The following is a 72089-nucleotide window of genomic DNA, read 5'->3' as shown; positions in this document are numbered from 1 at the left end:
CTTTCAGTCAGTGTTTGTCGGTTCTAAACATCTATCCGTGTGTCCCTGTGTCTCCTACCTTTCCTGTGTGATTGGATTATTAAAGTTTTGAAGAACTCCTCATTCCTTGCTCCCCGAGTGAAGTGTGACAAATATATAGTGTTTTATACAATAACATTTCTTTCATGCATTTAGTATTAATACAAAAAAAATTATGAAAGTAAGAAAAATAATGTATGACATTGTATAAAATATTATACAACATATAGTGTTGTATATTTTTTTTTATACAATACCATTTTTAATGCATTATTATTATTTATATTAATTGAACAACAGCAAGAGTGAATAAATAAATGAATATCCACCACACAACTATCACAAGCAGGATAAGCTTACTTCAGCCTTTATTTTCAAGCAAATAAAATTTTATCTTGATTTTGAGGTGAAATATGATCAGGACATCCTCAACAGGATTCGTGAGATTCACTGATATTTTCTTCCTGATTGTCTCTTTTCTCAGTGTCAGTCTGGCATTAAAGAAGATGCATGGGGTAAACTAGGCCACAGTCTCCATTACTCTTTGCTGTAATAGATTGTGTCTCTTACTGTTTTCATATGTGTTTGTGCATGCAGACCAAATCAGTCAGCATCACTCCTAATGACACACACATAAGAAACTGCCCAGAATAAATTACCAATGGTTACCAGCTGTGCACATCTGACTTTGTCTTCAAGATACCCTTGCGGCAAACAGACTTGTTGAAAAAATGAAGCAGAAAACAGATGAAAGCCATCAGGTCATGCCAATTCAAACTACATAGTTGCATCCAGAGTCTCTAGAAGCAAATACATCAACTTAGATGCTCATTATGTTGCTGAAAGCTGCATAATTAATTGAATTTATCTGCAGCACTTTGATACACAAGTGGCCCTGGGATTACCCATGATCGCACTGCAAAACCAGTGTCTGTTATCACTCTACTAGACAAAGAGGAGACTACAGTAACTAAAAATGTAGGGCGAATTTAGTAAAGAATTTCCTGTCGTGTGTAGATTATCACCAAAAAACAACATCCTCCATTATTAGCATCCTCTCTCACTGGCTATGACTGCTGTTACAGATAAAATTCTTGGCTTTCAATACATTAGAGACTCAAACAGCCAAGAAAACGCTCTGTTGGGGGGAAACTTGAATTTATTTGAAAGTAAATGCTACACTTTAAATTTATAGAGTGCACACACAAAAGCTACTGGATTTTAAGATTCAAGTTTTTTTTTTTATACAGAATACAGACTTCTTTATTGTATATGTACGGGATACAACTTGAAATGAAATGTAAACCTGGTGCATTAAATTAAAATAAATAGTAGCCAGTTGCCATATTAACAATAATTAATATTAATTATAATAATTAACAATAATAATAAATAATTGTATTATTAATAACAATAATACATGAAAGATGTTGTATAAAAATGTTATGCAATAAATAAATTGTGTTGTATAAATAAACAAATAAATAAATAAATAAAAGTGAAGAAATATAAAGTGAATGTATAACGTGGCTGGAGTATTTGACTTACCGTACTGGCAGCTCGGACCGCTGAATCCGGCCGGACAGTGGCAGAGTTGAGCAGATCCTTCTCTGCACTGACCTCCATTAAAGCACACGCCGTAACTGCACACAGCTGTCAGAGACACAGACACAAAGAGATGCTGATCACATGCCTTTACACCTGGAAGCTGACATGAGACATAAGAACATGTGGCTTCAGCAGGGGTTTTCTGTTGTACTATTAGCCTGTTAACACTCTTGCGCACTCCTGAAAACTGACAAACTCTTGCAATAAACAGAGAGTATCACAATAGAGTTGTATGAATATCTTAGATTAATCAGAGACCGCAACACAAATACATTACTGCTGTTAATGTTACCTAAAACTAAAACTATTAAAAATAATTGTAAATAACTGAAATAAAACTTGGCAGCTAACTGAAATGTTTTACAGGTCCTTCTCAAAAAATTAGCATATTGTGATAAAAGTACATTATTTTCCATAATGTAATGATAAAATTAAACTTTCATATATTTTAGATTCATTGCACACCAACTGAAATATTTCAGGTCTTTTATTGATTTAATACTGATGATTTTGGCATACAGCTCATGAAAACCCAAAATTCCTATCTCAAAAAATTAGCATATCATGAAAAGGTTCTCTAAACGAGCTATTAACCTAATCATCTGAATCAACTAATTAACTCTAAACACCTGCAAAAGATTCCTGAGGCTTTTAAAAAACTCCCAGCCTGGTTCATTACTCAAAACCGCAATCATGGGTAAGACTGCCGACCTGACTGCTGTCCAGAAGGCCATCATTGACACCCTCAAGCGAGAGGGTAAGACACAGAAAGAAATTTCTGAACGAATAGGCTGTTCCCAGAGTGCTGTATCAAGGCACCTCAGTGGGAAGTCTGTGGGAAGGAAAAAGTGTGGCAAAAAAACGCTGCACAACGAGAAGAGGTGACCGGACCCTGAGGAAGATTGTGGAGAAGGACCAATTCCAGACCTTGGGGGACCTGCGGAAGCAGTGGACTGAGTCTGGAGTAGAAACATCCAGAGCCACCGTGCACAGGCATGTGCTTTTGAGCCAGAAACAGCGGCAGAAGCGCCTGACCTGGGCTACAGAGAAGCATCACTGGACTGTTGCTCAGCGGTCCAAAGTACTTTTTTCGGATGAAAGCAAATTTTGCATGTCATTCGGAAATCAAGGTGCCAGAGTCTGGAGGAAGACTGGGGAGAAGGAAATGCCAAAATGCCTGAAGTCCAGTGTCAAGTACCCACAGTCAGTGATGGTCTGGGGTGCCATGTCAGCTGCTGGTGTTGGTCCACTGTGTTTTATCAAGGGCAGGGTCAATGCAGCTAGCTATCAGGAGATTTTGGAGCACTTCATGCTTCCATCTGCTGAAAAGCTTTATGGAGATGAAGATTTCGTTTTTCAGCACAACCTGGCACCTGCTCACAGTGCCAAAACCACTGGTAAATGGTTTACTGACCATGGTATTACTGTGCTCAATTGGCCTGCCAACTCTCCTGACCTGAACCCCATAGAGAATCTGTGGGATATTGTGAAGAGAAAGTTGAGAGACGCAAGACCCAACACTCAGGATGAGCTTAAGGCCGCTATCGAAGCATCCTGGGCCTCCATAACACCTCAGCAGTACCACAGGCTGATTGCCTCCATGCCACGCCGCATTGAAGCAGTCATTTCTGCAAAAGGATTCCCGACCAAGTATTGAGTGCATAACTGAACATAATTATTTGAAGGTTGACTTTTTTGTATTAAAAACACTTTTCTTTTATTGGTCGGATGAAATATGCTAATTTTTTTAGATAGGAATTTTGGGTTTTCATGAGCTGTATGCCAAAATCATCAGTATTAAAACAATAAAAGACCTGAAATATTTCAGTTGGTGTGCAATGAATCTAAAATATATGAAAGTTCAATTTTATCATTACATTATGGAAAATAATGAACTTTTATCACAATATGCTAATTTTTTGAGAAGGACCTGTATATTATATATGGATATACAGTATGCTATGTTAAAATTTAATTTAATATAAAAAAAATAAAGTATAAAATATTAAATAACAAATATTTTATAATTAATACAAACAACTATAAGTATAAAAATAATACTCAAATAACACTGAATGTAAGCATGTGAAATTACACCACCACTGTAACATGCTTTGATATGTAAATATTGTAATAATCTGAAAGTCATGTCAAAACATGAATATTATTTTCAAAAAGCAAAAACCATAATATTGCACTTTTAAGACCAGTAGACCAGTCACTCAAAGTCATTTTCATCATCTAATATATATGCAAAAAATATCATGCATTTCAAAACCTGAAAAACTGCAATCTAAATATATATATATATATAAAAAAAACGGTTTTACAGAAACCAAAATAAGCAACACAAGTCAGGATCAAACATTCAAGAGCATTAGCGTTTCCTTTTGGCATATCTGAATATGAATAAACCTTTGGCAATACTCATATTATTACATAATACATTATTACATAAGATGTGCTGGAACTCACAATAATCGAGACAAAACATGATATGAATCTTCATAAACCCTGAAATACCTTCAACTCAAGTCCATGAGGATTGTTGTGAACGATTAGCTGAGCTTCACTCACCTTAAATGACCAATTGTGCCAATTCAAGGACACATTCCCATTCTAAACATTAGCAGACCTGAAAGAATGGATGGACAATAACTGTCTTTGTAACAACAGGCATTGTTGGTCATGTGGACAGACCACCCAGGACAGTAGTCAGGCACATTCCTGGTACTCGTTCAGGACATTTCCGTCTCTGGCAACAAAGACCTGCTTCCACTCACTCATTATTGCCTCTATTGGTGGTCAGTTCTGTTTTAAATCACTTTGTCAGCATCAATCAAAATAACTTGAAACTTACTGCTCCCAACTTCAAATTCTGACTTTTGCTCCTTAAAGAAAAGATGAGTATTTTCAAGTGCACATTTTCTTAAAAGGGAAGGAAGTCTCACTAAAGCCTGTTTCAAGCACCAAGGGCACTTCTAAAACAACCAAGTGGCATTAAGTCAATTGGTATACTTGAGAAACAAAGAAATAAACAGGTTTTCAGCGTGTAACCCCGATTGTAATTAGCTTCAAGATTAAGTTTTGCAGACACTTAGACCAGAATGAGAAACAGAATTTGTTTGTCGTCCCACTCACAAGCCTTACCAAATTAAACCAAAGCAATTTATCTGAAGCGCCTTGATGTGTGTTATTTTATGAGTTCCAGTTCTGCAAAGTGACATAAATCTCAAGAAGAAAGCAAAAGACAAAAGAAAACCTAGTGGCTCGCAGGAAAAAAAAAAAACAATGCAAAATGTTAATAATAAAATTCAACTAAAAATAAGTCTACTTTTTAAAGGAACAGTACACCCAAAAATTTATTTTGCTGAAGACTTACTATCCCTCACGCCATCAAAGATGTAGATTAATTTGTTTCCTCATTAGAACAGATTTGGAGAAATGTAGCATTCCGTAATATTGCTTTCTCCAGTGAAAAGATCGTCTTGTCTGAATCAGGCGAGTAATATGCACAGATAAAGCACCATTAACAAGCAAAAACTGTTTATAACAAACATGTGAGTGGATGTTTTTCACTGGAAGAAGTGTTATTATCGATTATGGTCTATGGAATAAGGATATTTTGTCCAGAAGTGACAAGTTTCAAGTTAAAATATATTAATGATGAATTTGTTTCTGACAAACACACAGATTTTTACATCACAAGACAGTCAATGGACTGGAGTGGTGTGGATTATTGTGATGCTTTTATCAGCTGTTTGGACTCTCATTCTGACGGCACCCATTCACTGCAGAGGATCCATTGGTGAGCAAGTGATGCAATGCTACACTGACGAAGAAAAAAGTGATCTACATCTTGTATGGTCTGAGGATCAGTAAAATTTCAACAGATTTTCATGTTTGAATGAATTATTCCTTTAACTTTTAAAAGTCAAAATAATATATGTTTTGTTGTTGATATCAAAGGTCATGTCCAGTCAAAAACTACACAAATTCCCACAAATTCATCATCACTTGGTAGAAGTTAGCCAGATGAAACAGATGCTGACATTGACAGATTGTGTGAAAAGCACTCATCCTTGAGAAAGAAGAACAAAAGTATGCAGACTATTTTAAATAAATGCTCACTTGTAACAAGAATAAACAATACAGTTTGCATGCTGACCACAATTTGTTTTATGGAATGAATTATCGCCTCCCAAGAGCATGAAACCATCAAAATTCAATTGACATTTCGAAACCAGACACTCAAACTATAAATACTGAAAATCAGGCATTTGTTGCTGTTTACAGTTTGCTAAATTGGTCATTTTCCTACTCAGCCAATGTCATGTTAATCATTTTTGTTAATCATGGTTCTATTAACAAATTTCAGTGTTTGATTCTAAAGACATTTTATTTACTTTTGCACAATAAACAATTTTGACACTGTGCTGGGTTGCCAAAATTTTAAACCGGGCTCCTAAGGCCAAAGATTTGAGATACAGTACTCTCATTAGAGGAAGCTCATGAGAAGAAGTGTTCTTTAGACCCAGTGGAGGGTAAGATGGCTTAAAAGATTTTAGTTAATACTAAACATGCTTTAAAACAAGCTAAAACAAACAAACAAACAAAAATCAAGATGTAAACTGATGTCTTATTCTTGTGCTTATTTATTTTAGTTTCTTAGTTTGATTTGGTTTTGTTATGTTCTTTAGAATTAAATATTTCAGACACACTGGAAAAACTGGACATATGAGGGAATTTTAAAAGTGTGATTTCTATACCTGGCAACCGTGAAAAAAAATCTACACTTAATAAACTTTTTTGTAATTATGTCAAGTTCTAAAATATTTTAGGTACAAACTGCTATTTGTGAATATAAAATATAAATAAACAAACAAATAAATAAATAAATAAAACTTATCATGAACGGCTAAGTTTTAAATTCATTGGTAAAGAAATGTGTAAATTGCAGAATTTATTTTAAGTATTATATTTATTATTATTGTACTTACTCTTTTTAATTATTTTAACACTGTATATTGTTATAAATATAATTAATAATATTTATATACATATTTAAACTGATTTAAATTGCCACTCCAATTTTCTGTAAATTCATATGGTAATTAAAAAAAAAAAACACAAAATAACACTATTATTTTAATGTGTTGCCAAACTCCAAAACTAATAATTTAAATTGTTTACAAACACCATATTATTTTTATTAATTATTTAAATAATTAAATTCAATATTATCATAAATATAACCCACAATATTATTATAAATATTTAATTAATTTTATTTGCCACTCCTACAGTAATCTCTAAATTCTCTAAACATTCAGTGATTGAAACTTCTGGAATTATGGAATGTTATTATTTTAATCATTTATAATTCTATATATTAAAATATTTATATAAATATATAAATATTTAATTAAAATTGCAGCTCCTAGTTTGAGGCCTTCAGGAGGCCCTCAGAGACAAAAAGGTTAAGAACTGCTACATTAAACTAATTAGCATTTGAGGGCAAGGCAAAGAAAAGCCATCACTGCAAGCTTCCTTTTATCAAGCAGATCACTAAATGACGGCAACACCTCAGAGACGACCTTTCGACTCCTTAACAAGATCTAAACTGCCTTTTCTGCCACACACTTTACTGCCGCTACAAATCCAACAGCCTCTTGATTGTCCATCCCAGCTGGCCAGTGAATCACGCTGAACGAAAAGGTTGTGAAGACAGACGTTCTGTACGTGTGCCAGTCAGACGGGGGATTTCTGGTGTGAGCATCAACTCGTGTTTTGTCCGTGTTCAGTGGCTCAGAAAAAGAAGTGATTAGTTTGTCCCATTTCTTAAAGTGCTTCCAGGTTTCAAGTTGCAAGATAAAAGCTGAGCGTGGTTTAAAGGCAACAGATACTGACGCAGAAGAGGAAAAGATGTTAAGCGGTGTACAGGAATGCATGCTGAGCGTGTTTAAAAACAACCCAAAGTTGGATCAGGGATGAAGTCTAAATTTTGCAGATATAATGAACAGTTTCACCTTCTCGGAGAGACAAAGGGGTCTTTGAGGTTTGTGTTGGCTCTAGTAATAAAACTCCAGAGAAAATCACAACTTGCAGGATAAACTTTTTGCAACTGTCAGTCATTCTGGCATGAGACCACTCGAGCCGCCACGAGTCCAGGGGTAAAAACGAACTGTGGATGTTAACTTGATTAAGAGAAGGATTTAGTTTAGGGGGCTTTGGGTACAAGGAACTGTTTTGACCGAATGTGACCCGGAGTCTCAAAACCACTTCTGGGAACCACAGAGTCCCTTCATCCAAAAGAGAACAACAGACCCAATCTTAGTCAGAATAGACGCCAGGCTTGATTTGACAATGAACATGAGGATCATCAAGTCAACAAAACACTAAAAATACATCATGCATGCACAAAACTCTAACGAAGGCTTTTAGACAGTACAAGTTATTGAATGGACCTCTCACAGCCCTATATTCATGCTTGGCAAATTAAATATGGCGTCTGCTCTCACTAGAGGCACTATGACAGCATTTTGAACAAAATCAGGCCCAAACGAAGTTCATTTGGAGTTCAAAACAGCTTGCCAAAGTTAACTTTCTGGAAAAGTTACCTCATTCTGTTAAACACCTTGGAAATGTTATAAATTAACAAAAAGTATAAACCCTGAAGAACATTCATTTATTGAAACATCTGGAATTAAAGGAACAGTTCACCCAAAATGGACGAGAACACTTTTTGTAAGCGAAGACAACAAAAATAATGACTTTATTCAATAATTCCTTTGTCAACGTTCTCCTCTGTGTCTCTCCATATAACCGTATGCTGTGTATGCTCTTCTGTATCCTCCACACCACAAGGATGCGCTGTTTTATTTCAAATCAAAGCTAAATACATGTAGAACCAGCGCATCCTTGTGGCACAGATGATAAACTGTTTTCTTTGCTTACAAAAAGTGTTCCCGTCACTTCATATAACCCAGATTGCATGTCTGATGGCAGATGGAGTATTCTGATGGCGACTTTTATACCTTTTATGGACCTTGACACTGTTATTTATTTGGCAGTCTATAGGACAGTCTCAAGCCTCCCGGTTTTCATCCAAAATATCTTAAATTGTGTTCCTAGGACAAACTGAGCTTTTACGGGTTTGGAACGACATGGGGGTAAGTGATTAATGACAAAATTTTCATTTTGGGATGGAGTATCCCTTTAAAATGCCGCTGGACAGAGCACCTTGGTATATCACTGTTCAGGTATTTTAAACTCTATTTTAAAACTTTTTGACCGCTGTGAGTATATCATGGCCTAATAAGGGTCCATAGCTAGGCTACTCTTCATCAGGGCTGCTTGTGGTAGTATGCAGTAGTATCCTATTAAATCCTATCGAAGAATTCCCAACTGGTCCATTTAGAGCTCTCTTGTTACCAGAACAATGACAAGACCCCACCCAGACAGCAGACGGGATGAGCTGCTGAAATCCAATTACAAACCGGGGCTTTTGGCTTTAGAAATTAAAACAAATTCAGACAAAGTGAGATCAAGGCTTTGTTGCTGAGGCAAGCATGACAATTAGAACCATTTAAACTAAACCACCAACCCTAAGTATTAAAATGTGGTGTGTAATTCATCCCATGTAATACATGATGATGCTTCAGATCTGCAGCTTTAGGAGAGGTGTGCTATTACAGTACAAAACAGACTTATTTTTACCTGCTATACAATAAAACGAGCAAAAATCCCATAGACATATTATACTTATTTCCAATATGCTTATGTGCTGCTCAATCAACATTTCTTATTACTTTTAATATTGAAAACAGTTGTGCTGCTAAATATTTTAGTTTAATGATATACATTTTTTTCATCATTCTTTGATGAATAGAAATTTCAAAAGAACAGCACATTTCAGAGAGTTTGAATAGTAAGCAACTCACCAGTCCACACTACAAGTGGTACAACTAATCTGTGCAAATTTCTCTCCAGTCTGTACCCTGGTAAGTCACCATAAAGCACTGACTCTAGTCAAACCCATAAAGCAATACAGAATCCACAAGCAAGAGGATTACAGCAAATCTTGACACTAATTTCCTAATTCCACAGTGGACAGGGGGGACAATGGAATGTGCAAACATGCAAAAAACAACAAAAAACAACAACATGAACCTTCATATTAGAGTTGAAACACTCTCTAATCTATAATCTGGACACATTTACACCACCGTAAAATAAATTACCTGGAGCATGAAACTCTTAATCACTAACTCCATCTGTACTTCCTCTATAGCTGCATAATCAGGCATTTACTCTCCAAAAAATGGCCTCAAGATGATCATAAATACAGACTTCTGTCATTGAAGCTCATAGGTACATGCTTAACACAAGGGAATACTTTTTCAGTAAATACTGTGATTTTACATATCGTGGCATTTAAAGAAGACTTACGATATAGGCATCCGGCCTCCCCGTTGAGTTGTGACCATCCTGGGCAGCACTTGTAAATGGTCTGGTGCTCCTGTCGGTACACCTGTCTGTATGAAGTATAGTAAGCCGTTCTGTGGGGAAAAAAAGGATATGTTCTTAATATTGTCCAACACACTCACTCTCTAACTGCAAAAATGACATTCTGTCAGACTGTATGGTACAATGAATACATACAAACATATATTTTGTTTTAACCACTGTATGTGCAGAACTTAATCTGAAATTTCCATATCGCTGCTTTTGATAAGAATAAATCTCATCTTTCAAATCCTATACATTTTTTGAGGAAATTCAAACAATAAATGCTGTTTTGACACTCTTTGACGTAGCGTGACAGATCACTGTATAGGCATTTCAGATTAAACAGCGAGTGAAAGCGATCATCCCTTCTTCTTTACTACTAGTTATAACACAATATAAACATAAATGTACATCTCATGTTTCATATAATAGCTCAATCAGTCTTTCAACTGTGGAAAGATATCAGTAAAACAGCTTGTAAACGAAATGTCATGTAACATTTCAGGTAAGTCATCAGTGTCCACAGCTCGTTTGCTTGTAAGAGAAATGCTCTCTAGAAAACAGCATTTGAAGGTTGCCAGGTCTGCGAAACAAAACCAGACTAACTGGTAATCAAAACTACTCCAATTACGTTTTTCCTTGGTTTTCACCTCTGTCATTCGCTGGAATCCCACTCTTGTGAATATGCCTACAACAGTTAGCGGAAGCCAGAGATTACAATTTATGAAGTTTTTAATATGGATATTTTTCTTACACAAACACATTGCTTGACTTCAGAAAGCCTTTATTAACCCCCTGGAGTCGTGTGGAGGACTTTTTTTATGATGGATGATGCACTTTATTTTGCTTCAAAATCTGGACCACCATTCACTGCCATTATAAAGCTTAAAATAGCCAGGATATTTTTTTATATGACTTTCATTTAAAAGAAAGAAGTCACCTAGGATGGCTTGAGGGTGAGTAAAGTGGGGTAATTTTCATTTTTGGGTGAGCTATCCCTTTAACCCTGGTCCTAAAAAACAACGCATGGCAAAAGTGTAAAAGCAGCCTAATTCCGTGGGGAAACATATGGACTTGGTATCTCTGATTTAGCTAAATATTAGCCTATATATTCATTATGTTTTACTTAACTTGTTAGTGATGTCTTAATTATTTATTGTATGTTTAAATAAATCTGTCATGAAAACAAGTTATGACAGCGACTGTTTAAATGATTCTATTTCAACAATAATAGAAATGTTATTATTAGATTTAGAAATTAATGTAAAAACTTGTATAAACGTTTGCATATTTAAGTGTTGATCATTATATCTAAAAAATAAACAGCAACTGAATTGAATAGTTTGGGCAGTTAATTGTAACTTAATATTATAGCAATATGGCTCCCTGTAGTTTGCAGCATTAGCTGATGTAGATTTTATCCTTAAGAAAACACTAATTATAAGTACTACAATAGAATTTATTTAAAGACAGAGCAACAATTTGTTCAGCAAACTACTGTTTAATAAAAAAGAAAAAAGAAGCTAAAAAAAATACATATTGAAAAGCACAAAAATATTTGTTACACACTACATGCACCATAAAAGAAACCAGTCTATAGTAAAAAAGAAAGAAAGAAAGCAAGTAAATATGCATGGTTTTTAATTTGTTTTTCCATTTGGCCAACAGGTAAAGATTAAGACCCGTAAACTGAGTACACACGCAAGTCTGTCATCAGCCGCTTTTAGCGTTTATCCCTTTTTCTCTCTGTGAGCTATTAAAGGCCATTCGGAGTGTGTTTGTGGTTAGTCAGTGAATGAGAGATCAGGTCATGACTAATGTTTGTGGATGAGCTCCGATGTGTGAAAACACAAACTTATGAGCCTGTAATCAGCGACATTTCTCTCTTATCCACCCTTTAATGATGCTTTCTGTGAATGTGAGATCCAGATTTTCCTGCTCCCTATAGTTTACAGTCCTGGATCTCGGCTCCAAAGTCGTAACCCTGTGCCCTTTGTTTGTAGCACCTAATTGCAGGGCCTGGGTCTCTCACATGCTAAGTATACAGAGCCATCATGAGGGGAGGGTTGTCAAAGCGTGAGCACAGGGCGTTTGCCCTCTGGAGATGCCTGTCAAATTGCTGCTTTCATCAAAAGTGTAACTACACCTTACACTCAAAAGAGTCTGATTAGAGAACAAAGGTAATGCATGAGAGGAAAATAGCCTTTTCTGATGTTTCAGAGGGGAATAGTGTGGAGTGCACTAGGCAAAAAAAAAAGGATGTGAAAGATTATGCAACAAAAAAACATTCCTAAAGTTCTACACTTCACTGTTGTCTCGTGACATTATGGACAAGGATTTAAACAAATGCAAACCACACAGCATATAGTGCATAATATTTTTTTTTAAATATGCATTTCAAACAAAACTAAACAACCATTTTTAAACAAAACTAAACAACACTGTTGCCACATGACTTGAACAATTTGTATATACTGTGTGCACAATTTTTTTAAAATACGTCAAACAGTATCCAACAATAAATATCCCTACATCATTGTAGTATGTCTCAGAAATGCTTATTTTACATTTTTAATACAGGTTTGCATTAAAAATATCTTTACTTTTGGCAGTGAAATCAAAAAGAGATTGTGTTTGTTCTACAACCATTCTGAATAGATCACATTTATGTGGAAAGTGTGCTTACTACACTTAATATGCATGCTATATACTACAGAAATGTTAAGAGTAGCAGTTGATTTTCATTTATCAGACACTAGGTTTATCTTTACATAAAGTTGCTTGTGTAGTCAGTGTTTTCTATGTGTGAATATCAGACCCACCTCCTCTCGTAGCCCATGCACCACGACTGTCCCTGGCATCCCTGTTTCCAGGCTTTAACCATCCGCGTGAAGGCCTGGACGCACGGCTGCATCTGAGCCACAAGCTTCACCTCCTGCTCAGCACACACATTTGGCCTGGAGATAAAACACACACTTCAGTTAACCTGCAGGTTCAGTTCTCATTGAGCATTGAGTGAAACATCTTGAAAAGAAGAACCTACAACTTTTTGGTGACCAGCCCAGATATTAGACCACTAGGTCACACCAATCCAAACATAGAGGATCATAAACATTTATCATTTAGTCAGCTGGAATTTTCAACAGTCCTTCCATGTAATTTTTATAAACTCGAATGAATTTGACAGTGGAACAAGTTGTAAGAATGTCAAATACTTAGTCGCTCCATGTCAGATTGAGCAATAGTGATCATTATTCTAAAAAATAAATGCCAATAAATCACCTGAAACATCTCTGCACTAACAGATGACAAGATACATGATTTACACAGCTTAAGTTCCCAGACTGATATATTAGTCACTCTGTAAAAATGTTTTATATCCTCAAACATACGCAGCTCACAGTGAAGCTCCAGGCGATTAGTTTCATGTCTGGGATTACTGGAAGATTGTGTTACAGAGACGGGAAAGTGTGCTTTGTCTGTGTCATTTCTGTTAATCACTCAAAATATTATTTCTGAATGTTCTCCAGACAATACATTTTTTATTGATTATGTGAATGTTTAGGAAGTGTTCCATTTGAACATTCTGCAAACATTATGTGAACATTACTTTTGAATGATCTCCAAACATTCCAAAACCCAGCAAATGTTTTGTTAAAGTTCCCAATAAGTTCTAAAAACAATATTTCTGAATGTACTCTGGCCATTCAAAATGTCCAGTATGAATAAGGTTTATTTATTTACTTTTTTGTTTTTTTGCTAAAGACTTTGAACAAAATGTTCTGTTAACATTACTGGAAGAACGTTTACCCATAACTTTGAAACAACCTTTCCAGATCGTTAGCCAAAGTTCTGAGAACTAGGAAGTAATAACGTTTAAAAAAAAAATTGAAGAAAAAAAATAATACGTTCCATGAATGATGTTCAAGTTAACGTTTATGTCATTAAAACGCTATTAAAGACTACACAACTCTGAACGGACGATCTATTAAAGTTACTGAACCTAACCAAAACATTAGCCAAGTATTCTGAGAACGTTCCGATTGACCCTTAACCAGCGTCTCACAAGTTCACCAAAAATACGCGTAAATACGCGTCAAAGAGAGTTCCCAAAACTTTTCTAGTTTGCTTTAATTAAAATAACTTAGAAACTAATAAATATGAGCACGAACATGAAACGATCATATATTGTGATATTCAAAGCTAACTAGTAATAATAATAATATTCTAAGCGCGCGCAATAGCAAACCAAAGACAGTTACTCACATGTGCGGCATCAGGTTTTTTCCAGAACGAGATACTGCATAAATTCCATGAATTAGAATGATTAAAGAGTAAAATAACATGTCCATGCTCCTACGCTGTTCTGAAAGCGCCCTGCACCTTAATAATACACTCAAAGCGTTAAAACAAACTAATCCGCGGACATATTAACGCGCGTGGAGAGCGGACTAAAAGCGCAGCAGCAGATGACAGCAGGAGAAAAAGACTCTCAGATCCACCTTAGACACCAACCGAGAGCCAAATGCCCTCAGGACACTGTCTTCCTGTAGGAGCAGTGAAGGGAATGTCCTTTGAGAGGAACGAGACACATACAGAACCAAGCAAAGGCAGCTGAAGAGCTGACTGACCTCCTTCAGGATGACTTCAGCATGATTTACTGCATCACTTCAAAGAGCCTAATTCAAGGGAAAACACTTTATTAGACAGATTTCAGAGTCAAATGAAGGTCATTTAGCGCGTTTTAATGTTCACACCACTGAGGAACAGGCAAACACCTTCTAATGGAGCAGCAATAGAGCCATGATGGATTATATGCAAGTCTGAGTGCGCATATAAAAACATCAGTGTTTATTTATTATTTAAACCTGCAAATAAAAATGTAAAATAACATAAATAATAAAACGTTTTTCCGCACGTTCTAAAACAATAAGGTTTAAGAAGCGTTCTATGAACAATGTATAAACAAAGTGCTAGCGTTTTTTAACGTTATTAAAGACCAGACAACTCTGAATGACTGTTTTATGAATGATACTGGAAGACGGTTTCTTCATAATTTTGAGAAAAAATTGCCAGAATTTCTGTTTGTAATAAAAATGTTATATAATAAATATTTTGTTAGATAATTTATAACAGTTAATAATATAATATTATGTTTATGATATTTAAGCACTATTTGTATTTTAATTGATGATTTTATTTTGATTATTTAACATTTTCCCTTCAACTTTTACTCAAAATGTATCATCAAACTAATTTGTAATAATAATAATAAAAAAATAAAAAAATATATATATTTTTTTTGCTAAAGTTCCCATTAAGTTATAAAAACGTTATTTCCAAATGTTATCTAACCATTCAAAACATCCAGTTTTTATGTTTTAAAAATGGTTTTCCTTGGTTAAAAAAAACATTAAGAGAACATTAAATTTTCTCATTTTGCAAACATTGTGAATATGTTTTAAATATTCTCTAAACACTCTAAAACAAGAAATAACATTTAAGAAAAACGTCAGATGAACATCCAACTAAAACTCAAAAAGCTTTTCTAAAATAGCACTGTAATATAAAATAGTAATGTAATCATATATATATATATATATATATTCTTTTACTCAATTTGTTCTGATGATAATATTTGAAATACTGTCATCATACTCATTTGTAATTAAAATATTTGATTAATTTGGATGCTACTTGAAATGCAAACCATCACTTCATTCATTACCCATATTCCAGAACCTTCAGCACGTGACATCACAAGTTATTCTCTTACAGGACGGGCCTGTTGAGGGGCACCACCGAGCCACAGCTGAAGCAGTGCATGGGGGAGGTTCCAGAGGTCAGCACTGGGATCAGGGATTCTGGGGCAACAGAACCTGGAAAACATTCCCTAAGAGCCCTGATCCGACTCTAGAGGTCAATGCCAACCAGGGTTCAACACCTCTGCCATGAGCCCAGTGCGGTTACACACTAAAACACACCTAAAAAAACATCAGCTGCTATTTAGAGCACATGTGGACGTGTCACTCCAGGAAAATATTGTGTGGAATTCTTTTCAAGAACATTTAATAGAATTCACGAAACTTAGAAGAAATACATTATGGAACAATATATTAACATTCTTTGGTCTTCACAGATCATCTGTATTGCCTTTCTTAAGATAGACAGACTATTTTGTATAATGGATCAGAATATTGTAGTTTGAATAAATCTGTTAGGGAGTTTGCATTTACTCTTATAAGAATAATTGCTATATTTAATATTACCTGAATATTTCATGTCAAACAGTTTTACATGACTATATTCTGTATATAACAGAATTTGACAATATCTCATTATAGAGAAACAGTATTGAGAAACTGCACTTGAAATTTATGCTTTTAAGAAAAAAAATTTCACACTACAGCACTAATCCTTTTTTGTCCCCTTGTTCAAACACCTCCAATGAAATATCATATTAGAATAACAATAACTAATAAACTATAATATAACTAAAATAATAAACTAAAATAACATTTTAAATATGATGTTATTGTAGCGTTGAACATTTATATTTTTAGTGTTCTATAAAATGTTAAATTTTATAGATAAATGTAAATATTTTAAGTCTTAGCCCCGTCTGGACGTTTGTTGGGCCGCCCATTTGAGAACTGCTGTACCACACCATAAAAATGAACTAATAAAAGCCAAAAGGTGATTAAAAGAGAGAGAGAGAGAGAGAGAGAGAGAGAAGAGAGAGAGAGAGAGAGAGAGAGAGAGAGAGAGAGAGAGAGAGAGACTAGTTACAACGCTTGATATACGGTTTTCCTTATACATTTTTATAAAGTTTGGATGAAGAAAACTAAATTTTTGGTCCACTACCGATTCATGCGTTAGCCTATTTGTATTCTGCTGACATCTTCAGGTTACAATGGGAATTGCGTGTGCTTTAAAGAATGGTAAATAATACTTGAAAAACCTACATCGCTATTTTGATGAGACAAAATATGAACTATGAACCTTCAAAAATCCACCTCCCTGCACTGACCAATGGCTTTCATCTGTTCTGACCTCTACGCACAATGTCAACGCTTTCGCGGCGGTCCCTCAATCCTGTAAAGTCACTCAAGTAAAGAAAGTGGTGAGAAAGGCAAAAACAAATAGGAGGAGAGATTATTGTAATAAAATTGGCAGAACAACTACTGTAGGTGAGGTATGGGGAATGATAAGAAAGATGAGGGGAATTAGAAGAGATTGGCAATATCCAGTTTTAAAATCTGGAGATATTGTGGCAGTAACAAATGAAGAAAAAGTTGAATAGTAGCTAAGACTCTATTTAAAATTCATAGGTCTAATAATCTATCAGAAGATGGTATACAAGGAAGAAATAAAACTAGAGATGAAAATTTTGAAGCATTACAGAGACAAGAAGGTACAAGGGATGCTATAGATAACAAATTCTGGATTAGATTCACCAGGGAAAGATCAGATCTGTTATATTATTTTAAAGCATTTAGGATTTTTAACTCAAAGTAAATTATAAGGTTTGTATAATAAGGTATGGGGAGAAGGTAGTCTACCTACTAGTTGGAAAGATGCAGTCATAATTCCCATAATAAAACCAGGAAAAGACCTAACAAACCCACTAAACTACAGACCAATTGCATTAACATCTCATGTAGGGAAAATAATGGAAAGGATGATTGTTGAAAGACTGACTTTTTATATAGAAAATAGAGGATTGGTTTCTCCTTATCAGAATGGATTTAGGAGAGGTCGAGGAACAATGGATCCAGTTGTTTGTTTGGAAACAGAAATTAAAAAAAAAAAAAAATTAAAATTAAAAAGGAATCAGTAATGCTAATATTTCTGGATGTAGAAAAAGCTTACAATGTGGTATGGAAAGAGGGACTGTTGATTAAGCTGGCTAAAATAGAAATAAAGGCATTATTGTTTTCCATTATGATTAATAATGTGTTTCATGTCAAGTTAAATATGATATAGGCAAATCACTATTTCCTGATGATATTGCTCTTTGGAAGAATGAGAAGAATGTCACATTAATCCAAGAAAAGATGCAAGAAGCAATAAAAAGGACTGAGAGATGGTCTTATTCATAGGGTTTTAGGTTTTCAATAGGAAAGACACAGATGATGGTTTTTACTAGAAAGAAGGTTAAATCAACAAAGAGACTGATGTATGGGAAACAAATAGAACAAGTAAACTCATTTAAGTGTTTAGGGGTTTTATTTGATTCTAAACTGACTTGGAGGGATCATATAAAAAAGATAACATGGTCAGACTGGGCTGCCAGCATAAGAGCCATGACAGATATATATGTTGCTTTAATAAGACCAGTGATAGAGTATGGAAATGTGGTATTTAGATCAGCGGCAAATACACTCTTAAAGAAATTGGAAGTAATACAAAATCAAGCTCTGAGGATTTGTTGTGGGGCTATAAAGTCATCTTCTGCCTGTGCAATCCAAGTGGAGATGGGTGAATTACCTTTAAATTCAAGATGAAGTAAAGAGACTTAAAGGGAAAGGAAATTGGGCAGATACAGTAGATGAAAGATTGAGCACAATGTATAAGTCTTTATTGTCATTTTTACTGATGGATCAAAGGATCCTAAGAGTGGAAATACTGGATGTTCATTCAGAATTGGAAATAAATATTAGGGAAAGAACTCCTGATAATTGAACAGTATTTACAGTTGAGCTGTTAGTTATTTTAAAGGCTCTACAATGGCTAGAACAAAATAAGGTTAAAATGGTAATATGCTCAGATAGCTTATCAGCATTGGTTTCTTTGCAGTCTTTATCATCTCAAAACAAACCTGATATTGTCTATGAAATATATAAATCCCTGTATAGAATAAAACTTATAGACACAAGAGTTAGTTTTATGTGGATTCCAGTGCATAGGGGAATCGTGGGCAATGAGATGGCAGATGTTTTAGCAAAACAAGCTTTAAAGGAGGATAGAATTATGGAGATACCTAGTAAAGAAGAAATGAAAGCAATAATATGTGTTAATATAATAAAGTCATGGCAGAAACAATGGGATGCAGAAAGTAAAGGACATCATTTATATAAGATTGGACAAGCAGCAGGAAAAATGAAATCAATTGGAAGAACTCCCAGAAAGCAAACTATAATATCTAGAATGAGGTTAGTTCACACTGGGCTAAATAAAACAAAAAAATAAAAGCATCCTTCAGGTTTGTGTGATTGTGGAACGGAAGATGAGTCAGTGGAGCATGTTATTTGTCACAGAATTAAATATAAGATGCAAAGAATAAGATTAAAAGATTTAAAGAAAGAGTTAAAGAAATATGGAGTGAATGTTTTAAGTTTTAAGGATATAAATGAGGGGCAGACATATAAAGAAGAATTTATTTTTCTGAAAGAGTCTGGATTAATGAATAGACTGTAGGGTATGGTTTATTATTATTATTATACTGTAAATAAAATACGAATCTCTGGTCCACACTCCAGTAAAGCAGGTGGCGGTTATGCACCTTAAAAAGTAGGTGCCTTGCGCCAATTAAAAAAAGAAGAAAAAAAAGAAGAAGAACTTGTCTTGACTATGCAGCGCGCTACCAGAGCACTGAGAGCAGGCCTGAGGTCAGCTCACCACGCTTTTCTCCCCAGACTCACGACACCCCGCTTCAGTCAACTGCGCAGCCTGTCTCGGGACAGACCCCCCGTCACTCTGCTGGGCTCCATGGCGTTTGGGGGACGCGCGGACGCGCACCTGAGCGCGCAGCTGGTGCAGCTGTTCTTAGAGCGCGGCCACGAGGAGCTGGACACCGCGTTCATGTACAACGATGGACAGGCGGAGACCATCATAGGAAACATGCAGCTTCCCAAAACAGGTAGAAGAACTCTTCCCAACCACTAATTAGGGACTCTGATGATCACCACAGACACGAGGTGGTAGATCACGTGACATGTTGATTTGTGAGTTTAAGAATAAACAGTTTATATATTAGCATACTTCCATAATGATCGTAGTATTTCTGCAGTATGTATCAGACCTGGGCATAAAATTTATCAAATACTTGGATAACCAGTTCCTCTTTTTTTTTTTTTTTTTAAAGAAATGGATTTTTTTTATTTTATGATATTGTTTATTTTAATTATTATTTCATAATTTATTTTTGCTTAGTATTTTAATGTATTATTTTTATTTATAATAATAATAATAATTATTATTATTAGTAGTAGTAGTAGTAGTAGTATTTAATTCTGTTTTAACTGATATTGTGTAGTGTTTGATTTTGATTTTTAGTATGTTAATGTATGTATTCTATTATTTTTATTATAATAGTATTGATAATAATAATTGTTATTCTTATTATTATTATAAATAAACAATACATTAAATTATAAATTATAATTAATTAATAATTAAGATAAATAAATAATTAGTAGTAGTAGTATTTAATTCTGTTTTAATTAATATTGTATAGTATTTTATATTTTGTATGTTATACTTTTTTATTACAATTATTTATATATATATATATATATATATATATATTATTCTTATTATTTTAATTCAGAGACAAATCATAGTAAATAGTATATCAAGTGGCAACTTATAAGAAGAAATATGCTGGAGGGAATTTAAAAATACCAAGAAACATACATAATAATAATACATGAAATTGTATTTTCACTCATGTCTGTGATTGTTACATATTAAACTATTTTAATTCTAATTTAAAAATTGAAATAATAAATTAAGATATTAAAATAAATAGAAATACATTAATGGCAACATTTCTCATTTCATTCAAGTGCTAAAATAACAAAACTAAAACTTAAAAAAAAAATCAATGAAAACTTTATAGACATTTAAAAACAATACAAATACTAAAACTCGAAAATGGGAAAATAAAAAAAAATGAAATCAAAATATTAGTATACTGATACAATAAAGGTCTAAAAGGGGAGTAAATATATTTGTGATCAAGTTCAGTGCTTTCATTTCATTTGTGTTTATCAGTTCGAATCGCGACTAAAGCAAACCCCTGGGAGGGAAAGACACTCAAACCAGAAAGTGTCCGGGATCAGCTGGACACGTCCCTGAAGAGGCTGCGCACACAGTGTGTGGACCTGTTCTACCTTCACGCGCCGGACCACCAGAACCCCATTCAGGACACACTACAGGCCTGCAACCAGCTGCATAAAGAGGTGCGTCACGAGAGCTTTCCATCATACACTACAGACTCTAGACTTTATCCGTCAGACGTGCACTTTGATAAATGCCTGAGTTATTGATAGTTTATGGCTGTCTGACCTAGATGTTTTTAGAAGACACAAGCTGCCAGAAAGAATTATGCAACTCTCTGTTTGTTGGTGTTTAGGGCAAATTCAAACAGCTGGGCTTATCAAACTATGCATCATGGGAAGTGGCAGAAATCTACTGCATCTGCAAACACAATAACTGGGTGCTTCCTACTGTATATCAAGTAAGTGGATAGATGTTAGTCTGTATATACAAGGTCTAGTGTATAACTATTTTGAAATTTGTCAATGAAGTATTACTGAAGAACGAATAGACCAGCTTTGAACAGTGTTGATGTTTTCCTCTGAAGGGCATGTATAATGCAACCACACGTCAGGTGGAGACTGAGCTGCTGCCATGTTTGAGATACTTTGGCATCCGTTTCTATGCATACAATCCCTTGGCAGGTAATGCGTTCCTTATTGTCTTAAATGTATTTGCAAAACATAATAAATTGGTTCCTAATTAATAACAGACCTAAACTGCTATGTACAGTATATTTTGCATTGTTTGTCATTTTTTAATTTCCTCTCCATTTCTTTGTTTTGTTTGTTTGTTAAACAACATGCCATTTAATAATATTTACTTTAAATTGAAATTAGGATTATACATTAAATAAAATAAACAAATAGTAATAAACAAAAAAAATATAAACATTTAATAAGAAAGCATATTATAATTAAATAATGATTAAACAATACATAAAATAAAGAAATAATAAAAACCAATAAGAAACTAAAAATGTAAACAAAAATATACAAAATATACAAATATACATAATACATAAATATGTACAAATAATACATAAAACATATATAAATGTAATTAATAATGATTAAACAATACAGAAAATAAATAATAATAATAAACAAAAAAATTACAAAAATTTAATAATAAAAAATGATTAAATAATAATTAAACAATACATAAAATAACACTAAATTATTTAAAGAAAACTTATTTGGCCATCTAAAATCATTCATTCTGCAATGAAATGGTCTCTTGGGCTAATTTCTTAACTAGCTTTTAATGCTTTTGCACACTTTCTTTGTATAATTAGAAAATTTTTGCTTAGTTGTAAATGATAAAAAAAAGATAAAGATACACTTATACACAAATTATTTTCTCCGCTCATCTCACCAGGTGGGCTTCTGACTGGAATATATCACTATGAAGATCAAGACGGTCCTCAGCCCGCGGGTCGATTCTTCGGGAGCAGCTGGGCTGGTACTTACAGAGACAGGTGCATTAAATTCATAATTCATGACATTCACATCACCGATGGATTTTTTTTCAGTCCTGTGTGACCTCAGAGTCTAGATCTAGTTAGCTGAGCATTAAGATGTGATCAGTGTTGCATGTTTTTGTATTTCAGATACTGGAAGGAGAGTCATTTCCAAGGCATAGATGGCATTCGGAAGGCTCTGGAAGCAGCGTACGGCTCAGAGAAGCCCACCCTGACATCAGCTGCTATTCGCTGGATGTACCATCACTCTCATCTGAGGGTGAGAGCGGTGTTATTTTAGTGCCACTGATATACTAGTATAGTTTTTGCCAATAAATTATTGTGTTTATTTTCGTGAAATGTTTAATTTAAATTGACCCTTTGCAAAGACTCACCACCCTTTGTTACTGTTGCTATGTCTGACAAACCATAACACTCTCACGCAGTGAAAAATACAGGTTATTGTTCATACGAAACAATCTCAGCTTTCAGTTTTTTTTGAAATTCAAAAAATACAGCGTGACAGATCGCTGTAGGCAAATATGTTTTTTTATGGTTTTAGTTAAAAAACACGAGTAGTGCTGGGTAGATTACTAACAAATTGTAGTCGGTTACTGATTACAAATTACATGACAGAAATTATAGTTTGTAACGTAATCTGTTGTATTGCACATATGAGGTAATGTAATCGGACTCCTTTTTGATTACTTTTGACCTAAAATATATTCCATTCATCATTATGAAGTGTTTTAAACATTTTATTACACCAGGGTTTCCCAAATTGGTGTTCACAAATGAGCTCCGGGGTGTTTATGAGCTGATGAGAAGCTGGAAGACTTTCCTAATGTATGAGAGCAGTCGAATTTTAGAAATGAAATTAGAAAAAGAAAACTAGAGCACGTCAAATTATGAATAATGTACTACCATTGTGTGAATAATATGAAATCAATAAAAAAGTAACTGTTATCTGATTATGAGCATTTTAAAATGTATTCTAATTTTTGTAATCTGATTATGTAATCCAGATGATATGTAATCAGTTAGTGCCCAGCACTGATCATGGCAGGCAAGTCTCTGATCTGCCCTTGTAATGAGTACAAGATTATTATTTTTTTTTTTTCAAAGTCCACATAAAATCAAGTCACTGCTTACTTTTCAAAGAATTAGTTATGTAGTATAAGGTTCTCTATCATCAAACTCATTAAAGTGCCCCTTTTATGGGTAATGAAAGGTACATATTTTGATTTTGGGAGCCCCATGCATGCAAGGTCAAAAAACTCTTTCATTGTCTTAGTATATGCATTTATTTACACCTACTTGCTCAAGGACTCCCAAACGATTCGCTCAAGGATTAATTTTTCCAAACTTCTCTTTGCGTGACGCTAATCTGCGGTGATTGGTCGCATTTTCATTTCATCATGAGCCTGTAATGCCTGATAAAGCAGCGTTTGTGAGCGCAGTGCTGCTTTGTGTACAGCGTTACCAGGGAAACAGCTATTTTTACCACTCCAAAAGTGCCACCTAGTAGCAAAGAATGAATTTTCATTTAGACCAATGGGAAAAGTCTAACAAGTGGGTGGGCAATATTCTAATGTTTCATGTTGATGTCAACATGAAATGGCTTGGGATTCGTTTTAAAAATGATTCGTTTCAATGATTCAGAGTTGAGTCTTTCTTTTGAGAGACAATAACTTAATACATGGTGCACTTTCAGATTTAAAACTTTGCAGGATGTTTTCATTCACTTAGAGCTGCATGAAAGTTAATTTCCAAAAATCCATAATAGGGGCACTTTAAATTGCTTAAAATATGAAATTCATAATATTCATCTTAAAAAGCAGTCATTTGACCAGCATCATGACCACAGCAACTGGAAACTTGAAAACGTAAAGGAATAGTTCACCCAAAAACTGTCATCAGTCATGCACTCACCCTCAATTTGTGCAAGTTTATTTGAAGAATGTAAGTAAAATCAGCAGCTAGCAGTTTGGTTACCACAATTCTTCTTAATATCTTCTGTTGTGTTCAACAGAAGAAAAAACAACTTGAGGATGAGTAAATGACTATATTAATTTAAAGACAAATAAATGAGTTACATTCACTATTTTGACGTGTGTGTTTACAGGGTGATCTGGGTGACGGGGTCATTATCGGGATGTCCAGCATGGAGCAGCTGCATGAGAACCTGACAGCAGCCGCAGGAGGTCCGCTCAGACAGGAAGTCGTGGATGCTTTCAAACACGCCTGGGATTTAGTGGCCCATGAGTGTCCAAACTACTTCCGCTAGACGCCCCGTGACAGTTAGAGAATAAAATGACACGAAACCTGATTTATAAGAACTAATACAGAGATCACTTTATTTTTTCTGTGTTCATATTTTGAGTGAACAGTGATAGTTGAGTTGTACCAGATTTCAGCTTCCTAATAAACACAATGACAAAATTAAACATCTCTGAGCTCACCAACACTTGATTTTTCTCCATGTTTACATGAGAATGCAATACAAATAAATGTGATAGTTGCATTTTAATTACTGTTTTCTTGCCAAAAACTTGCTAAAATAACTTACATTTAACAATAAGAATAAAAGAGATCACCTGTTGGTTTCTCTCCGTTCAGTACAGTCATACTAAACTTTGTTTATTTGTAGAAAATTGTAGACAATAGAAACTAAACAGTGCAGATGACTGATGGTAATGCGCAGCTCACTGAAAGAACACTCAATAAAACCATGACAACGTTTTATGTTGGATCAACACAATGAATGTTTACAAAAAAAGTCCATTGCCTGTGTCCAGGTTTTATTCACTTCCTTCTCCGTCTTCATCCGTTTCCTCTTTCTTGGTCTCATTGCTGTCAGCGTCCGTCAGCTTTTCAAAGTCTCCGGATTCAGAATTCCACATGCACTTAATTGATATTTTGAATTCTGCCATTTCGGTTCCAAAGAGTTTCTGAATTGAAAGTCCAAAGAATTATGGTTTTACAATAACTGAATAAATCCCTTTTAAAATCAAAATGAGTTTATGACCTTTTAACTTTTTAAATGGATTTTAATCCAAATAAAGAGACGTCATGTCTGCTAGTGCATTCACAGTGCGGCATGTTGTTGTTGTTTTTTTTTTTGTCATGTATTCCAGGTAAAATATTTTACAAATTAATTCATTTAAAAAAATAAAACACTGCATATGTTATTACGAGTTGTTATTATGATACTCATTAAGAAAATTCTTTTTCGCAGTGTATTATTGGTACAAACTCACCAGAATTCGCGCCTGTTCAGGTGTGAGTGTGTCTCCCTCTTTACACACTTCAAAATCCTTTATCAGTGTCACCACACCTGCAGATGGATTGATAATTGTTTAGTTAGTGTAAACTACTTTCTGTCCAATGCAATTTACAATACACTTATCCTCTTCTGATTGAAGATATTAAAAGAATAGTACAGGCAAAAGTTTATTTTTGCTGAAAATTTCCTCTCTCTCAGGTCATCCAAGATGTCAAGAGTTTGTTTCTTCATCAGAACAGTTTTGGAGAAATGTAGCATTGCAAAACTTGCTCATGGATGCTCTGCAGTGAATGGGTGCCGTCAGAATGAGAGTCAAACAGCTGATAAAAACATCACAATAATCCACACCACTCCAGTCCATCAATTAATGTTTTGTAAAATTAAAAGCATGTTTGTAAGAACTAACTCCATCAGGACATTTTAATTTTAACAGTTTCTTCTTATCAAAATACCTGTCCATAATACATATTAACACTTCCTCCAGTGATGAAGTCCACTGACATGTTTGTTTACAACTGTTTTGGCTTGTAAACAGTGCTTGGTGTTTGCATATTTTTCTCCTGATTCAGACCAGACAACATTTTAACTAAAGAAAGCAATATTATGGATAGAGTATTTTAGCCGGAAGCAACAGTCTGAAGTTAAAAAGTTTGTGTTTTGTTTCTTATAAATAGGGATGCTCGGATCCACATTTTTCGCCTCCGATTCCGATACCAGTGAAGTCCCATTTAAATAACTGTAGAATTTATATATCTCTGTGTGTGGAACTGATAATCAGTCTCTCACAATCTACTAGATACAGACTCCTTCATTATAAAGAACAATAAAATATAGAACAATGAAAATAATATAGGCCTATGTATATTCATAATCTACGACAAACATGTATTATAAACTAGGTTAGTGGATAATTCGGCAGCACAATTCAATGCACAATAATTTTAGAAATCCAAACATTTAGAGAAAAAACAATATTTTGTGGGGAGCAAATAAGTGTTGTACCAAAAATGGTAAAATGTTACACATTGCCATTTGTATTATTATAAAAGCATTCGTTAAAAACATTCATGAATGTATTTATATACAAGTATATGCTATAAACCGAACGTGACCAGGGTTTAAAGGCTGAACGAGTGACTGACAGCCACAGTGGAGAAAAGAGTTTGTGTGAACACATACACAAGGACTTAAATATTAATATGTAGCTCTCATTAAGCTACCGTATGGCTTCAGAAGTAACACAGAATAATTTGCACAATCGGAAGAAAAATAAAAATCTCGGATTTGGATCGGCCCTCTCTGACAGATACCCGAAAATGGCAGTATCAGAGCCGATACACAATATGAATATCGGATCGGCGCATCACTACTTATAAACATGCAGCTTTTGGCCTCACAAAATGCTAATTGATGGACTGGAGTGGTGTGGATTATTGTGATGTTTTTATCAGCAGTTTGGACTCTCATTCCAGGGGATAAAGCAAAAAAAAAATTTCTGAGCCTTACGTGGAAACAAACAAAAAAAAAAAAAAAAAAAAACTAACAAAAATAAAGATCTATTACATGGAATAAAAATTCATAATGATTACATAATGATTTTCCTTGAAACTAATTAGTAAGGTATCAGCCATTACCATTAGCCCTTGACAGGCTCAAAATACAGATTATGGTGAGATATTTGAAACAGCAATACCAAGAAAGACAAAATGCAGATACTTGTTTCACTAGAAAGAGACAATGTTTTAATACTTTAAGAAATTTTTTAAATGACAAAATATTTGTCATTTATATCACAAAGTAAAACAACGCAGTTGTATTTTGAAATGTTTAACTAATCTAGTGCTTAACTAAACATTATTTTGCTCATCAAGTAATCTACTGATTATTTTGACAAGTGAGTAATCTGATGTTTTTTTTGTTTGTAATACAAATATAACTAAGTGGAAAAACAGGCTTTAATATGACTATACTTATATACAATGAGGCAATACTAACCAACTAACCAACTACATGGTTTTATTGAACGACACTGTTAAATACATAAAGTAATATGCCTATTATTTGGCCAGATGCAAAGTCAGAAACTTTTATTTTGAAATCACAAATTAACAATAAATCGCATTTTAAATCCATTTAATTTTAATATTTGGCCAGATGCAAAGTCAGAAACTTTTATTTTGAAATCGCAATGTAACAATAAATCGCATATTTAGAAATATGTGTATGTATTCTCCTGTGTTGGCATAGGTTTAAATGATTTACGTTACAAATCAAGTGAGTTTTCCCAGATTAATATTAACTAAGCAACCCAAACTCACCACACATTCAGAGGACGAGTTTAGCCCCTTTCACACATACAGTCTTTACTGCTAAATTAAGTGTGAACAGGACCTTTTAAAAAATCCCGGTAAATTTGTTCTGGCAATCATATCATTCTTATGGAGATGATGTGATTGCTCTGAGTGGTTTACAAAGCTCCGCTGCTTTTTTAATAGTTATTCTATGTAAATATGACGCTAGATGGAAATCTTTGACCATTGCGCCTCGCAGCTTTTTCAACGTGTCAGGCTCGAGACCCATGCTTCTTTTCCATTCATCAGCTAATGCGCCTCTCGTATTTATAAGAGCAAAAACTTCTGATTGGCTAGAAATGTTAGTTTGGTTGAGAGTGAAAGCTGTGCTCCTCTCATACATTGATGGGTGAACTCATGGACTCAAGTGTGATATCACCAAGTGTTTTTAAATAAAGGATGACTTTTTTTTTCCTCGCAGCCAAACAACCGCACGGTGCCGGAGAACTTGAAGCCCTGTCATTCTGACGGCACCCATTCACAGCAGAGGATCCATTGGTGAGCAAGTGATGTAATGCTAGATTGCTCCAAACCTGTTCTGATCAAGAAACAAACTCATCTACATCTTTGACAGCCTAAACGTGGGTCAGTTTTCAGCCTTTTGGATTGAGGGTGCCATCATTTAACAACTTGTTTGTGTAACAGTCATCATGTTAACTAATGGTTTACCTTTCTTCAGAGCTGTAGGAAGGCCCAGCTGTCTGAGCTGAGGCTCCATTGAGTGTGGAAACTGCTCCAGTGGACCCTCATCCAGCGTCACGGACATGGTCGCTATGTTACCCGCTCGGGCGTAATCCACCTCTTTAAAGCTACTGAAATATCTGCGGAAAAAAAAAGTTGATTTGGTTTTATTAGAATTTAATGATCAAATCTGACATATATCAGTCCATATAGTTTTAAATGAATCACAAATAAGTTTATGTACATGTTATCAAAGGTGTCTGAATGTCAATTAAACGAATTCTTACTCTTGAACCTCGTCTTTGGTTTTGTTTGTAAACAAAACACCTACTTCACCTCTGAGAAACCTGCTCACCTGCAAAACAAACTTTATTAGCCAAAGAAAGCCAGTGTAGATGATCAAATTAAATTCAATTAGCTATTAAATAGTCGCTGGCATACTTTATGCAGATTATCTTTGTATTCGTCTGTCGGCCCTTTCCCCAGCGCGATCATCATGACTTTGTTCTTACCGAAGAAGAACCTGAAACACAAAACCCAAGTTCAACCTTAAACTCTTCGAAATCCTAAAACAACACATAAAGCAGTAAATCAGTGTTTATACCGGCTGTGTTTCCAGGCCGTCCTGATGTCTTTTAGTTTGTTGTTTCTCATGTTTTCTACGGAGAACACGAACACGTATCTGTAGATGTCTGCACATTTCCGCAGCTGAGAGGGGGAGAGACAGAAAAAGAGATTTTAATCAGTCGCAAAACTATTGTGATGATTTTACATATTTAATGTAGGTCTGGAAATAAACAAAAACAAATCAATCTTATCAAGAGGAAACGGGCCTATATCAGATTATGTACTTCTTATGCAACCTAATAATTTCTTGTTTCAAAGAGCAATGGAAGCATCTCCAATCATGCTGGAGAACAAGATTTCTTCATATCAGTGCTGCTGTCATTCCCAAGCACTTTTAATATATGGTACGTGTTTGTAGTGTCAGCCAAAATGAACAGTCATACTAACCTCTTCAATCAGATTTTGCTTGGCTTCCAACCCCTTCTTGGTTGTTTTGGTTAAAGAAACTGTTAAAAGTAACATTAATGACAGTATAAGAAACATTAACAAATTCTAACAGACCCAGCTGCTTCACTAACATTAATAAGTGACGCTAAAATGAGTTAACCACGCAAACTTAAGTCTGCGCAGTAAGTAACAAACATGATTGTATTTCAGCTCGAGTCATTGTAATGTATAGCGTGTAAAGTTCAGGAATTATAAGTGATAAAACAAACTAAAAGATTAAATAGTTACCTTTTTTGTCCCGCTTGGATTTCGGCATGGCTCTCACGTTGTGGCTCGCTGTATTTTCTTCTTCGCCTGATGACCTCAGAGCGCTTCGAGACTGTGAGGGATACACCGCCGCCTAGTGGTGCCTCATGAATATTAATTAGAGCAGTAAACGAACTCTATTGGATGGTTCGCATGGTCTAGTTAATATTCATAAGCTAAGACTACCAGTGTTGGATTTGTAATTTCCTCGCAAGGAAAACTGTTATTAGAAGCCCGTCATATCGTGAAACAGCAGGAGGCGCAGCATTATTGTGATATTATTACAAGACATGTGCTGCATGAGTAGATTGGTACAGTAACTTTCTCTTATTTCTAATTGTAAAATAACGTATTAGTCAAATAAAATAGGCTGCACAAGTTTTTTAAGGTTTTTATTGTTTTTACAGAATGCATTTATTGTTTAACATTATGCATTATTTCTTTTTTTACTCAGGTACTGTATTTTTTATAGTGATATCTTCCCTGACTTTTGCAGTAAATTAAATGAAATCCAAACTTTTTAATTTCACTTAAGCAGGATTTTGACTATTTAACGTAATTTGTTAAACAGCACAGTAAACGACCAGAGCTGATTATTTTAACACGTCTGTGAAGTCTCCCTAAAAAGACACCTAAAACTCATTAGAAGAAGTGCCTGTTTTTGTTATAGATTTATATGAGAAAGCATGGATTCACATGGGCACTTAACACTTGAATGAAAGGATTTGTAGCAGACATGACTGCATTCCCAAAAACTTTGATTTTGCATACCTGGACTGTCTATTCAAAACAATTGAGGAAATCCTCAGAAATCCTTCGGTGTGTTTTGTGCAGAGCGGCTTCAAGCCAGTGCAGGTTTAGGTGCAATGCTTGTGTAATGTCTGATTCCATTCATCACTCATTTGGTGAAATGCAAACAGAGCTTGTGTTGCTGCAACACGCCTTCCTAAATTTGCCTTTTAATTTCTGATTTTGCTAATGAGCTATAGCTTTCCCTTTCACATTTAATATCGATCATTAATATTAACAGGCCTAAAGGTATGAACCTTTCAGCTCTGATTATTGAGCCTGAATTAATCACAGATTTGCATTCAGTTAACTAATTAGGCTATGTTTTTGCAATGAGCAAAACCTTAAAATTTTGATTTGTTGCGGTAAGACAGCAGATAAATGCTATATATAGGCCTATATATTTAGATGCAAACTCAATAATATATTTTGGAAAAATAATATTATTGATAGTCCATTTTTAAACATTGATAAGATTTTAAATTGTATATTTTTAGATTAAAAGTAGTATATATTTGATCAATATAAGTATTAATGTTATGAATAATTGTTTACTTAATAAATATCCTAGGCTATAGAAAAACATAAACTGTATTTATTTAGATAAAACATTAAATAATATTTTTGTGGATCGCTTATGATTTATGATTCATAAATGCATTATTAAACATTGATCAATATATTCCTGAAGCATCTTGTATGGTTGTATTTTTCATTATTTTAACGATGAGTTGGCTTAAAGTGCTATGACAGAGTGTGTTTTTAAAATCAGATTATAATCATTCACACTTGCAGGTTTAAGAAATAAAACGTGAGTTTGTTTGAGGGAGCGATGTTGAATTCCTGCACTCCCTCTGTGTGTGTGCGTGCGTGCGTGCATGTTTGTGTGTGTGTGTGTGTGTGTGTGTGTGTGTGTGTGCGTGCGCGGCGGGGGCGGAGAGTGCGCTGCGGATCTCCTTCTTTTAGGAGAATGAAACTCGATCCCGTCGCGCCGGTAGCGCTCGGTATAAAACAGTCCAGCGGAAGAAGAGACTGTGAGAATAATATCACTGTGATCGGAGAGTGTGGAGTTCACGATCACCGAAATGACGTGCAGATCTCCAGAAGTCCGGGAGTTTCGCAAATGAGCTGACACACAAACGCCGCGCTCCTCCGTTATTCCTCTCGTTTCCAATGAGAACATGATGCGTCCTGGAAAGACGGACAGATAATGACCGCACTGCTTGTTTCTGATCAGTCGATGATACTTAGAGGCTTTTGTACGCACGAGAAGAAGACTGCATGGACGCACCAGCTTTGAATCGAAGTCGTTAAATCTCGCCGGTATCTATTTTTGTATGAAAACATGAACTCGTTGTTGTTTGGAGAAGGTTTTTTGGGCGGCGTGGTGAGCGGCGCGCCGTCGGACGCGGCTCCCAGAGCGCTGCGCAACGACCTGGGGTCCAACATCCATGTCCTCAAGACCCTCAACCTGAGGTTCCGCTGTTTCCTCGCCAAAGTCCATGAGCTGGAGAGAAGGAACAAACTTCTGGAGAGCCAGCTGAAGCAAGCCACCGGTCAGCCGAGGCACCAGGGCTTCTCCTTCTCGCGTGATGTCGCGGTCCAGACGGACTCTGCGGGGTCCAGACTTCCAGGCACCATCTGGAGCTTTACGCATATTTTGAGACAAGGAGAGCGCGTCAAGACTGTCCAGGGACCCGGAGTCACCTGGACCCATCCGGATGGGGTCGGGGTCCAAATCGACACCATCACCCCAGAGCTGAGAGCCTTGTATAACGTTCTGGCCAAAGTCAAACGGGAGCGGGATGAGTACAAGAGAAAGTGAGTACTGCTGCTTTATCATGCCTTGGTAGTCTTTCTTTAGGCCTGAGAGCGCGCCTGCTGCTGGTCAACGCTTCTGTGCCGGACTGATTCATTGCAGCAGAATATCTTGGCAGGCGAACAGCAAATATTGAAGGGACCAGTTTTGCACGCATACAGGCCAAATGAACAGCTTCTGTGTGCATGCTGGTGTGCTTGCATGAGAAATACTTCACTAAAAGTGAACCGTTTGCACTTTCATTAAGGATGTGTATGATGAAATGACATAATAAGGCATCATTTGGGCAGTCAAGCTCTGGTGAGGTTCAGGAGGTTCAGGGTTTGTTTTTCCATCTGTTCGGGCAGCCGTGATCACTATTATCAAGTCACCTCTAAATATACCAATTGTTTTCTTGCATTGCTCAGCAGCTGAAGACCTTCTGCAAATTTTGCAGCTGTCTTCAGAAATATGATATGAAAAGTTTTTTATCATAGCTGCCCACTGATTAAGTTAATTGTTTAATTTACTTTATTTACTTGATACAGAAATGTAGAGACTTAATGGATGATCTCGAATACATGATACCAGACCATCAAAATCAAAAGAAAAAATGCATAAACAAAATTTTATTTTAGGATGATTATTATATATTTCTCATTGCAACATTATTTTCATGATAATATTGCATATTTTACCCCCAAATCTCATTACTGTAATACAAACAAAATGATTTACTATTAAAAAACATTTATACATCATGGTATTATTTGTGGCACTTCTTTTAATTTATGATGATTTACATAAAAAAGTAATTGTGCAACAGTATTGTTTTAAGAAACTACACCACACATTCTGTATTACATTAATGAAAATCATAATTTAAATATATGGAACAGTAAAAGTAAAACCTCAGGATCCAGGTATGTTTACACATATAAGGATAAATGGCAATAAGGCTGATTCTGATTCAGTAATGAAAAATTTAGGGTAAAATTTGCTTATTATCCTGAAAATAGTGCTCCATTTTAATTTAATTTAATTTAATTTAATTTAATTTTATTTTATTTTATTTTATTTTATTTTATTTTATTTTATTTTATTTTATTTTATTATTTTTCAAAATGTAATTTCCTGTTTTTGATCTAATGATTTTGGAGTAGAAAGTGACAGACATGTTGACAGATTTCCAGCCTTTGTGAATGAGGTTTCTTTTGGATGTTGAATGGGTTTTATTAATGCATGACTTCTGAATGACTTCAAACACTGAGGCGTGAATGTGAGTATAATATATGAGTGAGTGAGTGTGTTCAAGCTTCCCTTTTGTCCAGGCATTTGCTGACTCACTAGTAAATACTGCTGCCTTACCCTTCAGAAGCCACAACAATGAGCACAAATGAAGGCAAGTAAAGAGGAAGCAAGCGTGTATGTCTCACATCCTGGTCATCCTGTGGGTGATTCAGAAGCTCACTTTAACACTGCTGGTGTTGTGGGCTTGTCTTTGTCTGAGATTGGCATCAGTTATGACATCATGACATTACACCGGAACTTCAAATGGGTTGTGGACAAGTTCAGATATGAAATAGGCCAATATCTTTGTTTTCTTTGTTAGAATTACCTTTGTATCGAGGAAGTTTACCAACCAGCGAAGTTAATTAGTCAAACATATGGGAATCAATGGAATATATATCTATATAGGCTAGTGGAAACTATGGAAGCCAGTTTCTGCCACAGGATAAAAAATAAAAAATAAAAATGTAATGCCGCCATTTTATTTGGAATTTTTCCCCCTCACAATTCTGAAAAAAACAAAAAACTCTGAATTGCAAGATATAAAAATTCAATTATGAGAGAAACTCTGGATTCTAAGAACAAATGTCATATTTATGAGATATAAACTCAGAATGTTGAGGGAAAATATCAGAATTACAAGATATAAACTCAGAACTCTCATAATCATAATTATAAGATAGAAACTGAATTAGAAGAAACAAATGTAATAATTATGAGATATAAACTCAGAATGGCAAGATATATAAACTCAATTTTGAGAAAAAAGTCAATTATGAGACAGAAACTCTAAATTCTCGGAACAAGTGTCATAATTATGAGAAACTCGGAATTTTTAGAAAGAAAGTCAGAATTGTAAGATATAAACTCAGAATTTCAAGATTTAAACTCAACTCTGAGGAAAAGGTCATAATTATGAGATATAAACTCAGAATTTTGAGAAGTCTGAATTGTAAGATATAAACTCAGAATTGCAAGATATGAATTCAATTCTGAGAAAAAAAGTAACTCAGAATGGCAAGATATAAACTCAATTCTGATATAAAATCAAATAATAGAAAAAGTATAATTATAAGATATAAACTCAGAATTTCAAGATTTAAACTCAACTCTGAGGAAAAGGTCATAATTATGAGATATAAACTCAATTCTGAGAAAAAGTTATAATTATGGGATAGAAAGATATAAATTATAACTCTTTCTTGCAGTTTTGAGTTTATATCTCACAATCCTGACTTTTCTTCTCAGTTTTGCAAACTCCAAATTGAGAGCTAACTCTCTAAGGTTTTTTTTTTTTTAATCTAGCAATTCTTCTTTTTAAGAATTGTGAAAAAAGCGTGAGAATTGCAGTTACCTTTTTTATCTATTTAATTTATTTATTTGTACTTTTTTTATTCTGTGGTGGAAACAGAAGAAAGAAAACCTTTTTTTTATTTTAATCAGAAGGTCCATTGTATTTAGCGCTTTTCTCTAAGGCCGACTTCACTGCTTTTCTATTGCTCATATTAAGTAATAACCTTGATGCATAAAATTTTGATCAATTTATGCAATTAAGGAAACCTGTGCAATTACATTTCTTTGCAATTGCAATCAGCAGACATTAAAATGACCTAAGATGGGCTAAAAAGGCCGATAAGTAGTTGTTTACACCCTAAATTCGTACTAAAATGTATCCTGATGCTCTTATGAGCAGTCAGATAACGACAATAAACTTGAAACATAAATGTTGTAATTGTAAATGCTCTCGGATTACATGAAAAATACAGCTAATGGCTTCAGTGGCTTCATCTTTATATGACACCCAAAGGAATGTTGAATAGTGACACTCAGAGATTCATTAATCTGATCTTTCCATTCCATTTTAATTAGTATCTAAATAATTGTTTATCCTGCAAAATTAGGATATATAATAGCCAACATGTTTATTAATGCATTGAACGATACCTGAATGATGATGCAAGAGATGACGATGCATGTGTTTTCTGACAAGCTGATCATGTAAGCGGTGTGTTAACACGTTGCAATGTTCATTGTGAATGTAAGCCTTTCTTCTGTGTCTGTAGTTCATCCTGCTGGAGATATCGGACCCCACACTGGTCTTTAATGCTGATGATTCCCTGTGAATCACTGGTGTGCATTACATCTCACACATATCATTTTCTCATACATTTGGAAAGTGCATCTCCTTCATGTCCATTTACTCCAACCGGCTCCAAAAAATTCATTACGTTGAAGGCTTAACAAATAATTAATAGGCTTATAATAATTAATCAGCTTAGAAATAAAAAGCTATAATGCTCAAACATAAACCAGCTCCCAAGCTATTCAAAGTTTGGGAACTGAATATCCCTATGTATTGAGTGTTGTATATGTGTGTTAACTTTATATCTAAATGGATCACTAAAATATATATCACTAATACATCTAAGGCCACTTTTTTGTGATTCCACAATGTCTTTGCATTCTGAATCTTTAATTATGTATTTTTTTTTTATTGATGCATGCAATTATTTGCATCTACACTGTAAAAAAATGTATATATATATATATATATATATATATATATATATATATATATATATATATATATATATATAGAAGTTGTAACTACAAAAAAAATTAATGTTTAATACTGAGTTTTGTTTTGTTTTTTTTACAGGTTTTTTTGTTGTTGTTGTTTTTGTTACACTTTTACCCTAATTAATTAATTGTAATTATTTTTAAGTTAAAAGTGAAATTAATTTATTTGTTTGTTTATTTATTGCTATATAAAATAAAATAAATCCAGGACTGTAAAATGTTTATTTTATCTTATTTTACTGCTGTAGATTATAATCGTGCAGGAAAGTAACAGTACATATATATATAGTTTTTCATTTTCATTATAAAGATTTAGTAATTTTGATGTGGTTTTGTCATTTTTAGTATTTTTCTTTTCTTTTTTATTCATGTTTATTTCAGTTTTAGGGCCCTAGCATACACCCGGCGCAATGTGACGACAAGTGCAATGCAAGTGTGTGGTCTGAAAATGAGGTGTGTTCAGGCACATTGTTGGTGCGTTGCTATTTTGACGCAACTGAAAACGATTGAGCCATTGACCAACTAAAACCTGGTCTAAAGTCAATTGTGCAGTACTTTTTTTTTTTTAATTTAAGGGCGTGCAGCAGCACACAAACATGCCAAATATTAAAAATGAAAGGATTACTACGTAAAAGATTATTATTGTGTACGCTTTAACCTTGCACATGAGCAGATCCGTTTCCTCTCTGGAGAAGCGTTCAGTCTTTGCTCTTGCAAATTCCGCCATGTTAATATTGAATCCATCATGGCACAAGCGCAACTGGCTTTTAAAGAGAATGGGAGATGAGACTCTGATTGGTTTATTGCACGTTACGCCCAAAACACACCCATGGCTCATTCAGAGAATAGGTACAACCCTTTTGGATCATGTACTGGGCGCGCCGACCATTTATTTTAATGGTTTTAATTTTAATTGACTATAATAACCCTGCTAAGTTGAATAACTAATCAACCATAAACTAGTTGTCTTAGATGTTTGTCTTTTGTTGAAACATAAGCAAAAAGCATTCAAATAAATTAATTTCGTGTGCTTGTTGGATGAGGCGGTCACAATCTTGCACTATTCAGAAAAATAAGATGTTAGTGTGTTTGCACTGACAGAGTGGTGCGTGAAAATCCATGTGCAACGATTGGTCAAAGAGCAGAGATTGATGGCTTTTGTGTGTGTGTGATAAACTGCAGTCAGGACACTGGTAAGTGTGTGTATATGTTGATCTATTACAGTCTTTTGCAGCGTTCTGTCACGACTTCTTTAGGAAAACATTCATTAACCTCTTAAGAGAGATATAAAGCTGACATGTAGCTCTGGAGCATACAGTACAGTCTTACTGTGGACATTATGCAGATTTTTTGTAAGCGTGAAATCCCTAAAGACCTACTACATTCACTGAAATGCGCAGTATAGATCCACTGCCTGACATACTGTATCCCACAATGCAGTGCATTCGACTTGACCTTTAATTTCCAGTGTGATGACCTGGAAGTGATTACATTTTTATCTCTATTTTTTTTTTTTTACTGTTTATTTGATTTACTCAAATTTAAATTTCCATCAATATTTTTAATGATACCTGGGTATATGAACTACTATTCAAAAGTTTGTGATCAGAATGATTTTTTAAAAGAAATTAATGTTTATTGAGCAAGGATGTATTAAATTGTTCAAAAGCGACAGTCAAGACAAAAGATTTCCATTTCAAATAAATGCTCTTCTTTTGAACTTTATATTCAGCAAATAATTCAGAAAACAAAGTATCACAGTTTCCACACAAATATTAAGAAGAACAACAATAATAAATAATAATAAAAAAAATATTTCTTGAGCAGCAGTTATTCAGCAAATCAGATTTCTGTTCACCAATTACACCTTTAAAATGGCCAGATTAAACTGAGATCATCTCAGAGAGGCAACCTCCATCAAACACAGACCTCCAGGACACTTTCCCCCATATGAATAATTAAATGGCAGCTGAATTTAGCTTCAGTGCTGCGGATCAATGCTGGAGCCTGAGGCTGAATGTTTGGAGACTTTGCTTCCTCCTCTGCTGTTTGAAGAAATAAAGCTGTAATGAGCAGAAATCCTGTCTGTCTGTCCATCTATCATTCTGTTGTTCTGTGTGTCTGTGTGAGTGTAGTGGAGAGTATCAATGGCAGTCTGAGATGTAGTCATGTTTCAGGGATGGTCAAGCAGATTAAAAGAGCATTGATATTTGACAGACGGCTTCTCATAGTCTTTCACTCAGTGGTTAGATATCTAGATGTGTGTTTCCTCCTCATGCTGATGGAATGGGGGTGTGGATGACCTTTAGGGTGGGCGGCACTCTGATTCACCCGCACTGATCTCTGCCAGGCTCGCACATGCCCATGTCTCACCCATGACGTGCCGCTTCCTGAGATTTATGGGCAGCCGATGGATTCTCTGTGGACTAGGGATGGGCTGTGCAAGGACATTAATGATTCTGATCCCATGAATGATTATTTTAGTACTTTGTGGATGCATAATTGTAAGATATTGCCACAATCACTTGAGCATATTATGCAATGTCTTTGAAAAGCCTAATTTAGGCAGATTTCAAGAGTCGTAACTTGCAATGTAAAATGTTATAAAATTGAAATTTGTGTACTTTTAAATAATAAATATATTTATATACAGGTTTTGAAATTAAAACTCTCTCAGCAGTTAGTTTGGCTAAAAGTGGCTAAAACTGGCTAATTCAGCACTTATACTATATATATATATGTGTGTGTGTGTGTGTGTGTGTGTGTTTGGGATTGGTAAGATTTTCTTTTTCATCTTACCAATCTTACCAACTGATATATATCTATATCCATCTATCTATCTATCTATCTATCTATCTATCTATCTATCTATCTATGTATGTGTGTATATATATATATATATATATATATATATATATATATATATATATATCAGTTTTATAACAGTCAGTGATTGCTTGCAGATTGCAGATACCTGTTTCCTGAAAATTGCTCTTTTCTTATTAATTGCAAACCCTTTTTATAATTCTAAAGTTTATATAGGACTTAATATGCATGAGCTGTAACCATATATACAGTATATCATGGTCAGGATTAGTGTTTTGCTAAAGTGAATCACTGCTGTTCAAACATTAAACCAGTTGCATTTGCACTAGATGAATACGGCAAAGTCCAGCATCCTGGCACTTTAGTTTAAAGCCTTTTCTGGATTCTGGGTGATTTAAAGATCTATTTGTGAGCTTTAATGCATTATCGACCCTTTACAACTCCACTTCTATAAAGAGAATTCGTTATTAGCCCTGTTACTCTTGCACTGATGATTGGTTTTTAGCACAATTAAGAAACCGTGGGTCAACGAAAGGATAACATTGTCTTGGATTTTGGGTGTTGCTAAAGCTACTAAAACTAACCCTTTATATCACACCTATGTTATATCACAATGAGTCCTAACAAGCCTTGTGATTTTTGGAACAAAACTCTTTAAATGTTTTCCACCTATGACGAGGAGTGGCTTTATGATGAATAACAGCGCCCCGAGCATTGGCAATGCAAGTTATCACACAGGAGCGACTTGTATGTAACTGTTCTTGGCGGGAATAACAAGCTATTAGCTCAATTAAGTGTTCTTTCTCGAGAAAGTTTGATAGGACTTGACATGCAAAGTATGTTGCGGCCACACCTTGCTTATGTTGAAGCCGTTGAGGTGTATTATGGATGGGAAACATGACAGAGAGGGAGTTGTTGGTCAGGCGGCCGTATGAGATAATGAGTTTGTTTAGCGGGAGATCCCGGCACATTGCTGAACACACTGGGTGCAGCGAGGCCCCCAGGGGCCCGGCGGGAGGTTGGATTAGCCGTGACAGCCTGTCATCCGGCTGGAGCCGAAGACTGTCACCTTTTGCACATCTGGAAGTTGATTGTTTTGCATGTTTTGCATCTTACAGATTTGACTTTGGTGGTGGTAACAAAAATAAAGTAAACAAAAAATCCTTAAAATTAAAATTAATATTACATTTAAATGTATTTACATTTACGTGGTAGTGGTAATAAAAAACATATACATAATATGTGACCCTGGACCACAAAACCAGTTATAAGTCGCACAGGTATATTTGTAGCAATAGTCAACAATACATTGTATGGGTCAAAATTTAATTGCCAAAAATCATTAGGATATTAAGTAAAGATCATGTTCCATGAAGATGTCTTGTAAATTTCCTGCTGTAAATATATCAAAACGTAATTTTTAATAGGTAATATGCATTGCTAAGAACTTAAGTTGTACGACTTTAAAAGTGATTTTCTCAGTATTTAGATTTTTAGCACCCTCAGATTCCAGATTTTCAAATAGTTGTATCTTGGCCAACAAACAAACCATACACCAATGGAAAGCTTATTTATTTTCTATTATGATGCATAAATCTCAATTTCAAAAACACTGACCCTTATGACTGGTTTTGTGGTCCAGGGTCACATATATAATTATAAATTAATAATAATGTTATAATATATATCAAATATATATATATAATTTAAAAAATATACTGTATATGACAAAACAATACATAGACCCAAAAAATACTAAATTTGTAACATAAAACAACACTGACGTGAATTTGTGCAAACGTAGAGTAACCCTTTCCCTTTCTTCTTTTAAAAGTTGATATTTATTTCTCTATAGAAATATTAACATCCTAACTCTGCATGATTATTTGGTTAGTTGCATGTTTTTCCTGTCATCAGAACAAACATGTGACCCATTTTGATGGTAAATATAAACAAAACAATCCTTTAAAAAATATTAAAATATATTAATAGAATATATAAAAAGAAATATATATTATTACTTTTAGTTAGTCAGTTGCTCTTGCCATCAGGACCAAGCCTGTGGCCCATTTTAGGATAACGTCACATGCCAGCTGCTCAGATGCTTTATGACTGTGTCAGTTGTATTAAATGTCCACACCTGTTTCACACATGTCTGCATACCTAGTTTTCATCCCTAAATCCACACGTGAGCTGTTTTGTACTTCATGTCACTTTTTTTTTTTGCTTCACACCCTAGTTATTGGACCGAGCTTGTGTTGGGCGTCTTCTAGAAAATGAAACAGCACCCAAAGCTCTCTCGAGGCTGTTCACACTGCAGTTAACCCTGGTTTAATGTCTTGTTTAAATCGCATGTCAATAAAACCAAAACAAGATATCCTTAGTGACAGTTATTTTGTCTCAGGTGTTGTTAAGAACAATGCAATCCTTCTTTTAACCTGTTACTGTTTGCATAGTTTCAAAGGATTTAAAGGGATAGCTCATGTTGTTACAAACCTGCATGAGTTTCTTTCAGCTGTTGAGCACAAAAGAAGATATTTTGAAAAATGTTGGGAACCAAACAGTTAACAGTGTTTATGTTTAATAGGTGTTTATGAACTATTCCTTTAACCCTTTAATAAAATGATGGCAGCAGCAATATGATTAGAGTCTGATGTCATGGAAAAAAAGTTAAACTAAAATGATCAGACTCATTTATTTATAAATAAATCTACTGTAGGGAGGCATTTATATTTACTGTTACAGTTTGAGAAGCACACAGATTATGAGCAGTATCTGTGAATGGATGCATCAGATGAGTTTTCACGGGTTGGATATGATGTTCTTGTGTTAACAGTAACTCTTTGAATCTAATCCACAGTTCATAAGCAGTTCTCAAGGGTCTGCTGAGAGCAGGGTCTGTCCTCTGTGTGGCCTCCGGTCAGCTGTTACTGATACGCTCACAGATCATTTTGAGGTGTGGGTTATTTTCTCCCTCTGTATTTGCAGTGCTGTATTCATGACGAGAGGCCTCATGGAAACCAGCTGATTCATATATTCATTAAGTCCCGATGCGTGTTGATAGATAGATGGGTTGGGTTAGGGCTGCAACAAATGATTCTTTTGAAAATAGATTAATCTAACGATTATTAGAACAATTAATCACTGATTAATCATTAGGCTTTGAATGGTTATTTAGCTTTTGCAACTTATGTGTTGTATAAAGTGCTATATAAGTAAACGTGATGTGACTTTACTGGAGTGCCATCTGTAGAGCTGGTGCAAAAATTCACTTCGCTATGATCGGATGCTTTCTTAACTGCTATTTTTTCATTGTTGTCTTTTTTGTTGTTTGTTTATTTTGTTATTTCCATATTTGTCTAAATGTCACTCTTAGCAGCATCAGGATGTTTGGCAAACAGTAAAGCTCTGCTTCCTAATATCGTACTGCTTTTAACTCTTAAAAGACAATATCAGGGCCAGGGTGTTTGTAGTTTTGTAAAACTTACCCAAAATCTACAGTACAGGTTTTTTTTTTTTTTTTTTAATAGCTCAGCTTTGTTTCCATGTCTCACAAGCGAGTCTTCTTCTATTGGATTGCAAGCAGAGAGCACAGTGCCACACTGGTCAAACTGTGTTATTGCAGGCACTTACATTAGCTCAAATGGTATCAAATTTTATATATATATATATATATATATATATATATATATATATATATATATATATATATAAAGATAGTTTCAGGCCTAGTTAAGTCAAGTGAAAATGAACCTGTATTGTCCCTAATCTGATTTATTTCCCATTACAATTCATTGAAAAGTTGAATGAACTGTAAACTGTTTTGTATTCTGCACAATTATGTAAGTGTTCCTTGGTTATGCAACTGAATTTCCCTTTTTAATAACTTGCAGTTATTATTTGGAAGCATTTCAAGGAAGATGTTTGTCACAGCCAGATGATTCTTGAGGTTGCTGCTTTCTGCCTCGACCAACTCATGTGGTCATAACTTTTTTTAACAGGTCTTGTGCAAATAATTATGGTGCTTGTTAAGGCAAGCTGCACAATTACAGTCGATCATGTTGTTTGCTAAACCCTTTAATCCTGAGTATTAAACTTTGGCACGTAACTCAGACTTGAATGAATTCTTAAGTCTTCCATGCAAGAAAAAAGTTTTTACTCTTTCTGCCATAGAAGTAAGAGCTGTTTGCTAGTATGAGCAACAGAAACTCAGTCTTTACTACAACCCATCAAAATAAAAGTATGGTTTAACTTGATGAAATTATGATAGAGATATATTACTATTGTACAGTAGAATGTGCTTCTTAAAGTAATAATAAAATAATGATAATATAACTTATTAAAGGGATACTCCACCCCAAAATAAAAATGTTGTCATTAATCACTTACCCCCATGTCGTTCCAAACCCGTAAAAGCTTTGTTAGTCTTCGGAACACAATTTAAGATATTTTGGATGAAAACGGGAGGCCTGTGACTGTCACATAGACTGCCAAATAAATAACAGTGTCAAGGTCCAGAAAAGGTATGAAAGTCATCGTCAGAATACTCCATCTGCCATCAGACATGCAATCTGGGTTAAATGAAGCGACGGGAACACTTTTTGTAAGCAAAGAAAACAAAAATAATGACTATATTCAACAATTCCTTTGTCAGCGGTCTCCTCTGTGTCTCTTCATATCACCGTATGCTGCGTATGCTCTTCTGTATCATCCGCACCACAAGGATGCGCTGTTTTCTTTCAAATCAAAGCTAAATACACGTAGAAACAGCGCATCCTTGTGGCGCAGATGAAACATTATTTTTAAAGGAATATCACACAATATTACACATTTTTGTTGGTGTTTTAATTTAAACAATAAAACTCTCTTATGCAGAACTATAAAAAATTAAAGGAATTGTTTCTTTTGATTAAATTTTAAAAGATGAAACAGTTTGTTTTGATGCATTCATTAGATTTTGATAATAAATCCTGTATTAAATGATAAAACACAGAATCCAGAAATATTAAAACTGAGCATGTCTGAATAATGGAGCACACTTCAAAAGGCATTATTATTGTTAAGAATGTATTAATTTTTTTTAAAAACAGACATCCTTTTTGATTATTAAAATTTAACTAAAATTTAATTAAAATGGAAAACACAGAATTTAAATAAATAAATACACATTTCCTAGGGCACTATTATTGTTAAAAATAAAAATAAATGATTTAATTGTTAAAGATGTATGAATTAAATTGATTAAATCAATGTTGGTTATTATTATTTTAGTAAACCATTCAAATGGAATCCAGAAATAATAAAATGGAAAACACAGACTTTCTGAAAAAATTACATTTATTTCGCAGGGCACTATTATATTTAAACATTTAAGAAATTATTAAATTGTTAAAATTCTATTAATTAAATTTATTAAATCCTTTTTGATTATTACAGTTCAAAAACCATTAAAATGAAGTCCATATCCATAAAATCTGGAAACGGAAAACATAATCAAACAGATTTTATAGGGCCACTCTCTCTCTTGCACGTCTCTTCTGGAGGACAGTAGGATCAGTGTGAAATATTTGCTCACAACATGCTATAAACCCACATGGTGAAGACGTCGGAGGCTGTCACCAATGGACCAATGGAAAGAGTATTAGCGATAAATCACAGCATGCGAATGTGTGTGCGTGATGTATGAGTTTGATTAGGCTGCTGTGAATGAGTGCAGAAGGCTCTGTTCTGTCCTGTGAATCTCAGGTTAATCACACAGACCCTGAACTCACAAACACATCGCCGATTTCCTGCAATCGCTTGCACTTTCATTTCTGCACATGCAGCAGTATTTCAGCTCAGATGGATCACTGCTCAAGACACACTTGAATAAATTGAGATGAGTAGAATAATTTGAGTCGCAGAAGAACATGTCAGGGAACATGTTGCTCTCTTTAAAACATTTAAACTGCACACGATGTGATCACACCCCAGTTGGTTTAGCGCTATAAAACTGGAAGACCCTTAATAAACAGCTTTTATAGCCATGAGACATCTGTAGATGCAAACAGCTGGCTATAAACATTTCCCCTCTCATATACAAGATATTAGCATATGCCTCTGTCATATTTGAATATAAGTAAGTGCCGCTGTGAAATTACTGTTTTGGCAATTGCATTTCCACCTCTCTTATCACTTGCCAGGTTTACAGAGCCAAAATAAAGGGGAAAAAGAGGCAAATTATGAATGCATTTGCTACTTTATCTGTATTTTATCATTTTTGAGCTGCCATAGAGAATGATGGGAAATATAGTTTGGTCTCATATTCATTTGTAGTATAAACAAAGTCATAAATCAGTGACTGATGAACTCAAAAACACTATATATAGGCTATCAGTTAAGTAGTTTGTTTTTGTTAAAATGGTGTAATGCAAATGAATGGAAATTGTATGTTAAATAAAAAACATGAATCTTAAATTGAGGCCTAAGAGCAGTGAGATTAACCTAGACATTTTTGTGACACTGAATCATTTGCAGCACATGATGGGACACATTTATAAAGTATGCGCTCATCAGTAGCCAGACATCTGTGCGGTGACTTTCTCATCTGTTGCCGTCTGTCCTTGTAAGGTCTATGTTAGCCTCTCAAACAGACAGAAAGCCAGTCCAGCTCTCCTTATGGGGTTTGGGAGTGAACTGGTTCTCTTGTTGTAGCTCCTGAGATTATGTTCAGTGCTTACTGGATGAAAATCACACCTCACTAGTTGTTCTGGAGATAAATGTGGGCTTAGATGAAGTGATTCTCTTTTGCCAATGAAAAGGTCTATTGTGTTTTTTAAATAGACTTTAGTTTACATAAACGCCTGCCAAAACCATTATTTGCTTCTTGCTACTGCTGTGTTTTTTGTCTATGGTCAGAAGCAAAGCCTGTACTATTTAAATGCACATTACCATTCTGTAAGATGTTTTTAAAAGACGTTTCTTATGCTCAATAAAGGGTGCATTAATTTGATCAAAAATACAGTAAAGACAGTAATATTGTGAAATATTATTGCAATTCATAATAAGTGTTTTCTAAGTGAATATATGTTAAAATGTAATTTATTCCTGTGATCAAAGCTGAATTTTCAGCATCTTTGATCCAGTGTTCAGTGTCACATGATCCTTCAGAAATCATTCAGATATTCTGATTTGCTGCTCAAGAAACATTTCTTGACGGTGCCTATATTTGCTGTTCCAACACTGCAGTTTCTGCCCATGGAAGTAAAAATAAATCCTCATAGAAATGTACACTGAAGTCTGATATATATCATGTATCTGAAATCTGATCTGCATGTCTTCTCATATCTGCTAAACATAATTATTTTGTGGAAACATGAAAACGCTATATGCAAATTTTTAAATATTCATGAGCTTAAGACTCTCTTTACCCTATACAAATGTCCTGACTGTGATCAGATTGTGTCCTTCTGTCCTCTGCATCACTGCTAACGCCACCCTGCATCCAGCAGGAAGTGATGCGCTGTGCTGTGATTGGCTGACACAGCTGATGTACTCCAGTGACCTGCGGCGCTCTGCAGCAGCAGCAGCAGTGTGATTCACACACACACACACACACACACACACAAGAGAGAGAGAGAGAGAGAGAGAGACAGAGAGTGAGAGAGAGAGAGAGAGAGAGAGAGAGAGAGAGAGAGAGAGAGAGAGAATACAGTGACCAGTGGTCACATATATGACTGTATGGAAGGTTAGCAGGTTATTGGGTTACATTAGATGCATGGATGAATGGATAGATAGATAGATAGATGGATAGATAGAAAAAAATGAGCACAGATTTGCTACAAATAAAACAAACAAAAAAAAAAAAATAAATACATTTCCACCATTGGGGCAATAATTAATAATTTTCAGTCAACACAAAATATTACAAATCTGCCTGAAAGAGGACATGGGTCTATATTGTCCGTAAGCAAGGCAAGGAGGAGAAAATAGTTTTTGGTTTGCAAAGCCTCAAAAAAAAAAAAAAAAAAAAATCAGTTGTTGTTTGGGAGGGTTTCAAGAAAAAAATCAAGAAAAGAAAATGCTCTTAACCGAAAACAAACTCCAACATATTAATTTGCCAGACACTACTGGAACTTCAATCAGGACTGATTTCTATGGTAGGATAAAACAAAAAAACAAAAAACACTGAAGATGGGTTTGGTGCACACATGAGAAAAATAGTACCCCATGTGTACAATGAAATATACTTCTGTATCTTTAATGTTGTGGGCCTATATTTCTGCCAGAAGTCCTGGACATCTTGTTCAGATACATGGCATCATGGATTCAATTAAATACCAACATATACAAAATTAAAAACTGACTGTCCAAGCTAGAAATCTTATACTTGGCCAAGGTTGGAATTTACAACAGGACAATGATCCAAAAACAAACATCAAACTCAAAACAAAAATGGGTCAATAAGCACAAAACAAATATTCTGTGATTGCCTTTCCAGTCCTCTGACCTGAACCCTATAGAGAATGAGTGTGAGAGTGAACTGAAGAGGAGAAGCACCGTCATGAAGCTGTGAACCTGAAGGGTCTGAAGTGATTCTGGATGAAGGAATGGTCTCTGATCTCTTGTCAGGTGTTCTCCAAAGTTATCAAGCATTATAGGCAAAGACTCAGAGATGTTATCTTGGCAAAAGGATGATGCAAAAAGCATTGAATTAAATGGTACCATTAATTGTGGCCGACATTTATTTCATAATGAGATTTTGTCTCATTTTTCAAATGGATAAACAATGCAGATTTATTTTCACAGCCTTTTTTGAGCATATCATATTTACCAAGGGTACCAACAATTCTGACCACGACTGTAAATAGATAAAATAATGGATGGATGGAGAGGACAATGGATAGAATAACAGATAGATGGATAGATGGATGATAGAAGAATGGATGGATGGTTAGAATGATAGAACAATGAATGGAGGATAGATAGACAGATAGATAGATAGATAGATAGATAGATAGATAGATAGATAGATAGATAGATAGATAGATAGATAGATAGATAGATAGATAGATAGATAGATAAAATGTATAATGTAATTGACTGTATTCTTGGTAGTATGCAGCACTGGAGTGTGATCTTTTCGGAGGCAAACACTGTGTGCTTTGCTCATTTTTCAGAGGTTTCCTTGGTTTAAGTGTATATTTTCTTTCACAGTTTCTTTGGCAACAGGAAAGCAAAGGTCTGCAATGTTTTGTGAATTCACTTAATTTTCTTTGATGTGCATTTAAGAGAGAGTGTGTGTGTGTGTGTGTGTGTGTGTTTTGTGTGTTATCTTGTGGGTGTGTAGTGTGTGTGTTTGTGTTTGTTGTGTGGTGTGTGTGTGTGTGTGTGTGTGTGTGTGTGTGTGTGTGTGTGTGTGTGTGTGTGTGTGTGTGTGTGTGTTTATCTTAAGGGCAGTTTCCAGTTCATTCACTTGAGATTCTCAAGTGCCCTAATTAGTATGCTGACATCACATGGCTCTGTATCCTTTATAGACCTGTGTCTCATTCAGAAGCACTGTGTGTACTGTTTACCTCACCGTAGTAACGGTGCAGCAGGTCAGAGCCGGCAGGAAATGTGATCGAGCGCTTCATCTGCTCAATGTGCTATTTTAGTGGTGAACTCAAGCGTAGCCATAACAACAGAGAGTGATGCCTCAGAAATGATTTGATTGTCTGTAGAAAGATTCCCTCCGGACAACACCGCTCTACAACATTATTACAAAACATATTATCATCTGCCTCTTTACAGCTGTCAGTCATACTTTGCAGCCTGTAAGTAGCAGATACTGTATATGATGCATGTATATACAGTAATGGTTTTAGTGCTTCCAGAAGCATTTCTCTGGGTTGTGGTTTCTTGTTTCCTTATTTTAATTTACTTTACAGGTTGCTATAAACCCAACAGAGACCACATAATACACAATAAACCAACCTATATACATTCAGTATTTCTTCTTCAAAAAAACAAACAACCAAGTCTTAATAAATAATTCATTGTTTTTTTTTTTTTTTTTTTTTATAATTTATGATTATAAAAGAAGTCAGAATTGTGAGATAAAAGTCGCAGTTAATTTTAAAGCTGCAGTCCGTAACTTTTTTTTTTTGGTAAAAAATTATACTAAGTTTTTGAGCAAGTACATAACCAGCCAGTGTTCAAAACTATCTCCTAACCTAAGCCTGATACACAATGTCATATTTATAATAATGTTTTCTAATTTGAGTGGTACTGGTAGGAATTTGTGTGAAATTCATTGCATCACGTCTGTAATCTAGAAAATCTAGTAGACTAAAATATATATATAATATATATCTATATCTATTATATCTAATATATATATATATATATATATATATATCATATATATATATATATACTGTAAAATTAAAAGACATTTCTTTTAAATGCATAGCACATTAATGAAGGCAGCAATATACTGAATGATAGATAGAACAGAACAAAAAAGACTATTAATAATATTTCATTGTGCAAAAGTATGGCTTCAATACATCGGAATGTGCACGACCCACATTAAGAAAATAATTCCGCAAATAACTGCAATTGCAGGTTTTAAACAGAGATGAGCGAAAAAGAGGCAAAACTTATGGACTGCAGCTTTAAATAAAATCATTCCATAAAAATGTTATTAAATGAAATATTATATTAAATACTATTTATAACAAAACTTTTGAATGTAACAAAACTTAAGGGGTGGGCAAATTGATTAAAATCTTATATCGAAATATGAGGTTTTTTTTTCATGCTAACAGTATATATCACAATATAGTTATATTTGCTTAAAATAAGGTCTTTATGATATCAACATTTTTGATATAGAAATTACAAAAGTAGAAAATATAAATAAATAAAAATGTCTAAATATTATAAAATAAACAAATAAAGAAAATGTTATTATTACATCACATATTAAATTAAATAAATATGTCTTATTGAAATTACAAAAGAGCAGCTTGATTTGAAAAAAGAGGTTATTATTATTTTTGGGGATTTAAAAAAAAACACTTGGTGTATTTTAATTATTATAGGGTGGCTGTGTACTTGCATTTCAGTTCAAACAACATGTAAAAGTGAATTTTTCATTTGATGACCCCTTTAAAAAAATATATTTTTTGCTATGGTTGCTGAATTATTTGATCTTGTGGTCTGAGCTCATCAGCCTACAGAAAGAATGAAAAAAAAATAAAAAATTAACGTAGCTTTCATTTGTGTGTAAGTATTTAATTTCTTTGGATTCTCCACCAAAGGAGGCTTTGAGACTGTTGCCATAACAGAAAAGTAGTTAATATATGACATAAGTCTGCACTGTTACCATGATATAAAATGACTCATAGTGTGATGGTCAGACTCATCAGAGGTGTGTCCCGTGTGTTGCAGATGGGAGGAGGAGCTGTCGAGAAGAGAACAGATGGAGTCGATGGTGCAGACGCTGCAGGAGGTGAGCTCACCTGCGCACCAGCCGTCTAGACTCTCTCACTGTGATACTAATTACATTTGCCATCTATATGACGTGGGTTTCTCACTTTACAACCAAACTATGACATCCAGATATCATGATGCAGGACAATACTGACATTATACAGTTAAAGCGTCGTATTCAACATGTTTGTAGCCCAACTACAAATGCAAAACACAAATAAGATTATTTTTCTGGTCGAAATATATGTGGAATATATTTTTGTTGTAAACAGCACAGCTTAAAGAGAAAGTCCTGTCATCATTTACTCACCCTCATGTTGTTTCAAACCTGTATGTGTTGAACACAAAAGAAGATATTATGAAGAATGTGTGTAACCAAACAGTTTCGGGTCCCCATTGACTTCCATAGTATGGAAATAAATACCATGGAAGTCAATGGCTACCGTCAACTGTTTGGTTACAAACATTCTTCATAATATCTTCTTTTGTGTTTTCAGCAGAAGACAGAAACTCATACAGCTTTGGAACAACTTGAGGGTAAGTAAATGATGACAGAATCTATATTAGCAATGTAATGTTTGGACCAATTTTATGTATAATTTGACAAATAATTTTGCTGTATTGGTGCTTACATGTTTCCCCTTTTAAAGTCTTAGAAGAGATCTCAACTCTACTGTGTGTGTGTGTGAGACCTCAAACAATCTGGGACAGGGCTGTAAATGGGATGCATTTAGGAGTTTCAGAGTTTAAATATGTCCGCATGGCCCAGTGCCGCATCCATGTCAGTCTCAAACTCCCCACATTCCCTCAGAAGCACGCTGCAGGTGTGAGATCCATCCTCTGCTGATGCAGCGGGAAAATCAATAAACGGCTGCATCTGTGTTCGTGTTGGATTATGGGTCAGCAAAACCGCCGAGGAAAGAAGCGTCCCCAGAGATCCCAAACATGCTCAGAGCCTCCTTTTTAAATTCTGTCCTGAGTCGTATGGATTTCCTCTCCAACCTTCAGCGCCGCGGCTGTGGGGATTTCATTAAACTGGAGAGGGTTGTTGTGCTGCACTGGCATCATGTTTAACATCAAGATCTGTCACTAAGCTTTATTAAGAAATTTCTATTCATCAGAGAATTCTGAAATAAAAATGATCAGTTTCCACAAAAATATTAAGCAGCACAAACATTGATAATAATCAGAAATGTTTCTGGAGCACCAAATCAGTATATTAGAATGTGAAGGATTATGTGACACTGAAAACTAGAGTAATGATGCTGGAAATTCAGCTTTGCATCACAGGAATAAATTCAACTTTACAATATATTCAAATAGAAAACAGTTATTTTTCAATAAAATATTATTTTACAATATTAGTATTTTCAGTACTGTATTTTTGACTAAATAAATGCAGTCTTGGTGAGCAGAAAAGTCTTCTTTTGAATGCTGCTAAAAGTCTCATCACATACAGACTATTTCATGTATTCTTCTGTTGCTTTGTGTACTCATGTTTGCCTATATTTGTGTTCGGGTTTGTTCAGAATGTAAACGAATCCGAAGCCATTCAGGACGAGTTGAACGAGAAGGTCGAAAGACTAAAAGCTGAACTGGTGGTCTTCAAGAGCCTCATGAGCGATGTGAGTATTTCCATAAATATCACATAGACTTGAGACATTTTTTCAGAGAAGACAGTCAAAATCTTTTATTCATTATGAAGATCAGTTTTGTTTTATCACATCATGAGATCACAACATAAGAATGTGTTTTCAGTCCAAGAAACAGTATTTATTGGATGATGGATGATGTTTTGGATGTCACAGTTATGCATTTTTAATCAGGTCTTTGATAACTTGGGACATTTTACATAAATAAAAGAAATATATAATAAATGCATTTTTAATCAGGTCTTTGATAACTTAAAGGGACATTTTACCTAAAAATAAAAAAGTGCTGTTATTTTACTTAACCTTGGGCCACCAAATATGTAGGTGTTTTTTTTTTTCTTCAGTAGAACAGTAAAGAAGGTTTTTAGCTGAAACCGTAATCCTTGCTGATCCATTCATTCAGTTTTTAATAAAAAAGCATATCAAGGAACACAAAATTAACACCTGTCGCTACTGACAATATACTGAGGTCTTATGAAGTGAAAAGATAAACCATCACAAGAAACCAAAAAACTAAACAAAACATAAAAAAATACTAACTATAATACCTATATACTGACTCTAACGCACTTGGCCTTATTTGGCTTTTTTCCCCTCCGGCAGAAACACCCAGCTAAGACAATACACACACAAACAGAGCTCTGTTTTGAGTCTCATTGTCATATTATATCGTTATCTCACACATACACGCCTTCGATTTGTGGTCTGGATGGTAAAGAATGAATAAACCGTTTAACCAGATGTCACCTGGATTTACGGGTTAATGTTTAATTACTTATCTTCGCTTTCGAATTGCCTCATCTGTCAGCCAGTCATTCACACGAGTGTCACTGTGTGCTGTAAAAATCACATATAGTTTTGAAGCAATAAAAGCTGTGAACTGAAATCACTATTTATTGTAAAGGCTGGCGGACGCCGCCACTCTAAAGCTGTAGAAAACCGGAGGAAAATCCTGGACCTGAAAGTAAGAGAGAATGCAAGACGTGATCTGTAAAAGCATTGCGTTTAATAAAGAAAAACAATTGCCCTGATTTGTTTAACGCGCATCTAAATGCTTATTTTCGCAATGGAATAAAACATTTCAAACAGTAATCGCGACTTTTTATCTCACAATTCAGACTTTTTTCTTGCAATTCTGAAAAAGAGTCTTATTGCAAGTTTAGAACATGCATCTGAGAGATTTAAAATAGATTTAAAAGTGCAGTTCTGAGAAGGATTATAGAATAAAGACACTATAGCGAGAACATTTTAGGGAGAATTATGACTTTTTTTTATCACAGTTGCAAGTTTATATCTCACATTAAGACTTTTCTTCTCAGAATTGCAAGTTTATAATCTCACAAATGTAAGTTATAAACTCGGAATACAAGTTCTCTTCCCAGAATTGCAGGATATAGAGTCGCAATTCTGAGAAGAGAAGTCAAAATTCTGACTTTTTCCTCAAATGTGAGAAAACTAGTCTGAATTGTGAGATATAAACTCAAAGTTACGAGGAAGAAAAGGCAGAATTGTGAGAAAGTCCAATTACTTTTTTTATTCTGTGGAATGGAAATAAACTTGCATATGTTGCCCTAAATGTGTTGCATTTTTAATTAGGAAACAACAAACAGAGTCAATGTTTTTGACTCCTCTTCTCCATACAGAATAAATGAGTCAGAGCAATTGTTTCCCATGAGGCCTTTAGGTAAAATTAACTGCTCAAGTTTGTTGCGTGCCTGTGGATTTACCACAAGACTAACTTGTTGGTCTAAGCATCTGTGTGCAATGGCATTGATTTATGACTGATGTGTTGATGTCCTTGTTGGCAGCTTATAATTGATGTTCAGCATGAAGATTATAATGATTTAGAGTGATCCTGTGGCATAGTGTGTTTTTGTTAAGAGAATGTCTCGGAGTTTCTCAGTTTGAATCTGCATTCCTGCAGTATATGGCCACTTGACACTGCAGCTAAATGCAGTTGTCACTTAATGCTGTTTAAACTCTCTGTTCAGTTGCATGCAAAAACGGCATTTTTCAACTCAGTTCACTCCTGAAAATTTTTTTTTATTATTATTTAGTTGGTGACAATAGTATTTTCTTTTGCATTTTCATATATATATATATATATATTTTTTTTGTAGTGTATAGAGAACCAACCTGACGTTTAGTTGTTTATGCAGTGTGTGTTTGTTTTTGTTTGTTTGTTTTTTGAGTGATCTTATTTAAAATAAATAAATTAATTACTTTTTTATTTGTATTATTTTTATTTTTAACAGAGTGAGCTATACTTTTTTAACAAAAATATTTTAAATTTGTTTTTATTTCAAAAATGTTTTCTATTTCATAATATAATTTTCATTTTGAAAATATTAAAATGTATTTTAAAATTATTTTTATTTTAAAAAATATTTAAAAATAACATTCATTTTAAATTTAAAAATAATATTTTTCATTTTAACAGATATACAACATTAATTTACATTTATTTTATTTATTTTTAAAATATTAACAATTATTTTTATTTTTTAGAAATATTAAAATTTTTTCAAAATAAGTAGGTTAATATTTTAATAGATTGATTGGACCATACTTGATATTTAAATTAGGTAATTGTCACTGGTTATAGAATAGTAGTATAGTGTATAGTTCATAATATGGACAATTCATGGACAATTGCATAGGAGTGAAAATAAAGTGACTATTGCTTTTTAAAAAAACTACATTCATAGACCAAACTCCACCCTGACTACGCACAAATCTAATGACACTGCAACTGTTAATGTTGTTTCTCAAGCATCATAAATTCATTATCTGTACAGAAACAGTCTTCTTTTCATTTTCTAACACTCCTTGAATCTTTGTTCAGCAAATGTCCGACCTCGACACCAAGATTCAGGAGAAAGCCATGAAGGTGGACATGGACATCTGCAGGAGAATCGACATCACAGCCAAACTGTGTGACGTGGCTCAGCAGAGGAACTCAGAGGACATGTCTAAGATGTTCAGCGTCAGTCCATCCAGAGCACCAGCAGACAGGGTGGGTAAAACACGCAGTACTAGAGTAAAACTGCTGAGGCAAGATCTCTCCAGCCCTGCACATGAGCTTATCACATTGCACTGCAGCCCAACCCACACTCTATGTCCAGTTCCAGTGCATGAGTTGGTTTTAATATGTGGCTCTAATAGGGGTGTGTGATATTCATTGTCTGTGATAATTGTTGTTTTAATGATATGTAATCTGATATTAAGTGTCACTCACTTTGCACTTTGAGAAACCAAAAGCATTCGCAGCTTGATTTAGCCTTTAACTTAGAATAGAATGCAGTTAGAATGTTATGAAATAAAAATATATCCCTGTATAGGTTTTTGTTTTTATATTTATTAAATATGATATACTTAAGTAGTAGAAGTCTATAATTGCAACCTTTTTTCACAATTCTGACTTTTCTCAGATTTGCATAATTTAAAATCGCAATTCTGAGAAATAAAGTCAGAATTGTGAAATATAAACTTGCTATTGCGAGTTTTTAAATCTGAATTTTGTGATATAAACATGAAATTGCACATAAAGTCAGAATTGTGAAATATATACTCGCAATTGTAAGAAAATATTTTTCCCCTCAGAATCAGAATTTATAACTCGCAATTGCAAGATCATTTCTCAAAATTCTGAGAAAAGTCATAATTGCAAGAAATAAGTCTCGTGATCGCAAATGTGGTATTAACTTTATACGACAAAAAACATGACGTTAATTTAGACACAATATTCTGTTGTTTTGTATTTGTTTGTTTGTTGTTAATGTTTTTTTCTTGTTGTTATTGTTTTCCACCAAGAAAACCAAACAAAGCCGGGGTAGAACATTTGTGCGTCTCGGAGCAAGACTGCAGTTGGGTCCTGAATCAGTCTGTTTTTGTATGAATCATTTGAGTCAATAATTCTATAATCTATGAATAAAGACAGCCTCTTGCTTTTAAATTGATTTCAAATTAATCGTTTGAATGAATGATTCAAAGAATCACTCATTAATCACTCATTAAGACAGGGACTTGTCGCCACCTACTGGCAGTTTTTTTTTTTTCTTTTTTTTTTCATGGCAGGCCTAAACCAGCTGAGGTACTGGCATAAAATCACTCTAAGTAAATATCGTTTGTGTCTCTTAGATGGCTGTGGTGTGCAAAAAGAAGGAGAAGAAGCCAGTATCAGATGAGGAAAACTCAGAGATGGATGCAGATCCCAGCACTTCGGAGGAGGACGTCCCTTTCAACATCACAGACGAGATGAAACGCATGCTCAACCAGCTGTGAGTCCTCTCAAAATCTAAAACAGATTCAGGTTTCAGCCTGTGATCTGTGATCATCTCATGCTTACACTCTGGCAGCACCAAGTGGAGATGCAAAGAACTGCAGAAATCAAAAGCAATTTTGGGGGGAATTGTGCAAGTTGCTTTTTTTCCTCCATGTATTTGTAATGAGTGGGCACTGAGATTTTAATCTTTCAACTTCGATGTCGTAATCATGTAAAGCTGGTATTTCTGTGTTTTTCTAATTCTCACTTCCACACTTTCACTAACAGCTTTAGCTGCTATTGTAGCACAAACCAAAGTGCCTGATTCTGATTTCCTCCTCAGATCTGATATTTTTGAGGTTAGTCACATTGTATTCTTTGAAATATGGATCATATCATACACTGGTCTTAACTGCAAAACTTCTTATCTGACATGCATACAAACAAGTAAGAAGTAAACAAAACTTGAATGCACATTTCATTCAAAACACAGTGTTAATATAATTGAAGTGGCATTATAAAGAAATCAATTTATATTTGGTTGGAGTATTGCTATAAATGCTTAAATACATTTCTGCAAAAATAGCATTAACTCCACCTAGTTTTTTAGACAAAAAATTGAGTTTACTGACACTTTTTTACAAATGACTGAAACATTAAATCAAGTTAAGTTGGAGTGTTTCTTTAACCCTGTTAAGCATTTATTTGTTCATCTCTCAGTCATCATTGTATTGCATTGCATCGTATGTTTTGATCATAAAACTAAGCATTTAAATATCATCTCAATAAGATATATTATTGGTGATACCGTGTGACTGATGTTTATAGGAATTTAATGTAATTAATCAGCTATACTTTTATAAAGATCTCATTGATTTACATTACAAGCTAACAGAATTTCACTTTACTTTTTGGCTATATAAATATAAACATCTGCACCAAATTGCATGTTTTTGCCCAATTTGGCCTTCTGTATTCTTACTATATCATACTATATGAGCCATAAAAACCTGATGTATTACATAAGACAAAAAAAAAAAAAAAAACTTTTTTAGATATATTAAAAAAAACAATTTTTGTCTAAAATTAAAAAAAAACTATTTCATTTTTTCCAGAATTTTATGTCAGGGTTTAATGATGCTTTAAAACCATCTGAAGTCACATTGCAAAACGACAATTACACATCCAATTTCCACGAATGTGACTCAGATCCAGATTAAAATTTGCGAGTGCAAATTTTGCCATTCACAGTGAGGGAAAAATCAGATTTGGGCCTCATTTAGCATGTTTGTGTATGTATGCGTCCTGTTTCGTGCTTGTCTATACTCTCGTCTTGTGCTGGCCGTCTGAGACTGTCTTCACTGCTTGCTCTTTCTCTCTCTTCTCTTTCCGTCCCTTTCTTTTTCCTCACACGCAGACATTGTTCAGATAACTCATTTGTTGCTAGGCGGGAGACGTTTGAGATCGATGATGACTGTGACAGTTTGACGTGGGAAGAGAACGATGATACGCTGCTGTTATGGGAGGATTTCGCCAATTACAACGTGCCCTACAGCCTTACTAACAACACCGGTGCCCTCGACTGCAACGGAGATGCACAAGAAGCGGTGAGTTTCCAATGAGCATCCATATACACCACTGTTCATATGACTGGGGTTGTTAACACGTTTTAATGTTTTGAAATAAAAAGTCTCTTCTGCTCACCAGAATTTGTCTGATTAATATACAGGAAAAGCTGTAAAAAAAAATTAAAATATTATTAAAATTGAAAAGTTGTGTTTTTTATTTGAATATATTTTAAGATGTAATTTATTCCTGCAATGCAAAGTGGATTTTACTCCAGTCTTCAGTGTCACACGATCCTTCAGAAATCACTCTAATATGCATATATTCTGATTCTCATCAATGTTGAAAACAGTTGTGCTGCTTCATATTCATGTGAAAACTATTTTTGATGAATGGAAAGTTCAAAAGAACAGCATTTGCTTGAAATATAATTTTTTGTAATTTTATAAATTGCATTACATTTTATAAAATGCATTAATTTTAATCAATTTAATGCATCCTTGCTGAATAAAAGTATTAACTAAAAGTACTACTTTCTGTTGTCAGTGTTGTTCTCAATACATGTGTACAAACTGAGAGTTAATATAACTGAAATAAGCCATCGTGTGTCTTATTTCTTAGGATGGCAGTCTGGGAAATCTCATCGATGAGACTGAGTCTCTTATCAAGACCAGAGAGCAGGAATATCAGGAGACAATCGGACAAATCGAGGTTAGAATGTGTCTGTTTTTCCACCCGAGCCAAACTGTGATTGTTTGTGGTTGTGTTTATCCTCCTACTGAACCTCTCATCTTTTCTGACACATAAAATGTTGTATGTAATTATATCTTTCTCTCTGACACACAGATGGAGTTGGCCACGGCTAAGAGTGACATGAACAGACATCTGCACGAGTACATGGAGATGTGCAGCATGAAACGAGGGCTGGACGTGCAGATGGAGACGTGCAGGAGAATGATCAAGGGTGGCAGGTGATTTCACTGATGATTCAGAGAACGCAGCGTCACTATAAAAACAGCTTCATCTGAAATGTTTGTAGTGTTCAAAAGTACTAAAGAAAAAGCCTAGCAATGTGTCCTAATTAGGCAAGACGTGATCAGCTTACAAATGATAAACAACTTCCATTTTAATCTGAGGTTTTCTTCTCACTGATCGTTTCTTTTTATTTACAGCAATTAAGAGTGTAGCAATTATTAAAAGAATAAAATCAAATAAATATAAATAACGTACTGAATTTTCAATAGCTTGATATTCCTCAGGGTTTGCGCTTTTTATGATCAATAAATGTACACAATTTGAATAGCAGCTTCTAAGGAAAAAATATTTTAGAACTTGACATAAATTTAAAAAAAAAAAGATATTTATTATAAAAAATTCCACAACTTTTTTTTTTTCTAATTTACATTCTGGTTTAGAAATCTTTTCAAATCCCCTATATAACAAATTAAAATTAAAAATATGATGGCAGTTTATATCTTGTTTTTCAGCTCTTTGTCACAAAATATGTTAAATGACCTCATAATGTTTACATGTGGAAAAATATTGTCGATATTTTTCCATTTTTATGTTAATTTTGTGTATAAATGTCTTTAGGATGAAAACAGATCACTGTCATAGCTTGCACAGCTTTATTTAAAGATACATGTAATTAAATCTGGTCTTTCATCAGGCATTTTTGTGCTAAAATGTGACATTTGGAAGTGTAATCAAAGAAGAGACGCCACAAATCATGGCTGATATTATTTCTCAATAATGCATCAAACACTTGGTTCAAGTTGAGTATTGCATTCCGGGACACAGAGTTTTAGTATCACTAATATATAATACAGTTTCCTAGTATTATGAATTAGTTTTTTTTTTTTTTCATTTTCATTATAGTTAGTTTTTAACTAAATATTACTTTAACTAAGTATTTTTAATGTCTTAAAAACTCTTTTAATTTTAATTTAATTTTTAATTTTCATTTCAGATTTAGTTAAAACATTTTTTTTTTACTTATTACATATTTTAATTAAGTTTTATTTGTTTTAAGTTGAGAAATGCTTAAGTTTAAGTATTTTTTTTTTACATTTTATTTTAGTTAACATTTTGTTTTCAGTAATGAAATATATTTCTTTATATAAGATTATATATATATATATAGATATATATAGATATATATAAAAGGGAATAATGTTTCCCTTTGTGTGTGTGTGTGTGTGTGTGTGTGTGTGTGTGTGTGTGTGTGTGTGTGTGTATTTTAATAAATTGTCTTCTGTTTCTCTTTCAGAAATTCTCTTTCCATCAGCTCATCTGTGAGCAGTGACTCAGGGAACACTGACGAGATACAAGAGGAGTTGGACAAGGATGGAGAGACGGAGGGGCCAATCAGCTGATACCTGCCCAGGCTGACCCCGCCCTCTTCCCCCCACTGAGCTCCAGTCAGCTCTCGGGCCTCCCAGCAGTTGACCAATGGCGTTACACTGAGGGACAGAGCCCACTCACACAAACCCCAGATCCTGTAGGTGCTTTAACGTCTCCGTGTCAGAGTGGGGTGGAGTTGATGAGGGTTGTTTTTGTGCTTCGACATCAATATTGATGCGTCACATGGTGCCACAGCTGTCACAGGACAGCCTAACTATGAATCAGATCAATCTCAGCCAAAATACATCACATAATACACCCGATCAAACCTGAAATCAAGTCCATATCTCGATTAGAAACCGGAAAACATTCGTGCAACATGAGTGATACATAAGACTGAAAGCCATTCAGACCAAAACTCCTTGCGATCCAACACTTCAGAATGCTTTCCTTAATATTTGTGGCTTTTTATTTTTCTAAAAACTACTTCAGAAATCAGCAGTTTACTGCAGAAACATTTTGGCCTTTTTAAGCCCCGAATCCAGTCGTTGAATGTGGAACACAGAAAAAGCTCACGTTCTATGCAATCAGCCTTATTTTGTGATCTGTGTTTTCCCAGCTAATAAAACTAGGCTCTTAGAATGTTTTGCTGACGTTCCCAGTTAGTTATGTAAATGTTATTTATGAATGTGTGACTTCGTTTTAATCTAAATGTTTTAACCCTCTGGTGCTCTTAAGTATATATATATATATATATATTTTTTTATTTATATATATATATATATATATATATATATATATATGGACATAATTCAAAAAGGTTAAATGGTTGTGAAAAGAATAGTCACACTTGTATTTTTCATAATCAAAAAATTATCACAGTGGAAATGAATGGGAAGTGAATTTTATCTAGTGGAAACTGCACTCAAAGAAAGTCTTACAGAAAGGTGATTTTTTTTGTGATATCAACTTCAAATTTGGAACATAATTAGAATTATGGCTTTGACTTTCTTTGGCTTTAAAGTAAAATGTTTTGGAAAATATGTAAATATTAAAATATGTAAATTATAACAATAAAGCTAAAGGTCTATAACTTTTTTTAATTTCACTTTTTAAACTTTTTTCACATCAGCACTTCTTTAAGAAAGAGACCAAACTTAAGTCTATGCTCCAAAGCATTCAAAATTTATGACAGTTTTTCAGGTCTACACTAAATCATAGTACATTCAGTTTATTGAAATAAAAAAAATTAAATAATAATTCAATGATTTTTTTTACCGTCACACAAGGCACATCAGAGGGTTAAAAATGTTTTTTTTTTCCTGGTTCTGCCAATGTTAAGGGAACATTCAATTTTATAATTTTGCAAACGTTGAATTGAAATGTTAGTTTTGAATGTTCTCCGAATGTTCTGCAACAAGTAGTTTCATCAGATGAATGTCCATCTAAACGTTTCGGAGGGGAAAAAAGTCCCATGAATATTTTTTTGCTAATATTTTGAGAACTTTATTAAATACCAGATAAATTTGAACAAACATTCTACTGAACAAAAATGTTTGTTTATAACTTTGCGAGAGCCTTGCCAGAACGTTAGCAAAATGTTTGCTATTAGCTGGGTTTGATTTGCCTTAAGTGATTTCATGTGTTATGTACAATGTTCACGTGTTAATGTTTACGCACTTAATGGCAGAATCTGTGGAACGGTGTCCCATCATTTTGAGCAGCAACCAGTGATGATTGAAGCTTTTCAAGAGTCACACACATCAATATCTCAAACATTAAAGAGCTGTGTGCCTATATATCATTTTGAATGGCCTTACTGCATTTCCACTTCTTTCTAAAGTTTGCACTCATGATAATCATGGGAAGAGTTTTCAGGTGGAGGTTTTGATTGTACATAGACCAAGCTAGGTGTATCTGAAACTATACCCATGTCTATAAATATATATAGATGCAAAAGCATAGGATTATGGCATTGGCCATTGTATTAAAGCCCTCATGATGGCCACTGTTCCATACAGATTCAGGTTTGTTTTCATGGCTTATAACAATTCTGTATTGATGAGGTTTGTTAATGTAATGATCTTTTTGTTTTCTTTTTTGGCTTCTTTATATTTAGCGTTTGTATTTTATACACTGTTGGTCAAAAGTTTGGAAGAAGTAGGATTCTTAATGTTTTTGAAAGAAGTCTCTCCTGTTCCTTATTTGATCAAAACACAAACATATGAACAGCACAACTGTTTTTAACATTGATAATAATAAGAAATGTTTCTAAAAGCATCAAATCAGCATATTAGAAGACTGGAGTAATGATTTTGAAAATTCACAAGAATAAATTACATTTTAAAATATATTAAAATATATATCAGTTATATTATCAGTTAGTTTTTTACTGTATTTTTAAGCATAAGAGACTTCTTTTAAAAACATTACAAATAAACCAGTTATTCAAAACTTTTGACCAGTAGTGTACATTCCTGGGTAAAAAAAAAAACAAAAAAAAACAAATTACTTCATACATATTATTTTAAACATATTTAATCTGAAATATGGGGAAATTTGATGGGTTTTATTAAACTGATCAGTGATTGAATTATAAGCTCAAATATGTAAATATAAGCTCAAAATATGGTTGCAAAGGGTTTTAAAAAATATTTTATAGTAAATAAGTGGGCATAAGTTTTATTAATTTAGCTAAAACATCATTTAGCTAAAAAGTTTATATCATATCTGATCAAATCATCTGTAAATTTTGCTAGTGTATTTGATTTCCTAACATATGAAAGATTGGACAAAATCTTGCTTTTGAATTTTATAAATATATAAAATTCTTTTGATTTTATAATGTTCAGGCTATCTGGGGCTAATTTGAATGCTTTTCCCTGGAAAAAAATGAAACATGCACTTTTAGAGTCTTCACCTTTTCAAACACTGTTGGTCTATTTTTTATTGTTTATGGTGAAAATCAAGATAATTTTTGTCTGAATCTGGATCCATAACATGGACCAGATGGCTCTTCTCAAAATCGATTTTATGGTTTTTGAACAAATAAAATAGGAAAAGGGCAATATCACAAGTATTAACACTCAAAATCATATTCTGAAATGTTTTCTGAATTAATTCCATTGTGTTTATTATGTTTTATAGAAAAAAGTTGCAATTATATCTATAAAGTATTCTAAAGAAAAGTATGATTTAGTAAGTCTGAGCTTGAATGTTGTATTGAGAAGGAACTTACTGAAACTGGATGAGAAATTATAATGCTGTCATCATGTTTGTGTTTTTGTCTTTTTTGTGTTTTTTTAAGGAAAGCACAAAATGGCAGCAAATGTAGGTTCAAATTTCTGTAAAACATGAAACTGTAGTGATGGGGTGGTCATGTAGCTCTAACTAGCATAAGCATAAAGCCAGATACATACTCAATAAAACTGAGTTTGTGTAGCATTTGACATCACAGACTTGCATAGAGTATGTTTCAGGCCGAACATTTTGTCTTCATATCAAATATGGTGTTTTTCTTAACTCTTGTGCTTTACCTCACTTGGTGTTTCCAGTCAAAAATGTATTTTGCCTTTTAAAACTGCTTGTAAATCTCTCATTATGCTACACTATCACCATCTTCTTTTGAACTTGTTTTCTTTTAATTAACTAAGCTCTTTTATTTCTTTTTGAAAGTGACTGGTCATCTGAGCTTATCACATAAGTTTGTAAATGACAAAAAAAAAGCATTATTTGTGGGTAATTCTGCCAATATTCGCTCAAAAACTAAAGTGCATAAGCTTAAATGTGTTCTAATTAAATGAAAACAAGTTAATAAAAAAAACAATATAATATCTGGTTATAATATAGCATAACAAGAAGACATTCATAAGGATTTTTTTGGTAGGCAGATAATTTTTTATCAGGAAAAAAATACCAAAAAAGTACAAAAATTATAAAAAAAAAAAAACATTGGGAAGTTGTTATACCACATCTCTGTAAGCAAAGTTGCCACATTTTAGTCAAATTGAAATCCAATGAAATTAAATAGGATTTTCAGGAAAAAGAAAATCCTCTCTTGGTTAAAATGACTGGAACACAATGAGTTAAGAATGCTAAATGTTTTGCTTTCGCTTATCACATCAAGATTTGCCTTTATGTACCAAATACCACATGAGCTCATGAGTAGAAAATGTAATTTAGTTCATGAGACACAACGTAAGTTGGATGTTTTGATCATATGACCATTGGGATTCGACCATATGAGGTATTTTCTGCAGATTTCTGATCTGGATTGAAGTGGGGTTTTGCCCATACGCCAAGCTGACTACACAATAACTTTGCACAATTACTTTTGAAATGAATATGGAATTTCTAATGAAGCATAAAACACCAGTTCATTAGACCCCCATCATCGTACCAGCATCAGCGAGTTTTACTGAAAGCCTACAAAAGATTTTCAGCTTCTGACTTTAGCGACATCTGTGGCCTGAATCCTTCTCATAGCACTGTTTATTATCTTTATTTTTATGATATTTACTTTGACATCTGAAATGATCAGTATACGTACATTAGAACATTTATATGTGGTTTTTGTTATTTGTTTTTGCTGCAAATGAATTTTCCTGGTGTGTGAGCTACTGTTGTATGTTTCAAAATAATGAATGTAATTGGTGCTGGGGTCAAAAAGAATAAAAAAATAAATAAGCGTAATTGAATAATTTGCTTTGTTGAAGACCTTTTTATTTTGTTCATAAAGAAAGTCATATTTAATTAGTGTTGATGTTTAAGGCCATAAATGTACAGTGTGTGTTTACATAAACTCAAAGAAAGTCATTTTTTATTATTAATTTAATAATGATTTATTAATTTCATTATTTAGTTTTCTATTTCTATTTTTGAAATTACTATTTAATTTTATATAACTATTTAGATTCATTTAAAATGTTAAATACATTTAGAATAAATTTAATTATTAAAATAATAGTTTAATTCACGTTTCATGCTCACTCAAAGCGCAAGTAATTTATTATATTTTACTTTTCTTAGTGATATTTAGTGCCAGTTTAGTCAGAAGTGACAATTCTGTTCTCTCTGACTCATTGCTTATTCGCGAATGTTTTATGCGATAAAATTTCCAATTTTGCACATAAGCTAAATTTGCAACTTAGGATGGAAACCCGGCTATTGACTCGCTCAGGTTGAGTTAAACTGATTAACAGGCTGTCGTACCTTGGAAGGGTGAGCAATTCCAGCGCCTCTGAAGCTGTGGTGCCGGCGCACTCGCTGCAGGAGCATACAAACGAAGATGCCTGGAGAAAACAAACAACACAGATGTCAGCCAATCAAAAACTACATCCTCCTGCTGATATGATTTAATCAGTAACATCATTCACTTTGAAGTACTGCTTCAGGCTGTCAACGATGCTTCCTTGAGGACTGATGACCAGCGAGAGGTAGTTGGAATCCTCTCTGAAGCTCCTCTGGAAGCCACAGCTGAAACGACAGAAGAACATCAGCAACACATATAATAAATGAGTGCAGGTGTCGACGTGTGATGCTATTGTCGCAAGTGCGCAGGCGGCGGAGCTGGAACTCCATATTGGCTACGGGGCAGCTGTACTGAGGCCAGCAGCTCTGCAGACGCTCGCCCTCCTCCTTCAGATGGGACAGGCAAACCATCAGGAACTCATGGGCATCCTGAGAGAAGAAAGAGCGAGGGATGATAAGGGTAAATGCAAGTCTGAAAGTAATACATCTGAGCATGAATATTCAGTCATCGTCTCCCTCACTTGCTGATGGTCTCCCAAGAAATCAGGATGGCGAGATTCAACGCAGGTCTTCACCTTAGACAAGACTTTCACTTTCAGATTCTTGCTTTTGCCTGTCAACCTGGCCATGTGCAGGTCAGTGAGCGCCCTGGAAAGTAAAAAACTACATTTTGCTGCTTTGAAATGGTCATTTTCCATTTAGATAGAAATATAATGTTGCATAAATTCAATGTTGGTACCTGAGCATTGTACTTCCCTCATTCCACTGCTCCCGCTGAAAGTACATCGTCTGGAAGGGGGAAATGGTGAGGAGGCATTGCAACACGGAGTTCATGTAGCACGCTGGCCTAAACTGGGAAAACTGTGACGGGAGGTCTTCAGTTAGAGTGCCTCTGTGAAAGGTAGTATATCAACCCAACATTTACCCCAATTGCTTGATTTTGGTTAGGGATGCTGTCGCCACAGAAGTCAATCCGCCAACCCAACATTATCCTACGTATCACTGCAGCTGCTCTGTTGCTCAATCTGCTCTTGCTTTGGACTGCCCTGTATGAGCTGCAGTATTTTGGCCTGGGACTGACCGTTGGACTGGCAATACCACGACTGAGGTGCCCTTGAGCAAGGCACCTAACCCCCAACTGCTCCCCGGGCGCCGCAGCATAAATGGCTGCCCACTGCTCCGGGTGTGTGTGTGTGTGTGTGTGTTCACTGCTCTTTGTATGTACTAAATACAGATCAAAAACACAGAACAAATTCCAACAATCTTTCACCACACATCACTTTATGTCACTTCACTTCACTAACCTTCAAGTACTGCTGCGGCCTGAAGTTCCTCCACTGGTCTCCAGATCTGATGGTCTTCTGTCTTCAGATGAGGAGGAATCATCAGTGCTGCTAGAGGTGCTCAAATCTCCAGATATATCTATGAAGAAACCAAGAACTTTATTAGCTATCTGAACATATACAGTATAAAAGACAGAAAGTTGTTTACTTTAAAATTGACACAAAGACCGTAAAACTGACTAACCTCTTATAACTTCCATTTCCATGGTTTCATTCAGCAGATCTGAAGCTCTGCTGTCTGCGGATGTGGAAGCGTATCATTGCTCTTTTATTAGTTTTGATTGCTTCCATTGTCCTCATTTGTAAGTCGCTTTGGATAAAAGCATCCGCTAAATGACTAAATGTAAATGTTAATGTAATATATGTGCATGTAGGCCTACGTTAAGTAGCTTACATTGGTCCATTAACATGTCCTGACACATACTCAGCATTAAATATTATAGGTATTATATAATATTAGCACACACCATCCGACTAAATTAACTATATAAATGTTTTTTTTTTCTTTTCATTGTGCATTCCAATCAAACTAAACCAAATAAAAGCAGCAGTTTTATTATTATCATCAAAAAAAAAAATAATAATAATACAGCTAACTGACACAATAAAAAACAATAAAAACATCATTTTTGAAGAAGAAAAAAACAGTATTTGTTGTTGTTGATGCTAATGCAAAATGCAGCGGTAAATATCATTACGTTTACACCATGGTTCACACCATAGACTGGTTTACACACGCGCGCGCACACACACACACACACACACACACACACACACACACACACACACTAATGCACTCCACCACTAAAGTCTCGCCGAATATGGCGCCTATATCTGGAGGCGTGTTTAAGGAGTTGATATTTCTCAAATATTAACACCCGAAAAACACATAAAGTCTGTGTAAAGACTTTAAAGGTTTAGTGCTGTGCTTGTGCTGATTAAAATCTTAATTTTTACTTCAGAAAAACAACACTGGCACATGAGCATAAAACAGTTCATTCTTTTATAAATAGAAACACTGCAGGAGAACCGCCTCTCATGATTGGCAGAGAGCAGAACGTCTCGAAAGCTGATTGGTCAGAAAGAGACTCGCCCTCGCGTCTCTTCCATTACGAGCAACAGGGGAGCGGCTTAACGCCAAATTATATAAGTCTACATGATGCACCTGTAGAGGTACAGATAGAATGATAAATATAATACGTTTAATTACTTAATCACGTTTGATCACTATTATCGATTGTTTATGAGAAACATGATGTCTGAAAGCTGTATGGACTGTAACGCTGTCATAAACCCCCCCCGTACCGGAAGTGGTAGGTCTCATTCATGACGTCCCTGCCTCTGATCCTGGAGAATTTAACGGTCAGGGGTGCATTTTAACATTACAAATCCTCAACGGGAGGATATTATTTGTTATTTATACATATGTAAATAAAACCCGTGTCCTGTACGTCCAGATTAATCATGCTACGAGTGAGATCTGTCATCCTGCAGTCGTGGAAGGGGTATGTATGTATGAAACTGCACATGGACTCGCGCATGACTTTCACTTCGAGAGAGTTTCTGACATGTGTCACCTTATGCAGATAACAATAATAATAATAATAATCGTTAGCTTGTGCATTATCATGTGATGTGAGTGCTGGAAGTTTCTATCTTACGCGGAAGCAGGCAGGCAGGCTGTTATGTAATGCTCAAGAAACTTGTCCTCCCGCTGTTATGTCGGAGAGATCTGTTTGCACAAGCGTCTCTCATTGTTTTCACTGTATTACTGTACCTCTATCTATTCATAAACGTAATCCACATACTGAGACAGTGTACAAAACAAACACTGCAGCTCAACTGAGTATTCATGTTAATACAGGTCTCTTATACTCACTAAAATTTTAATTTTTACATTTAAAACGGTATTATGTTTGATCAAAAATACAGTAATATTGTGAATTTATTGTAAAATTAATTTTCAGCATCATTTCTTCAGTCTTCAGTGTCACATGATCCTTCAGAAATCATTCTAATATGCTGATTTTCTGCTTAAGAAACATTTCTTATTAATATTTTTTGCAGTAACAATCATAAATTTTTTTGTTTGATTATAAATGTTGCATCTGTGATGGCTATTCGTGATGGCTATTCATTTCTGAATGTTTTTTTTTTTTTTTATCTTTTGAATGGAAGTGTATCATGGATGTATAATACACTGTGTAATAAACTGCTGTCGCTACCTCAGCTGTCTAACAAACGAATGCGTTAAAGACTAAAGTGACCCAGCGGTCTCTTACTATGGGTTTACAGCAGGTTATTCTTCTTTATAAAAGTTACTGATTGAGAGGCTTGTGATTTTTGTGGCTAAACTGAGAAGTGTTGAAGAGCAACAGCATGTTTGTTGGTTTTGTTTCTCTGCAGGTTCAAGACCTTCCCGTGTGCAGCTGTGGAGGTGAAGAATGAGCCCATTCTGGGGTTCAAAGAGGGCAGTAAAGAGAGATCACAACTGGAGAAGGTGAAAAACGTATTACACACTGTCTATGGTTGCCCAATACACGAAATATGTGCGTATCTGATTGATTGAACCGCTCTGGTTTACTTTGTTTACAGGCATTACAAAACCTGAAGGGAAAGACAGAAGAAATCCCATGTGTGATTGGAAATGAAGAAGTGTGGACCAAAGATGTCAGATACCAGCTGTCTGTGAGTTAATCATTTCTTTGGTTTCTCTATGAGCATGTGCTCTGTAGATCTTTTACAGCAAAATCATCCTCGGTCCGTCTGGAATACTTGATTGTTCACTACGGCATGAAATATATAATATATAATAATACTATTGTAGCCACACTGGGGTCTTTTTTTTTTAATCATAATAAAATAGTTTCAAATTAAATGAATATTTAACATATTATTATTCTCACAAATTTTCATTATTATTGTATTAAAATAATACACATTTTTACTATATTTTGTTATCTTTTTAGTAATTGTCCTTTGAATAAAATAAAACCAACTTAAATCAATATTTAAGATCAATTTATTATTATTATTATATTTAAGGTAAATGCTTAAGATCCATTTCAAATCAATAAAGGTCAGTTTATGCTGATTTTAGTTATTTTTTATTATTACTATATTTTTCTGCATTGTACTTTATATATATATATATATATATATATCATTTTTTTTTTTAAAGGTCTATTTATTTTATTATTAGTTTTCTGTTGTACTTGAAACCTCTCTCCAGACAATCACAGGACTGTGTGGATTTATTTTATTTTAATGTTTACGTTATATATTATGATGTTATATTGTAGTTATTGTTTGTGTGATTTTGGTCTGTTTTAATTCATTTTTTTCTTTCTCTCCTTTTAGCCATTCAACCACTCTCACAAAGTGTCCAAGTTCTGCTATGCTGATAAGGTACAGTATGTTAATACTGTAAATTATAACGTTCACATGAGGAAATCCTGTTTTACGGTTTACTTCAACTTTTCTAAATAATGAATTTTGCATGGAATGAGGCTGTTTTTGTTCATTCTTTGTGTGGCTGTGTCTTAAGAGCTACTAAATAAAGCCATCGAGGCCTCAGTCGCTGCTCGGAGGGAGTGGGATCTTAAACCCGTTGCGGATCGAGCCCAGATTTTCTTCAAAGCTGCTGACATCATCAGTGGACCCAAGAGAGCTGAAGTTCTGGCCAAGACCATGATCGGACAGGTTAACCAGTTCGGTACACCTTTGTATGTGGGATTATTTATGCTGGCTTTCCATTAAACAAATGACCTCTGCTCCGTGTCTCAGGGTAAGACTGTGGTCCAGGCTGAGATTGACGCTGCTGCAGAACTCATTGACTTCTTCAGGTTCAATGCCAAACATGCGATTCAGCTGGAACAGCAGCAGCCGTTAGACAGCGATGGAAGCACCAACACCATGCTGTACCGTGGGCTGGAGGTGCGTTCTCTAAATAACCAGATGACTGCATTACAGTTTTGTCTGTGCAAGCCCTCATTTGGCATTACCTTGACTTTTACTTGTTTTAGGGCTTTGTAGCCGCTGTCGCGCCATTTAACTTCACAGCGATTGGTGGAAACCTGGCCGGCACCCCTGCCATCATGGTGAGATGTCAAGACACTTATTTCTATTTTCTATTTTAAAATCATTAATTATTAAACAAGTTCAATTCAGCTATAACCACTATTACTGACTTGTATTTTGGCCAGTTTAAAGTTAAAATGTCTTAATGATACATTGGTTTCTTACAAACTCACAGCTTTTCGCTTTAATTGTTGGACTGGAGTTGTGTGGATTAATCTTGGGTGCAGCCAAAATATTCATTTTTGGGTGAACTGTTCCTTTAACATAAATTATTAGCGACACGCAGTGCAGTGCCACTTGAGTGTTTTGGTTCATTTCTACGACTGACTTTGTCACATATATGCATTCAGGGTAACGTGGTGTTGTGGAAACCCAGTGACACAGCCATGTCTGCCAGCTACGCCGTCTATAAGATCCTGAGAGAGTCTGGACTGCCACCAAATATCATCCAGTTTGTCCCAGCCGATGGTCCAGTGTTTGGAGACACCATCACGTCCTCTGAGCACCTGGCTGGCATTAACTTCACCGGCAGTGTGCCGTACGTCTCTTTCTATGCTTGTTGACTCAGTCA

The 72089-nt window shown here is 34.6% G+C and overlaps 4 protein-coding genes across 7 annotated transcripts in view; 3 read left to right on the top strand and 1 right to left on the bottom strand.

Annotated features, from left to right (window-relative positions):
* The first annotated feature begins 19561 nt into the window (after nucleotides 1-19561).
* Nucleotides 19562-25089, top strand: LOC109098357 (aflatoxin B1 aldehyde reductase member 4-like). Its single transcript, XM_019111920.2, has 7 exons — nucleotides 19562-19999; nucleotides 21136-21323; nucleotides 21497-21601; nucleotides 21728-21824; nucleotides 22561-22660; nucleotides 22793-22922; nucleotides 24768-25089. The coding sequence occupies exons 1-7, from the start codon at nucleotides 19711-19713 to the stop codon at nucleotides 24927-24929; spliced, it is 1071 nt and encodes a 356-aa protein (XP_018967465.2). The 5' UTR covers nucleotides 19562-19710; the 3' UTR covers nucleotides 24930-25089.
* Nucleotides 25090-25246: 157 nt separating this feature from the next.
* LOC109098682 (mRNA turnover protein 4 homolog) lies at nucleotides 25247-30408 on the bottom strand. Its single transcript, XM_042733705.1, has 8 exons — nucleotides 30263-30408; nucleotides 29975-30033; nucleotides 29565-29668; nucleotides 29402-29483; nucleotides 29248-29315; nucleotides 28949-29100; nucleotides 25903-25979; nucleotides 25247-25593 (listed from the first exon to the last, which is right to left on the bottom strand). Exons 1-8 carry the CDS (start codon nucleotides 30288-30290, stop codon nucleotides 25444-25446), a joined length of 720 nt encoding a protein of 239 aa, XP_042589639.1. The 5' UTR covers nucleotides 30291-30408; the 3' UTR covers nucleotides 25247-25443.
* Nucleotides 30409-31999: 1591 nt separating this feature from the next.
* On the top strand, nucleotides 32000-61597 carry LOC109098723 (intermediate filament family orphan 2-like). 4 transcript variants are annotated; one of them, XM_042733695.1, is made up of 10 exons: nucleotides 32000-32890; nucleotides 50979-51039; nucleotides 52550-52645; nucleotides 53577-53636; nucleotides 55518-55688; nucleotides 56813-56952; nucleotides 58354-58543; nucleotides 59124-59213; nucleotides 59349-59473; nucleotides 60772-61597. In XM_042733695.1, exons 1-10 carry the CDS (start codon nucleotides 32415-32417, stop codon nucleotides 60875-60877), a joined length of 1515 nt encoding a protein of 504 aa, XP_042589629.1. In that variant the 5' UTR covers nucleotides 32000-32414; the 3' UTR covers nucleotides 60878-61597. The 4 variants fall into 4 exon arrangements, with proteins under 4 accessions (XP_042589629.1, XP_042589630.1, XP_042589631.1 ...); XM_042733696.1 differs by having other exon boundaries at nucleotides 58384-58543; nucleotides 60772-61596; XM_042733697.1 differs by lacking the exon at nucleotides 53577-53636 and having other exon boundaries at nucleotides 60772-61596.
* Nucleotides 61598-68756: 7159 nt separating this feature from the next.
* Nucleotides 68757-72089, top strand: part of LOC109098724 (delta-1-pyrroline-5-carboxylate dehydrogenase, mitochondrial) — a 7907-nt gene continuing 4574 nt past the window's right edge. The window contains exons 1-8 of the mRNA XM_042733693.1: nucleotides 68757-68943; nucleotides 69845-69938; nucleotides 70034-70126; nucleotides 70799-70846; nucleotides 70985-71140; nucleotides 71225-71374; nucleotides 71464-71538; nucleotides 71869-72056. Coding sequence (XP_042589627.1) covers nucleotides 68903-68943; nucleotides 69845-69938; nucleotides 70034-70126; nucleotides 70799-70846; nucleotides 70985-71140; nucleotides 71225-71374; nucleotides 71464-71538; nucleotides 71869-72056 — 845 coding nt within the window. The 5' untranslated portion in view covers nucleotides 68757-68902. The remainder of the gene's footprint in view (nucleotides 68944-69844; nucleotides 69939-70033; nucleotides 70127-70798; nucleotides 70847-70984; nucleotides 71141-71224; nucleotides 71375-71463; nucleotides 71539-71868; nucleotides 72057-72089) is intronic.

This window comes from Cyprinus carpio, chromosome B11, assembly GCF_018340385.1.
Source record: "Cyprinus carpio isolate SPL01 chromosome B11, ASM1834038v1, whole genome shotgun sequence".
Taxonomy (NCBI): domain Eukaryota; kingdom Metazoa; phylum Chordata; class Actinopteri; order Cypriniformes; family Cyprinidae; genus Cyprinus; species Cyprinus carpio.
The sequence above is the reverse complement of the archived record's forward strand: the minus strand, read 5'-3'. Positions and strand labels throughout refer to the sequence as shown.

What these genes read in the sequence shown, in the direction of transcription:
- LOC109098357 (XM_019111920.2), top strand. Translation starts at nt 19,711, where the DNA reads ATGCAGCGCGCTACCAGAGCACTGAGAGCAGGCCTGAGGTCAGCTCAC. An exon ending in CATGCAGCTTCCCAAAACAG is followed by an intron (nt 20,000 to 21,135) that starts GTAGAAGAACTC and finishes TGTGTTTATCAG; the next exon opens with TTCGAATCGCGACTAAAGCA. An exon ending in GCAACCAGCTGCATAAAGAG is followed by an intron (nt 21,324 to 21,496) that starts GTGCGTCACGAG and finishes GTTGGTGTTTAG; the next exon opens with GGCAAATTCAAACAGCTGGG.
- LOC109098682 (XM_042733705.1), bottom strand. Translation starts at nt 30,290, where the DNA reads ATGCCGAAATCCAAGCGGGACAAAAAAG. An exon ending in AGCAAAATCTGATTGAAGAG is followed by an intron (nt 29,669 to 29,974) that starts GTTAGTATGACT and finishes TCCCCCTCTCAG; the next exon opens with CTGCGGAAATGTGCAGACAT. An exon ending in TCCTACAGCTCTGAAGAAAG is followed by an intron (nt 25,980 to 28,948) that starts GTAAACCATTAG and finishes ATCCATCTGCAG; the next exon opens with GTGTGGTGACACTGATAAAG.
- LOC109098723 (XM_042733695.1), top strand. Translation starts at nt 32,415, where the DNA reads ATGAACTCGTTGTTGTTTGGAGAAGGTTTTTTGGGCGGCGTGGTGAGC. An exon ending in TCAAGAGCCTCATGAGCGAT is followed by an intron (nt 52,646 to 53,576) that starts GTGAGTATTTCC and finishes TTTATTGTAAAG; the next exon opens with GCTGGCGGACGCCGCCACTC. An exon ending in GGAAAATCCTGGACCTGAAA is followed by an intron (nt 53,637 to 55,517) that starts GTAAGAGAGAAT and finishes ATCTTTGTTCAG; the next exon opens with CAAATGTCCGACCTCGACAC.